This window comes from Marmota marmota, unplaced genomic scaffold (assembly GCF_001458135.2).
Source record: "Marmota marmota marmota unplaced genomic scaffold, marMar, whole genome shotgun sequence".
Classification (NCBI taxonomy): Eukaryota; Metazoa; Chordata; class Mammalia; order Rodentia; family Sciuridae; genus Marmota; species Marmota marmota.
The window spans coordinates 64,772,218-64,844,306 of record NW_025999842.1 but is presented as its reverse complement, the minus strand read 5'-3'; positions in this window follow the sequence as shown (position 1 = coordinate 64,844,306).

Genomic DNA, 72,089 nt, shown 5'->3' with positions numbered 1-72,089 from the left:
TTGTACACAGTAGAATCACACCATTGTGTCTTCACACATGTACTTAGGGTAACGATGTCCATCTCATTCCACCACCTTTTTTACACCCTTTGCCCACTCCCTTCCCTTTCCCCTATCTAGAGTTCATGTATTCCTCCCATGCTCCCTCCCCATCCCCATTATGAATCAGCATCCTTATATCAGGGAAAACATTCAGCATTTTTTTTGTGGGGGGGGGGATTGGCTTACTTAACTTAGCATTATATTCTCCTCCAACTCCATCCATTTACCTGTCAATGCCATGATTTTATTATCTTTTAATGCTGAATAATGTTCCATGGTGTATATATACCACAGTTTCTTTATCCATTCATCTACTGAAGGGCATCTGGGTTGGTTCCACAATTTAACTATTGTGAATTGTGCTGCTATAAACATTGATGTGGCTGTGACCCTGTAGTATGCTGTTTTTAAATCCTTTGGGTATAAACTGAGGAGTGGGATAGTTGGGTCACATGGTGGTTGCATTCCAAGTTTTCCAAGGATTCTCCATACTGCTTTCCATATTGACTGCACCAATTTGCAGTCCCACCAGCAATGTATAAGTGTGCCTTTTTCCCCACGCCCTTGTCAACACTTATTGTTGTTTGTATTCTTAATAACTGCCATTCTGACTGGAGTGAGATGAAATCTTACAGTAGTTTTGATTTGCATTTCTCTAATTACTAGAGATGTTGAACATTTTTTTCATATATTTGTTAATTGATTGTATATTACCTTCTTAGAAGAGTCTGTTGAGTTCCTTGGCCCATTTATTGACTGGGTTATTTGTTTTTTTGGTGTTAAGATTTTTGAGTTCTTTATATATCCTAGAGATTGGTGCTCTATCTGATGTGTGAGGGGTAAAAATTTTCTCCCAAAATGTAGGCTATTTGTCTCACAGATTATTTCTTTTGCTGAGAAGAAGTTTTTTAGTTTGAATCCATTCCATTTGTTGATTCTGGATTTTAATTCTTGTGCTATAGGAGTCTTATTGAGGAAGTTGGGGACCAATCCCACATGATGGAGATTGGGGCCTACTTTTTCTTCTATTAGGTGCAGAGTCTCTGATTTAATTCCTAGGTCCTTGATCCACTTTAAGTTGAGTTTTGTGCATGGTGAGAGATAAGGGTTTAATTTCATTTTGTTGCATATGGATTTCCAGTTTTTCCAGCACCATTTGTCAACGAGGCTATTCTTTCCTCAATATATATTTTTGGTGCCTTTGTTTAATATGAGATAACTGTATTTATGTGGGTTTGTCCCTGTGTCCTCCATTCTGGACCATTACTCTACAAGTCTATTTTGGTGCCAATAGAATGCCATTTTTGTTACTGTTGCTCTGTAGTATAGTTTAAGGTCTGGACTAGTGATTCCACCTGCTTCACTCTTCTTGCTAAGGATTGCTTTAGCTATTGTGGGTCTCTTTTTTTTCCAGATGAATTTCATGACTGCTTTTTCTATTTCTATGAGGAATGTCATTGGGATTTTGATCAGAATTGCATTAAATCTGTATAGTGCTTTTGGTAGTATGGTCATTTTGACAATATTAATTCTGCCTATCCAAGAACAAGGGAGATCTTTCCATCTTCTAAGGTCTTCTTTAATTTCTTTCTTTAGCATTCTGTAGTTTTCATTGTAGAGGCCTTTCACCTCTTTCGCTAAATTAATTACCAAGTATTTTATTTTTTTCATGCTATTGTAAATGGGGTAGTTTTCCTCATTTCTCTTTCAGAGGATTTGTCACTGATATACAGAAATATCTTTGATTTATAGGTGTTGATTTTATATCCTTATACTTTACTGAATTCATTTATTACTTCTAGAAGTTTTCTGGCGGAATTTTTGGGTCTTCTAGGTATAGAATCATAAAATCGGCCAATAATGCTAATTTGAGTTCTTTTTTTTCTTATCCATATCCCTTTAATTTCTTTCATCTGTCTAATTGCTCTGGCTACTGTTTCAAGAACTATATTAAATAGTAGTGGTGAAAAAGGGCATCCCTGTCTTGTTCCTGTTTTTAGAGAGAATGCTTTCAATTTTTCTCCATTTAGAATGATGTTGGCCTGGGGCTTAGCAAAGATAGGTTTTATAATGTTGAGATGTGTTCCTGTTACCTCTAGTTTTTCTAGTGTTTTGAACATGAAGAGGTGCTGTATTTTGTTGAATGCTTTTGCTGCATCTATTGAGATAATCATGTGATTCTTATCTTAAGTCTATTGATGTAACGAATTACATTTATTGATTACCATATGTTAAACCAATCTTGCATCCCTGAGATGAACCCCACTTGATTGTGGTGCACTATTTTTTTGATATGTTTTTATATTCAGTTTGCTAGAATTTTACTGAGAATTTTTGCATCTACATTCATTAGAGATATTGGTCTGAAGTTTTCTCTCTTTGATGTTTCTTTATCTGGTTTTGGAATCAGGGTGATACTGGCCTATGAGGCATATTTTTAATGAAACAAGATGCTCTTTATAAAAGCATTGGTGCCTTAGCATCTAATAGATGCCTGCTGTATTCATTTCCTAGGATTGCAGTAGTAAAATATCACAAACTAGATGGCTTAAAACAATATATATCTATTCTCTCAATACTGGAGGCCAGAAGTTCACAATCAAGGTCCTTCTAAGGCTCCCAGGGAAAAGCCCTTCTATGCCTTTCTCTTAACCCCTGGGGTTTGCTGGCAATCCTTGACATTCCTTGACCTCTGGAGGTATTTCCATAGTCTCTGCCTCTGTCGTCACATGGTGTTCTCCCTGTGTGCCTTCACATCATCATCCCTCTGTGGCTCTTCTCTTCTTGTAAGGATGTGGTAGGGACTTTCTCAGAACAAAGGAAAGATAACATAGTGCCATCAGTATCAATGTGAACCTTCCACAACTCAGTTGTAACAATGTTGCTACTCTAGAAATAGAAAGCTGAATCCGAACGTGTATTATACAAGGGAGACAAAGGGGTGGCAAGTAAGAAAAGGAAACTAACAACGGTATATAAGGCAACGCTGCCTGCATTCAGTTCTCAGCCTTTGGATACTAATCTGCTGGGCTAGCACTGGCACTGATAAATGTGCTTCCTGCTGAGTGCTCAGTGCCCTCTCTGTGTGAGAATCCCACAATAAGGACACCAATCATATTGAATCAGAGCCCCACCCTAATGACCTTGTCTTAACTTGATTGTATCTGCTAAGACCCTATTTCTAAAAAAAGTTCCTCTAATAGGTACATGGGGTTAGGACTTGAACACATCTCTTCAGGAACACAATTCAACGCATAACACCTGGTACGATAGAGGTAAAACACTTCAACCCCTTTTTTGCTGAGGATATGTTAATGTTGAAACATTAATCCAATCATATAGTCTCCAGGTTTTACTGATTTTAAAGTAGGGGGAGCAGGAGAAATTTCATTCATTTCTCTCTCCACGAAGGTATTCATTCAACCAGCTTGTCTGCCATCTGTTCTCTTTTGAGAGCGAAGCACCATCAGTGACCAGCCTGTTCTGCTGGGACTGTGAGACTGCTTGATACCGTTATTGAAAGAGGAAAGCCCCTCCCCACTTTCAACGTCTAGATGTATCCTTGGGCTCTATGAAGGCCCGAAGTCCGAAAGTTGCACATTTCTAATTATTCAATTTTTAAGATCCTACTAGTTAAATAATGCTAACTACTGTAAAAATTCCAAACATGGGTCCAAAATGAAATGTACTCTAAGAAATATGGAAAATCAGATAGGCTGTGTCTGAGTGTTAAATCATCTCAGAGAGGATTTGAACAGAAATTTGCAAAGTTGGCTAAAGAGGACGGTGGCTGGCTTTGCTTAACCAGCTGTGACAATAATTACAAAATGGTAGCTGATGCTCCCCTGAGCCTTTCCCCTGCGCCAGGCACTGTGGTCTTCTCTATATAGCATTTAATCCTCACTTCAAGTCTACAAGTTGGGTGTCACAAAGCCTTTCCCTCCTCCTTCGCCATTCACACATGAGAAGGAGGGCACTTCCCCTTGGTGCCCAGGCCTCCTCTTCCTCACTGATTAGCAAAGGAGCCCTCCTTTTTGCTCCTGTGGCTCACAAGCCTCTGGAACCTCTGTTTTCTCCCACGTTCGTTGCCCATGGTTTGATCCTCTGGGTGGTAAGCAGACTGGAGCAGAACTGCTGCTGGGGCTGGTGGTAACAGAAGAGGGTGGAATGGGATTTTAGTTGTTGGAGGAAGAATAAGTAGGAATTTAATTCAACTCCATTCTCCAGCTGAGCTTCACCAGTAATAAAACCAATATTTTGGTTTGACCTGTCTAACTCCCGGGTCTATGTCTGAACTTGGAGGAACAGAGAAATGTGGTTAATAGTCATATGCAAGTCTCACAATGGATACACTTATTATATTTTTTTAAAGAGAGAGAGAGAGAGAGAGAGAGAGAGAATTTTTTAATATAATATTTATTTTTCAGTTTTCGGCGGACACAACATCTTTGTATGTGGTGCTGAGGATCGAACCCCGGCCGCATGCATGCCAGGCAAGCGCACTACCGCTTGAGCCACATCCCCAGCCCCATGCATACACTTATAATACTTATTTATAAAAGAAATTGAGTTTCAAGAGATAAGCAGCATACATGCACATCCATGGGTACGTCTCCATGTCAGGCCACTGAGCTCACACCAATACCTGTGATATGAACAGTTCACAGTGTACAACTTCCTATCCCACAGTGTGACAGTCGTGGCCCCAGTAACCCTGGGAAGAGTGAAGGGGAGTTGCTGGGCTACAGGTAAACAGATGCTCAGCTTTATAAAATAATGCCAAACAGGATTCCAAAGTGTAGATCCCTCTGCAATCCTGTTAGTTGATGACATGTTAAAGAAAAAAGAATTGTTCTGATACTTGTTAAAGATGGCAAGGAAGACTGAATTCAAAGCTCTACTCCAATGGGGGTTTTGATAGAGAGGAGAGAGATTGGCCTCAACTCCAAAAGACAAGTGGGGATTGACAGCCAAAGAGGAAACGGGGGCGAGTGGATGGAAATGGGGATGGTTGGGGTGGAAGTGGGGGGTTCTTGCTTGATCTCCCTAATAGAGATGCATGCAGCAGGTGGGCCAGGGTGATAACAAAGCAAGAGTGAGGTAAAGGAATTTAATCAGGTTTTGAGTGTGGGAATTTTCACTGAACTGACTCAGCAGGATTCCTGGTAAAACTGGACTGAGCTGGCCAAAGGGCAGTCCAAAATACAGACCTTCAGTCAAGGAGACCTAAGTCAGGGAGGCATGACTTAAATTTGGGTTGAGGAGTTTTTCTCAATAGGAGTTTCTGTTAATGGATGCCCCTCTTCGTCAGCTTGTGACGCTGTGCTCCCCGGGGGACACGCGTAGAGCAGCCTTGTCTGGATGAGTGAGCGTCCTGTGGGTCAAGTGGAAGCCTCAAATAGTGGCTGAGCAGGAACCATCTTGCCAACATCCTGCCCCAAAGGGACCACCCCTGCAATAAGGGCCCTCAAGAGTGTCCTTGAGAGCAGGATGTGAAGAAGCTGGGAGAGGCTGGGATTCAGACTACTTCGTCACAGGCACTCTGAGGCACACAGGCACCGCAGAGCACCTGGCAAAACGCACTTTTTACACAGGAGTACTGGAATAAGAAGGGGAACATGGGTTGAATAGAAATTCAAAATGTACATATCAAAAATAGTATAAATAGAATTTGGAGACAAATTAGAGCTCAGTTATAGTAAATATGACAGAGAAAATATATTTTATTTTTATGTATTAAAAGTTTATATAAATTAATCTAAGAAAACCATCAAGATTCAATAGCCAAACAGATAAAAGAATGGTGATAGAAAATATTAGTCTATAAACATAAAATTAGTCTATAAAATATTAGTCCATAAAATATTAGTCTATAAACATAAAATGTGTAATCTCCATAGAGAGTAAAGAAATGTAAATTAACACAGAATACCATATTTAATATCCCAGCCAGATCCCCTCCCTGAGAGTGAATCATATTAAAATTGTAAGACTCAAGTTTTGCAAGAGCAAAATGACCTTTCTCATTTTATACACAAATGAGGCATGTAAACTGATACAGCTTTCATGAAAAGAACATTTCCAATATTCATAAGCATTTTTGAAGAGTAAATTTAAACCAATTTTTCTCTCTTAGAAATAAACCTTACAGAAAGAATCTGAAATACAAAAGAAGTGGGGTTTTTTTTTGTTTTTGTTTTTTTGTTTTTGTGCATATGTGCACAAGTGGTCATTTCAGCCCTACTTATGATAGCAGAAAATTGAAATCAACAATGATAGAAAATTGATTGAATAAGTTGTAATGGACTACTAAAAGGCAAATTAAAATTGTTCTGAGGAATATTTAATCATATATAAAAAGAATGGAAAATTACATAAATAAACATTCCATTGAAAATATCAGGTGCAAAAATTCACATTGAAACATTTGACTTTCAACCTCTGGCACAGTACCAAAATTTAGAGCAAACTATATGGAAGCATTAGAAACACGCATAGAAAAAACCTAGGACATGTGTGAGAGTGTTAATAATGGTGAGCTTCAAGTAGTACTTGATGTTTAATGTCTCTATTTATGTTTTTAATATCTTTCATATTTTCAGCAATCAATATATAATATTTCTATAAAATTTAAAGGCTAAAATGTATGTTTCTTTCTTTTTCTTTTTTGGTGCTAGGGAGCTAGGGGCTAGGGATTGAACCCAGGGCTTTGTGCATGTGAAGCAAGCACTCTACCACTGAGCCACATCCCCAGCCCCAAAATTGTATTTCCATTAAAAATTCCTTCAGTAATGTGGTAGGGTCTAGAACTGATGAAGACAGACAGTATCATGTAATACACACTAGGGGCACACACACTGCCTGTGTTTCTGTCCTGTATTTTTCACTTAGCAGGGATATGACCTTGAGAGAATTGACCTCTCCATGCCTCAGTTTCCTTCTCTGTAAAATAGGGTAATAGTGATACCCAGCCCATAGGCTTATTGCAAAGAGTAACTGGGTTGATGTACAGAGAGTATGCAGAGCACATCCTCTGAAAGTGATAGTTCTTGCTCTACAGGACAGAAAGATAAAGTTCTCCCTAGTTAGATTTCACACTCCTCAAAATCTAGGCCCATTACTCTTCATTTTTTTTGCATTTTAATTACCTCCACCCCACTGATCCCTGCACCCCACAAAGACCCCCGCTTCACCATACTTGAGAGAGACGCTATTTGCTTGTAAAGCAAGAGACTAGTGAGTGGCATCTTAACTTCTTTTACAGCATTCCGGTGTCAGAAGTGACTTGCCCAGCGTAGACAGTCTGTGAGAATACGTGGATTGGTAGAATCAACATTATCATGATGGCATTATTATTAAAAAGTAGTACGATTATTAAATAACATGAGCAATAAAATGTTAATGAATCCCAAACAAAGCCACTAGGCTCTTAATTGAAATGCTGTTCTTTTGCCCTTGAAGCAACAGCGACACCTTCTGGAAACATAAGGGAACTACATAGCCAAGAGCTATAGGGTTGTTGGAAGGGAGAGGTAAGTGCAGGCCCAGGAATCCTAGCACCGGCCTGAGGAAGGTGTTGGAAGTATCTGTTCCTGACCTTAAAAGCTAGTGCCTAGAAGGGGAGAAGGATCACATTCAAGCGACGATGCTGGCATCTTGGAGAGAGCAAGGGCATATTGAGGCTGGTAATGGGAAGTAGGGAACTGAAGTGGCAGAGGGAAGATGTCAAAATTAGTTTGGAACCCCAGGTCATGGTGTAACATGTTCCCCCTCCAGGTACTGGAAGTGCTACTGCCACTCAGCCCAGCTGCCACCCCTACTGGGTCTTGCCTAACTGAAGACCTGGGGGGTTTTGTCCATATCTGTCCTCTTCCTGGGGCAGCCTGAAGCCAGCTATAGATCACCAAAGAGATAAAAGGGCCCAGACCTTGAGCCCAGATCTGGACAGCTCCGCAGGGTCACCCAACTTTAGATCTCCCTGTAAGGGGGCCGGAGCATCTTCTGCCCAGTTCTGCTTTCCCTTCCCTTCACTTATGACCCCAACAGCTCAACCTGGTCAAGGTCCGTGCCCTAGGACAGTCTTCCTCCCGTGGAGCTGACACCCTAGTGAAGAGTCAGAGGGAAACAAGACAGTCAGCATGGTCATCCCTCTATTTCCATGGGTTCCGCATCCCTGGGGCCAGCCAACAATGGGTTGAAAACATTCAGGGAATAAACCTACCGTAGTGAATTGGTACAGACCTTATTATTTTCATTATCCACTAAACAATATTGCAGAATAACTATTTAGGTAGCCTTTGTATTGTATTAGGTATTATAAATAATCTAGAGGTGATCGAAGTATATGGGAGGATGCGCCCAGGCTACATGTAAATTCCACACCATTCTACATGGGGGGCTTGAGGGCCCTCAAATTCAAGCATCTGGGAGGGGGATCCTGGAACCAATCCTTCAGGGATGCTGAGGGACAACTTATACTAGGAAGAACATAAATTAAGGTAAATTGTTGAGCACTAAGAAGAATTGGATCAAGTGGTCAGGAAGGCCTCTCTGAGAAGACCTGGGGACTAATCACTGAGTGACAGGAGGCTGCCCACTGCAGGAGAGAAAGCCAAGTTGAGTGTGGCATAAGATGAAGTTAGACGGGAGCCTGTTAGGGTCTGGATATGAGGTGTCCCCCCCCAAAGCTCATGTTAGGCAGTGCAGGAATGTTCAGAGGGTGAAATGATTAGATTTTGAGAGCTGTAACTTAATCAGTGGATTAATTCATCAATTCATCTTCTCTCTCTCTCTCTCTCTCTCTCTCTCTCTCTCTCTCTCTCTCTCTCTCTCTCTCCCTCCTTCTATGAGCTGAGCAGATTCACCCTTCCACTAGGTTATTCTTACCTCAGGCCCCAGAGTGAAGTTGGCCAACCATGAACTGAGACCTCAGATACTGTAAGCCAAAATAAACTTCTCCTCCAAATTGTTATTTTCAAATATTTTGGTCACAGAAACTAAAAGCTGACTAACACAGTATCTTTCCATGAATGAGCTTGCAGGCCATGGTCAAGAGTTTGAGCTTTACTCTAAGTGGGCTGGAAGGCTTTAAGTGCTGAGAGACCTGATCTAATTTAGGTTGTGAAGATCGCCCTTGCCACTGGGCAGAAAGTGACTGGAGAGAAGTTAAGAGGAGATGTAAGATCTCTGCCTTAATCCCCATCACTGATTCTCTGAGTGTAAGCTGCAGCCTCTTATAGGCAGTAAATCAAATTTTATTTCTTATCATTTGTAAGTGAAATAGCCAGATGAGAATAGAATAAAATAGAAAAAAAAAAATTTGTACCTGGCACTCTGTAAGAATAAATACTGTTTCATGCCACTTAATGTAGCTCAAACTATTTTTGTATAAATTCCAGATTAAAAGCAGACTTCTTCCTATAATTTTTTCTCTCAAAAGTTTGAAAGCCACTGGTATTTTGGTGATTGATTAGGTGTCCAGGACCAGAAAAAGATGTCTCAAGAAGGAGCTAAGAGCAACACAGAACAGAGGGAGTGTAATGCCCCAGAGTGTTCAGTGGGTCAGAGACACCCCTAGTTGCGGGGACAGAACAGGTAGACTTTGAGAGACCAGCATGGAGGTTGGAGCATGCTCAGAAGGACAGAGAGCAACTAGAGTCAAGAGCTACCTCAGATAGTTTGGGCTTTGATGCAACATCAACCTCAGCAGAGGTAACACGCTCTATTTTGCTTTAAAACAACAAACAAAAAGAAAAATCCAGACCCCACCATAAGATGGCAGACTCACATCCAGAGAGGATCCCAGGAGTTGGCAAGCTCAGCAGGAGCATTTCCATGCTTGGCAAGTGCCATGGTTCTCCAGGAAGTTGAAATGGACCATAATAGTATCAGAGCCTTGGAGACCTGGAGGCAGCGTTGGTGTTAATATTCCAGGGAAATCTGAGCCTGCATGGCAGCGGCCATGCAGTCCACAGGGCAGGAGTGCCGCCGCATTCTTTTAAAAAATCTTTTCTTAGTTGTAGATGGACACAGCACCTTCATTTTATTTGTTTATTTATTTATTTATTTAAATGTGATGCCGGGGATGGAACCCAGTGCCTCATGCATGTTAGGCAAGCCCTCTACCACTGAGTCACAACCCTGAGCCTGCATTGTCTTTGATCAGAAAGTTCTCTGGACACCGGGTGTGATAGCACAGGCCTATAATCCCAGCTTGGGAGGCCGAGGACAGGGATTACAAGTTCAAAGCCAGACTCAGCAGCTTAGCAAAGTTCTAAGCAACTCAGTGAGTCCCTGTCTCTAAATAAAATACAAAAAAGGGCTGGGGATGTGGCTCAGTGGTTAAGCACCCCTGAGGTTAAAAAAGAAAAAGAAAAAGAAAAAAAGTTCTCTGGACACACTGGACATATAAGTCCGGGAAACTTTGGATTCTGTAATCTCTTTTATTATGATTTAAAATATGTTCCTTAAAAGGGTATGCTGAAGTCCTATTCCCCAATACCTCAGAATGTGACTTTATGTTGAAATTGGGCCATTGAAGATGTAATTAGATCAAGATTACGCTGTAATCTTAACCAGCAGTGGTGGTTCCAACCCATCAGGCACTCCTACCTGTCTCAATATGCCAATCAAAGTGAGGAGCCGTGGGAAAGTGCAGGAGAGGAGATTGAGTCAGCATGGCCATGTTGGAAAAAATGGACAAATGGGTCCAGTGACCTGCCTGAAAGGGACTGAGAGAAACTTTGAAGTTTTATAAAAAGAGGGACATGCCTGGACAAGACTTGGGGGCTTGCGTACCTGGGGATTTGCATGGTTGGAAGAGCAAGTCATTGTTATCTCAGGTGGCTCTGGAGAAGTCCTTGTCATGTGAGGGACAATCTGGTTCCCAGGAGACCACTGCTCCTGCTTAGGGGGGCAGCCTCAGTTCCTGCCATGGGGTCATGCTTCCCTTTAGTGGAGTGAGCTCATCTTGGAGTAATCTGTCTGCTGGGCTCTGCTGTTCCTGAAATCCAAAATGAAGACAGAGATGCCAAGCTCTAGCCCACTGGGCATGTGCATGCCTCAATGATGAGTCAGCGCCTTAGCAAAAGCAGTTTCTAGTTCTCTGTCATAGAGTCATGTGAGGGCAGAGGCAGAGATTACAGTGGTACAGATACAAGCCAAGGACCACCCAAGGATTGCCAGTTGTCACCAAAACTGGACAAGGCAAGGTTCTCCTTTACAAGTTTTAGAGGGAACATGGCCCTGTCAGTCTTGATTTTAGACTTCCAGCTTCCAGAAATGTGAGACAATAATTTTTTTTTTCATTTTAAGCCACCCAACTTGTGGTACTTTGTTATAGTAGCCCCAAGAAATAAATATCCATCTCAAGAGTCACTCTGAAAGTCAGAGTCAAATGTTTCCTCTTCTATGCAGAAGCTAGAGAGAAATGAGGAATTTAAAAAAAAGATATGTGTAATATGAATTGTAGTGCATTCTGCTGTCATATATAACAAATTAAAATTTAAAAAAAAAGAAAAAAAAATGGGCCTGGAGGAATCTCATGACCACAGAAGGGAGATCAAATGGAGTAGAGGAAGAAGCAGGTGGGGGAGGGAGAGAGATAACAAAGGGAAGAGGAGCAGAGTAAGATTCACCAAGCTGTATCATGTGCATGTCTGAACATATCACAAGGGATTCCACTTTTACGTATAAATATAATACACCAATTAAAAATTATATCATAAAAAATTAATATCCTGTTTGCAAAATGTTATCAATTGTGGGAAGTGGGTAAAGGGTAGATGGGATTTCTCTCTATTATTTCAAATAACTGTATATGAATCTATAATTATCTCAAAATTAATACAAGTGGTTTTTTAAGGCTAAAATTAAGATTTCAAAGGCTAAAAGGAAAAAACAAAAGAATAACAATTTCCCTAAAGTATCCCAAAGGCCTAAGAAATCAATGGTTGGAGACACACTGACCTAGAATATTACTTAGAAGAAGTGATCCTAACAAAAATATGTGCTGGTCCCTTTTCTACCTATTCTTTTGTGTCTACTTATATCAGTCTACATTCAGGTGTCCCTGCAGAAAGGAAGAAGTTGAACACTCAGATCATATTTTAGAGAAAAACCTCTGTAGGGCTCAGACAAAATTAAAAGTCCCAAATTGTTTGTTTGTTTGCTCCCTCTTTTCCTAATTGCCTGTTTTTCTAGATCCCAATTCCTCCTGCTGAGAATAGAAACTAAGAAACTGCATGAGCAGGCACCAGCCAGGGTAGAAAACCAGAATTCTTGCATAATTCTCTATCACAGCCTAGCTGGATCTCCATAGGCATAGTTCCTGCCTTTTGTCCCTCTGTGCCCTCTTTCCTCTCACAAAAGTTGTTCACACCCCAAAGAGCCCCTGAAGTAGAGATTTGGAGCGTGAAGTCTCCTGTCTTCCTCGGGCTGGCTTTGAATACACCTGTTTTCTTCCACCAACTTCCCTCTCCTGAGTGTTGGTTGGAGGGTGAGCAGTGGAACCTTTGATTCTGGCTGGGTACCATTTAAGGTTTAGTTGTCAGTGATGACTTCTTCCTCTCTCTCTTGTCACCTGCCAGTGAGCTGACCACCCATTTGTCTGGCAACAGAGAACTCCTAAGACCCTCACCTTACCACTTAATCTTCGTGAAACAAAGGGCCTGAGACCAGTCTTATCTCTTTTCTGGAGAGTGTACCCTTGTGAATGGCAGCAGAGAATCCAGAGCTGTCATCCCTTGGATTCCAGCAGAATGAAATTAAATGGGAAGGCAGCAGCATGTTCCAACACACCTGACAGAACTGAACTGTCTTTCAACTAAAATGCCTCTGGCTCATCCTTCTGTTGGCTGAATAGGGCATTAACACCAACTGCCACCACTGTGCAGTAAAACTAGGAAGACCAGCCGATGCTAAAAGCATGGCAGTCTCAGGAGAAGAGGAGGGTGTTGCTGAGGATAGGTGGCACTCAGGGACTCCAGGGAGTTGAGGATGGTGGCTGCCTCACCCAAACAAATCCATTTCTTCACGCAGGTTTGATAAACAGCTTAGATGCTGAGGGTGTATTTCTTTCTTTCTTTGTCCCTTCTTGGTGGATGGGTGGGTTACCATAAAAATTCAGTAATTCAGGAAGCTGAATCTCATTACTGATGGGGAACAGGTCCATTTGTAGGGTCAGAAATTTTGCCAGGAAGGTTACCAAAAGAAATGTGGAGGTGGCTTCAGGTGGTGACGAGAAGTCCAAAGTATCTACAACACCCAGCGTTCAGCCTTTGGAACACTGGCTCTGCTCACACTCTGAAATGATTTGCAGGTAAAGCTAGTAATTCTGTAAGACATAAGGAGATCCCCATCGTCTTGTAATTAGGAACCTTGCCAACAGCCCAGAACAAAGCCAGAGCTTAATTTTGGATTTAAGCAGCACAAATTACTTAAGGAGGTTTGGGAATACTGAGGGACTTTGATAATTCCCTAATATTGTACTTATGTCTGTAGTTACAGGAAAGAAATGAATGCTCACTGGAAATTATTAACCTGTAGACCTAATTTCCATACCTTGAGACACTGGGAGGTGGTGATGGACAGACACACATCCCACCAGCAGAGAGCAGCACAGAACTTCAGGGACCTCTCAGGGAAGCCAACTTCCTACTTCCAGTTGACAAGTGGACTTCACCAGCTGCCCCCGCAGATCTAAAACACTGACCATGTCAGTGTTCTTAACTAAATTCCTCTCAACCACCTTCAGGCTGCATGATCTCGGGCAAATCACTGAACCTCTCCAATCTTTGTTTTCTTATTCATAAAATAAAGATGAGGACAAAAGCTTTTCTTTCTTCCTACCTCACAGAGTGACTGTACAGTTCAGCGTGAGACTCCCTCTCTGTAGACAGGACTTCCTTTCTGTGAGTGGGGCTCCCCTTTGCAGATAATAAAGACAGGACGGTAGGCCCCAGCATTCCTGAGTTCCTGATAGAAAGACAGTAGCCAAAATACACAAACTTTGGGTCTTTTTTTAAAAGACTTTACCTTGCCGAGTGTGACATGGTTAGGAATGTCAGGCTGCTGGGCAGCAGATACATCAGAATTGATTCCACGTTTTTGCTATAAAACTTCCTGAGAAGACACTTGGCACCACTTCCCTTTCCCCACCTCCAGGAAGCCTCCACCCTCCACTAGCACCTGCCTAAAGGCAAAAGAGAAAGCATGGCGGACACAAGGCCACCCCACACCACTGTTCTCATTGCTCATCCTTCTAGCCAGACTTGTACCTTAACCTGAAATGTAGGAGCAAGGAGAGTTACTTGCTCCTTCTCAGTTCGTTTCCCTCTGTAAAATAATCCCAATAGTAGCTTCCATTTAAAACACTTAACAATAAAGAAGCATTATTGCTGGGCCATCTTTTATTCCAAAGCCAGACTGAGAGGGGATTCCCCTTAAACAGAGGAGCTGGAAGTCCTCTGGCATAGTGCCTGCCACAATAGGCATCAGCAAGTGTTGATCGACAGAATAAATGAATGAATAGGGAGCTTTCATGATTAAAATTATTTAGCAATGTAACCATTTATTTTAAAAAATCTTACTTGAAGCCCAAATGAATTACATAGCCAACCTGGTATCTCTCATTTTACTAGAGACTCTTGAGGTCCCTCTTTGGAGCCTAAGAACAGATAGAAAAACCACAGATAAAGAACTATATAAGTATGAATTAAATCCAGGGGCACTTTACCACTGAGTTACATCCCCAATCATTTTCTTTCTTTCTTTCTTTCTTTTTTTTTTTTGAGACAGGGTCTCACCAAATTGCCAAAGATGACCTCCAACTTGCAATCCTCCTGCCTCAGCCTCCAGAGTGCTGTGAGTACAGGAATGTGCCACTGTACTGGCAGTATTTTTATTCTTATATTTTGCCTTCTACTCTATATTGAAACATCTATTTTTTAGGCAGGGAGAAAAGGTCAATTGAGTTTGCTTAAAGAATATTATCTTGTTTATACCTCATACATTTACATCAAATTGGAATGTCATTTCCAGAAATTACCATGCAATCACACACATTTGTATATTTTATCATTCCTTGAAGCTATTCCACCTACTTGCTTGTTAGTGGAAGCAGTTGCAAAAACAAGCCTGAAGGCAAAAGGATCCTATAATGTGCCTGACTGTACCAAGATGGTACAATACTGTATCTATCTAAACCAGGAACAACCTTATGGGTCCCATAGGTTCCAGGTGCAGCCAGGACTCTCAAGTAGTTTCTTAGTTGGATAAAAATAATTATGTATTTTTGTGTGTCTGAGTAGGAAGGTAAAAATATAGTCTTGTGCTACTTACTGCATTAGGGAAGGGGTTTCTACAACCAATGAATCTTAGTGTTGGAAGGTGTATTAGTCTGCCAGAGCTGCTATAACAAAATACCATTGCCTGGATATTGCAGAAATTTATTTCACAGTCCTAGAAGCTAGAAATCCAAGACTGAGGTGCCAGCAGGGTTTGTTCTGAGGTTTATCTCCTTGGCTCTTAGAAGGTCATCTTCTCATCATCTCCTCACAAGGTCCTCCCTTTGTGTATGCACATGTCTGCCCAAAATTCCCTTTCCTACAAGGACAGGGGGTGTATTGGTCACCCTAATGGCCCTGCTTCAACTTAGTGACATTTTTAAAGGCCCTATCTCTAAATAGTCACATTTTGAAGTGCTGAGGGTTAGAGCTTGACTATATGAATTTGGAGGGACACAATTCAGAAATTAAACATACTTAGTACTAAGAGAAGAGAACTTAGAGACCCTCAACTGTGTCTCATTCAATGGCACAACAGGAGATCCCTGATGTTTATGTATTTCTAAGTAACAAATTCAGTTTACAGACTATGATTTCCTTCATAAATTGTGGTAAATTTTTATTTATTTATTTATTTATTTATTTATTTTGCAGTGCTGGGAATCAAACCCAGGGCCCCATGCATGTGAGGCAAGTTGTCTACCACTGAGCTGTACCCCCAGCCCTAGTATGGTAAGTTTAATTTAAAAAGTGATCTTGTTGGATCGTTATGAATGGTTCTTTCAAGTGAGACAACGGAGGATACCTGGGCTGGGGATATAGCTCAGTTGGGATAGTGAAGTCCAGTTGCTCCTGCACACTGGTGTCAAAGCAGACTCAGTGTGGCCACAATCCAGTCTACATGTTTATCTATAACCTAATTTTTTATTTCACTTGCAAATAACTTAAATCTCTGGAGGTTATATCTGAGATGAAGGTCCATATATTTTAAATCACTTAGAATCCCACCCAAGGGGAGTCAGTCCAACCATCTCTTTATAAGACACCATCCATCAGTTAGTGAGTAACTGGGCCACTGCAACCTCACTGTTACTACCCCCCAGAGCAAGTTGCCGCAGTCTGGCTGGGCACAAATCCAGAGCCACTCAAGCATGTTCCTCCCAGAACGTTGTTCCAAGGTTCCATGCCTCGTTAAAGGGCAGTGGAGCAAAACTCTGTTCCTGATGCCATGAATGTTTCTCAGCATTTTCCATCACCACGGTGCCTATCAGTATTCTATTTTAACTGGAGAATTTGAATATTATATGATTAAATAAGTATCAAAAATAAAACATATACCATATACCATCGTTACAGTAGAACTGAGAAATGAGAAAGAGTAAGAATCCCCTACTTCTTTAGAAAGATATGGAGCAGACTTTGATTTGGATGAGAATACATTTATATTCTTGGTGATGATAAGGGAATGTTTTAGAAAGTTTAAATAAGATTCTTATTTATTTAGGTTTTTTGCCCATCTCCACAAAGGGATTTAAAATAGCTTACCAACAATGTAGGTACAAAGAAATAGTAAAGTCTTAAATACAGGAGGTTGAGGATTTTACCTCAAGTAATATTCCCTGTGGTCCCCCAAATAAGGCAGCTTGGTGGCCCTTGGTGAAAACACCAGGTTCTAAGTTATTTTTTGCCAAAACAAATAAAATACCTCACCCAAAGTGTATGAATCCATCTCTACTAGGGCTAGGCTTTTTTACATTTAGCACACTTTTGAAAACAAATAAGAGATACATGTGACATAAAATTCAAAGGACTAAGAGCCAAGTAATTTATTTCCCTTGTCACGTGTCCCCCAAAGGCAAGAATAGCCAACCTCCTGCCCACCCTCTGGAACTACTCCATGGTCTATGCTCAAATAGCACAGAGGAGGAAGCTGCCCCTACCTCCTTTCCTCCGTATTATTTTGGTAGCATTTGTGGGAACAAATTCCAGTTAGTTTGGAGATTTCACGCATACACACCCTGTCTCCCCTGGGCCTGAGCCTAGAGTCCACAAACACAGACTGTCTGGCTTGGACATCACTCTTGCCTTGCAGAGGACTTGGCATTCACATAAATGCTGAACAGAATGAATGAACGGATGAATGTGCTATGCTCTCTCTTTTCTCCTCAGTTCTCTGCTCTGCTCTGTCTGTGAGCCCATCTGATTTAGCTTTCACATCTGTCATCTATCAATGAGATATATATTTCCTGCTGCATAATAAAGTAACCTTCTCCTTTACCCGTCTTTAAGTTTCCCATCTTAGCTTCTTGTAGGTGGCTGCACTCGGGGGCTCTTTGCTACATTTTGTTAGACCATCAATTCGTTGGTGGGTGCTACAGTCAACTCACCCCTTTCAGATGATTTCCTTCCCTTGTTTCTACTAAGGCTTTGTTTTACGTATGAATTATGCATTCCCACCTAGAATCTTGGCTGCTTTTTGACCTCACTTTGGGCTGAAGTCTTAGGGTCATGGGAATTGGAAATCTGAACTGCATGGAATTTCCAGCTGAAGGAAACCAACCTTAGTGTGGAGTCTTGCAGACCACGTGGTTCGACTCCATGAATAGGCTGCTTTGTTTAGTGACTGGCAGGTCTGTGAGGTCCACTAGTGTAATTAACCAGCTCACTCACCCAGTTGATGAGCACCTTGTCAAAGTGGCCACCACCTGCCAGAGGGTTCTTCAGTCCTCCTACTAGATACCATCAGCCCTCTTCAGGGACCAAACCCACATCACAGAGCTAGCACTGAGGAGACCTTGGGCTAGCTTCTGGAAGAGGTGTTAGGCCAAGCCTAAATGTCCGTAGCCTCAGAATTTCTATTGAAGAGAATTGGATGCAGCTATTTGGTTGGAAGACAGGAACTGAGGCTGAATTTGGGGAGAAAATATCAAATGTCGACATCCTAGAATGGAGACAGGCTGACGAGGACTCTGCAGGGGAAGCGAGGTCTCCCCATGCCCCAGCTCCTGGCCTCCACTGCTGATGCCTCCACGTAACCACCTTGAACAAACCACTGAGTTTTTCGGTTTCACCCCCACCTGGAATAGTGATAACTTTTAATGATGACATTGTTATTTTAAGCTTTCAGAATCAACACAATCTTCATAATTCACTTTATTTTAAATAAAGTACTTAATAAATATACTTTTATCAGGTGAATATATAGTAATCTAAAGTAGTTAAAAAGTGGGATCTCTATATACATTCCTTCCCTAATATTGGGATGATATATTTTACTTTTTGTGCTGTTTCAGATTTAGCACTTTCAGAAATATTTCTGAGGTTTGTTGTTGTTGTTGTTGTTTACTGCTTGTGTTTTATTTTGTTTAATTCCCCACATCTCTCCCCTTTCCTCCTCGACCCTCTCTGTTTAGTTTGGTCCACCAAAACATGGTTGGAAAACATGAAGGAAACCCTGCTCCTCTTTAAGACATCAGTTCACTGAAATCTAAGCCCAAATGTATTCATTTTCACAATTTTAACCAAGATCGACAGAATGCCAGGGATAGGTTGTCCAGGTTCCAAAGTGATCCTCTAGGGCATTTGCTAACCTATCAAAATACATTAAGATTTGCAGACTCTTTTACGAGGGCCTCTGCTGGAGAACTGATTCTGCAGTTCAAACAAATGGCCACCAGGTGGGGCAAGTGGTACAATCAGGACCAAATCAGGCTGTAACAAAGTTTCTGTGAAACCCTGAAATGTACATTTTATTTTTCCACTGTAGGATTCCCTGTTAGACAATTGACCCTAAATGTTCTTATTACAGGCTCTCTAAGTAACCTCATTTACCAAAGCTTTGAATAAGGAAAAATAAACGTGAACTTGGAAGTGTGATTATTTGTGCACCTATCTTCCCCATCAAGAAGGACGCCCCTGGGGCAGGACCATCTTCTCTCATCCTTGTGTTCTGAATGGATTGGTGGCACTTAGGAGAGTGCTCACCCTGAAAGGAGATCAACAAGTACTTGTTGGATTGAGATTTTTGAAACCAAGAATAACCATCTTGCGGCAATCAGATCCTGACTTGATGACACCCTCCCTGATTGACCTCTTTGCTGGGTCCTTCCTTTTGGGGTGTGTCTTCCTGGTCTGGCAGGAGCTGGCATGCCTCCAGGCCTTGTGCTCTGAGAACCTGCCAGCCCAGAGGAGTGGAAAGAATGTGGAGCTGGCAGGGAGAAGTCCTGCTCTGTGGGCTGAGAGCTAGCCATGTGGGCACTAGTCAAAGACAGAGGTTACGCCTGTGCCCCTTTGGCTTTCAGCATGAAGCCCACCTGTCCAACCAGTGCACAGAAAAAAAAAAGAAAAGAAAACAATAATAAATAGCAGGCCCAACTGACTGATGTTAGAGGATTTGGATGAATTACAAGCAAGTTGAACTCCCAGCTGGGTGAAGGGGCCACAGTTACAAGTGAGGGCCTTGATTAAGAAAGAATGGGACATTTCCAGTTGGGATGGGAATGTGTGGGAAGACCCTGATGACGCTGGGGAACTCAAGCCCCTAAATTCTGATGAGTCTTTGCTGGTAGAATTATTTGCCCCACTTCCAGCAGAAGCAACTTCCCCAACCCCTGGGACAGGACCTTCCCACCCCAAGTGACCCAAGTGGGTCAGCCTTTCCAGTTCTTCTGAGAGAGCACAGTAACGACCTCTTCAGGTGCCCACCTGAAAGACACTAGGGATTCTCCTCAGGACCACTGCCATCTCTCTTGGCTTCTAGGCTTGTAACTAGTTCTGGTTCCTCAAGTCCCCAGAGAGAGGTACCAAGGGTGATCCATGAGGAGATGTGCTATACTGCAAAAGAATGACTTCATTTTTTCAGCATACAGAGATGGAAACCAGGGAATGTATGTGAGAATGGGCATACTTAGGGGAAGAACATGAACTTGGATTGGCCAAGTTTACTCATATGGGCCCCCAAGAAGGGATTCTGGATTTAGCATCACTGCTTAGAGAGTGGGCAGAGTGCTGACAGTGTGCTTGGTTGGTTGGCTGGAACATGAATCAAAAAGGCCCACTGTGAATTGAAAACACTCATCTCCTTGGGTTTCCTGTAGATGAAGGGATTTCAATGCTTTGGAAGATGGGAAGGTGTGATACCACAAAATGTATATTTAGTCTTTCTCTTGTTTCCTGGCCTGAAACTCTGAACATCCTTAGACTCTCCAAAGTGATAGACTCTTTCCAAGTTAATGAGTCAATGAATGGCGGGAAGTCCCTTGGCAACTTCAGGATCATGAATGGCCAAGGATTTAATCAATTGTGCGTATGTAATGAATTCTCCATAGACGCCCAGAGAGCTTTGGATACCTGAAGTCCCTGGAGAGTGGTGAGCCAGAGTGGGTGTGGAAGCTCGGCCCCTCTTCTCCACACCTTGCCCTATGCAGCTCTCCATCTACATCCTTTATAATAAACTGGTAAACATGCTTTGCTGAGTTCTGTGAGTCATTCAGGCAAATTAACTGAAATTGAGGTGAGGTTGTGGGAACTTGATTGACAGTTGTGGGTCAGAAACACATCAAAAGCAACCTGGAACCTGGGAGCAGCAAATGAAGTGCGTATTGTGGGTGGGTGTGGGGGGGACACAGCCCTCAGCCTGTGGGATCTGATTCTATCACCAGGTAGAAGGTGTCAGAACTGGTGTCCACTGCTGCAGAACGGCTTGCTGGCTATCGGGTGGGAGAAGGCGCCACACCAGTCAGGGTCACAGAAGTCTTCTGTGGTGATTGAGATGTGAGAGCTGAGGAAACACGGCGTGGGAGTGGATTTGTCATGTGAGACCTACTCACCCACACTGGGAGGGTCCAAGAAGGTGTACCTTTGAGAAATAAGTTGTGAGGGAGCCCCGGCATGCTGGGAGAGCTCTGTAATAACTCTTTTCTGGAGACCAGACCTTCCAGTGGGAGCCACAACCACTCAACTGACAGTTCTAAATGTAATGGAAGTAATAGATCCGGGGGGCAGGGACAGCACTTAGTAGCCAACAGTGAGGTGGACCTCGATGGACAGCACTCTGGAGAGTCTGATGCACCCACACTCGTGGCACTCGCTAGATGGTGGTGGTGGTGCTGCCAGAGACGAGGTAGCTTGGAAGCCTACTAAATCCTTCCTTGATCTCTACAAGCAGAAAGGTTTCAGGTCAAGTGAACCAAAGCACAAATGGCACATGTGCAGTTATGACCCATTTAAATGTGTATTTGTGTTTAGCAGACATCTGTATTTTCCTTCCTTTCTTATTCCCTCATCATACAACATAGGATAAAATGACTTTATATCAAAATTTCAGTACTGTTACTTTTATATCACTGCATTTAAGCTATGGGATATCAGAAGGAGAGACTTCACTCACAGACTTTATCTCCTCTCCAGAGAAGGGACTAGAGCATTTATTTCTTCTGAAGGCTGTATTATTGTATCATGTGAGAAGGAATTATGGTCTTGTTCATAAGAGATGCGTATTGGTGCCCAGTTGATAAGAGGTGGACTTGGGATGATTAATTTTTGTGTTAATTAGATTGGGCTGAAAGATACCCGTATAACTTGCAAAGCTTTATTTTTGGTGTCTGTGAGTATATTCCTGGAATAGATTCACATTTGAGTTAGTAGACTGAGTAAAGAAGATCCATTCTCACCATTATCCAATCTGTTGAGGGCCAACTAGAACCAAAAGGCAGAGGAAGGGCCAATTCTCCTCTCTGTTTGAACTGGGACATCTGTTATCTCCTGCCTTCCTGGATCTGCAACTTGCAAACTGAGTATCCTGACCTCCTTGACTGAGTGAGCCAATTTCCATAGTAAAACTTAGTTCATATTTCTCTATATATATCTCCTGGTTTCTGTTTTTCTGAAGAATCCCAATGAATGCAAATATATGCTGCTTTTTTTTCTATTTTGAGTAGATTAATCTCTTTCTCTCTTGAGTCTTCACCCACTACTTAATAGAAAGAAAAATAAACCACCCACATTCCAGTCCAGTGCCAGTGTGATCTGCTCTAGTAACATAGAGTTTTGCTGTGCAAAGAATGGTCCGAGCCCCATGGCACTGGCCTTGCAGGGAACTGGACAGTCTCAGACCCACCCTGACCTTCTGAAACAGAATCTTCATTTGTAAGCTCACTGGTGACCTTCATGCACATGGAATTTTAAAGGCACTGGGACTGGCCCTTGAGGCAGTGATCAGTCTCTCTGATAAAAATGCTGAATTTCTTAGGCAACTCCAGCCCCTTTGGCCTGGGCCCTTCAGAGTTGAGGTTTGTCACTGACCTCTTCATCCTCACCTCACAACTCACTGTGGTAAGCCCATCAGAGGCCTGGCAAGGGTTGGCCTAGTTTGTGGTCACAAAGCAGCTATAACATACCTTGTGACCTCCAGAAATAGAGCCGTCCTCTGGCAGGGCCCATAATCTGCCAAAGCTACTTTAGGAACTCAGGGAGTATATTAGGCATCTTCTCACCACTGTGACAAAATACCTGAGAAAAACAACTTAAGGAGGAAAGAGGAAAGATTTATTTTGATTTGTGGTTTCAGATGTTTTAGTCCGTGGTTAGCTGGCTCCGTTGCTTTGGGCCTGAGGTAAGACAAAAACAAGGTAGGAGAACGTGGTGGAGAGAGGAAGCAGAGAAAGAGAAGAAGGGGACAGGGACAAGATATTCCACTCTAGGGGACTCCCCCAGTGATCTACTTCTTCCAATTGTCGGGAAGGGCAAAAGGTGAGACTTATGCAGTTCAATGCTTTATTCACTCAAATCACTCAATACGATTTCGCTCTCTAGGTTCTTAATCAAGAAAACGACAATCCTTAATGCTAGGCACTGCGATAGACATAATAAATTCACAGCAAACAGTTCTAGATTAATTAATTCTAAGCACTGCAAACACACCTAATCATGACAGGCTCCTGACAGACATTCCCTCTGCATGCTAAGTTCAAGTGTCAGATCAAAAAGTCTCAAGCCTTAGGCTTTAAGTCCAGCAGACACACACTCAGACCACGGTGATCAGATCCAGAACCAAGGCAGGCTTCTCTTGGGGTGGAGCTAACAGCTGGCTGAGGAGGCGGTCCTGGGGAGAAGTTGCAGCTCTCCCCAGGGTCAAGATGTGGCTGTAGAGTTTGAGGTTGGTGAGGAAGATTACAGGCTCAGGAAGATGAGAAGAGCTGGGGTCTCAGTCCAGGTCCTCATCAGGCTCTCCAGCCTGTGTGCATCAGTGTCAGCTGGCTGAATATCTGTTCATTTGCTCTATTATTTATACAAAATTTGGGGGCTTTTGACACCCCTTTGAATCCTTATCAGCTACTACCAGATTCCTCAGTGACATCATTTACCCTGGGGTTAAAACATCTGGTCTGGTGGTCCCCACCCTGATCTTTTCACCTTTCCCTCTTATCAGGTGAGGACGGCCTACCAGAGGCTTCACTCCGAGTTTCTCAGGGTGGGGGGAAGCGACTTGTTGATGTCTGAGGGCCACTCTGGAGGGCTCCGTTTGGTGTGCCTGGTGAGACTGCAGGTTTCAAACTGGAGTTTTTAAAATGGAGTTGCTTAGGCTCAGGCCTAAGGCCATACTCACACCAATTAAGCTCACCTTGTGCATTTTCTACCTCCCAATGGTACATTCAATTCTGAATCATCAGTGGATTAACCCAATGTTGAGGTAGGTGCCCGCAAGACCCAATCACTTAAGAGCCCCATCTCTGAGCACAGCTACACTGGGGGCTTCAATACATGAGTCTTCCATGTGTTGATGAAACTATTCCTGAGCTGGGAATGGGAGCGCACACCTGTCATCCCAGCACCTTAGGAGGCTGAAGCAAAAGGATTACAAGTTTGAGCCTGGGCAACTTTGCAAGACCCTGCCTCAAAATGAAATTTTAAAACTGGGTGAGGATGTAGCTGCTCAGTGTTAGAGTGCTGGCCTGGCATGCACAAGGCCCTGGGTTCAACTGCCAGAATAACTACTACTACTACTACTACTACTACTACTACTACTGCTGCTGCTACTAATACTAATAATAATGAATTTGAAAACAAAACCATTCCTGAGAGCCTTCATTCACTGACTACAGTGAGCTCTGTCTGCCTCCACATCAGTGTGAGTCCGCCTCTCCCTGGTTCCCAAATTAGACAGAGGTCAGGATCCGTTGACTTCTGTAAGGCCCTCCGCTCATCTCAGACAGCTTCCCCATGGCCAAAACCCAAAATAGGAAATCCAGAGACACAGCAAAAAGCTTCCTCTTTGCTTTCCTGCCTTCCATTGCCAATCCTCCTGTCCCAGCAGGTGGGTGCCTCAGGAAGACTCGGGCCAGCGCCAGGTGTACAGTAAATATGAGACACAAGCACCTCCATCGTGCCGCTGCCTTCGTCCCCTCTCCTGGTTCCTGACTTTTTTTTTTAATATTTGGAAAATTGACAACGATCACAACAACAACCCTGTATCACAGGGTGTGGTAGAGATCACGTGGGACCATGAACACAGCACTCTGTATGCCGTGGACATTCCAACAAGCGCGGCTCCTCTCTCCTTGGTGCTTCTCGTTTAGAAGGCAAGGGTGCACTCACCATCCCATGTGACCTTTACAACAACCTTTTGAGTTGAGTTAAACAGTGATAGCCAATTCTCACTATTTATGGTAGTCATGTTCTATAAAGTCATTGAGTTAACAAATACCCCGCCCTTGTCCGTAGGGGCAGTGTACAGAGTTGGGTTCTTGGGACTCTAGCCACACGGATTTTGTGGACCAATCAATACATACCCTTGTTTTATGTGTTTCTGCTTAAATGTGCCTAATTGAATGTATAGTTTTGATTCGTTAACATCGAACTCAGGGCCAACTGCACCATAGCACACTTGGGCAAAGCTGACCTGAAGCCTGCGATTCTTCATAAGGCACAGCACAGCCTTCCCAGGTAGAGTAACACCAGACAGCATTTGGGAGGGGGGGCATTTTAAATAGTGAAGTCACCAAAAGAGAAAGAAAAATCAAAACTTATGATGCTAGATAAACACTGTGAAAAAACCTCCAAGGCCATTTTTCTGTTTCTTGTTGGACTTTCACAGGAAAATACGGGCTGAAGGTGTCTATGGTCTGAGAATGGAGTTCTTCACAGAAGCCACATCTGTAGTGGAGAGCCTGCGGCCCTGGATCTTGGCTGCCTAACACAGTGTGATTGTGGAGAGATGGAATGTTAAAGATCAAGAGCCCACTTATCTTTGGCCATTATTTTAGCTCCTTTTAATAACCATTTATTATCAACCTCTGTATCTGACCTAGAATTCTTGTGACTACTAGATAAAACTCTTGCAATTATACTAAGCTGGGTGGACCTCTGGCCTCCACTGGCCCTGAAGCTAAGATTGTGATAACATCTGAATCCTTTAAAAGAATTGTCCCACCTTGTCAAAGACAACATCTAAATCCCACAGTAAAGATTTCCTCGCCCCACCTCCTTAACGAACCTGCCTCCTTTCTTTTCTGACTATAAAAGCTCAGTAGTTTCTTCCACACAAGAACCATGGCCTTGCAGGTAACTTGAATCTGTGTTCCTGGGCCATGGCCACTCATTTGGCTCAGACTAAACTGTTTTCTCATTTCTCAAAACAGAGTTATTTTCTGTGTTCAGTCTGTGCAAAGAAAAGCAGAATACAGAACCATGTTCCTTCTGACCGTCTTCCAATCTTCTTCTCCCCTACTCCTAGTGGAATAAGAGGAAGAAAATTCCAAACACTGCAGGGAAAGAGAGCAGGCAGAGAAGATGGGTAAAGGTTTTTTAAAAAGCAAAAAGGGTATTTGTTTTTTGGAATTGGCTAACTTCACTTAGCATAATCTCCTCTAATGCCATCCATTTACCTGCAAATGCCATGATCTTATTCTCTTTTAATGCTGAGTAATATTCCATTGTGTATAAATATCACAGTTTCTTTATCCATTCATCTACTGAAGGACATCTAGGTTGGTTCCACAGTTTAGCTATTGTGAATTGTGCTGCTATAAACATTGATGTGGCTGTGTCCCTGTAGTATGCTGTTTTTAGGCCCTTTGGGTATAGACCAAGGAGAGGGATAGCTGGTCAAATGGTGGTTCCATTCCCAGCTTTCCAAGGAATGTCCATACTGCTTTCCAAATTGGCTGCTCTAATTTGCAGTCCCACCACCAATGTATGAGTGTGCCTTTCCCCCCACATCCTCTGATATAAGGGGGATGAAAGACTCAAAGTGGGGTAGGGAGGGAGAGCATGGGAGGAAGATTACCTGTAGATAGGGAAGAGGGGTGGGAAGGAAAGGGAGGGAGTAGTGGAATAGCATGGATGGAGGAAGGCGATGGTCATCATTATACAAAATACAAGTATGAAGATGTGAATTTAGGGTCAACATACCTTATATACAAACAGAGATATGATAAATTGTGGTATAAAGGTGTATTAAGAATTATAATGCAAAAAGAGAGAGAGTTCATGTATAATGGCATAATTTGGTGTGAACATACTTTCTATGCAGAGTTATGAATAATCGTGCTATAATAATGGATAATTATGAATGTAATGCATTCCACTATTGTCATGTATGTAAGAAATAAATAAAATAAATAAAAGTGAGACAAAAGGAAAAAAAAAAAAAAGAAAAAAGGGTGAAAAAATCAAGCCCTGAGAGCGTCTCCTAGCTGTCAGGCTCCGTGAATTTTCGCTCCAGCGCTTTATTTCTGCCATTTTAAAGTATTCTCCTCTGAATGCATTTCAAATTTGGATCAGGACCTCCCCTACTTGATGGCTTCAAGTGCTATCACACCTGGCCATTCTTAGTGTGACTCGTGTAGGCAGGGCCTTCAGGACCTCTCCATGGGGAAGCCAGGGGTGTCTTCAAATAGGGCCACACTGAACTCCTGGGTTCCCCCAAACTAGCTCTTGCCTTAGTTTTCACCATCCCAGAAAATATTCTCTCTCTCTCTCTCTCTCCCTCTCTCTCTCTGTCTCTCTCTCAGCACATGTGAAATAGCATCTGCTAACCCTCTCCTGCCACCTCCTTCCCACCCCGTGTCCAGGCCACCATCCTCAGGCATTCGTCTCCTCCGTATTCTCTCTCCTTGGTCCTGGCCATGCTAGATGATTCTCAAGTGAAGCAGCCAGCGGGATTCTTTTAAACAAGACCTAGGTCACTGCAACACTCTGTCGAAACTCTTGAGTGGAGTTTTGGTTTGGATGTGGAATGTCCCCCAAAGGCTCCCGTGTTGAAGGCGCGGTCCCCAGTGCAGCAGTGTTCAGAGGTGGGGCTCTGGGAGGTGACTGGATCCTGAGGGCTCTGACCTCGTCATTGGGTTGCTCCATGCTGGGTGAGTGGACTCCTGGGCGGTGGAAAATGTGATTGGTAGGACTTGGTGGGAGGAAGCAGGTCCCTGGGGACGTGCCCTTGGAAGGGCTTTTCTTGTCCCCAGCCCCTTTTGCACTCTGTCTTCTTCCTGCTTCCTAGTTGTATGAGCTGAGCGGCTTTCCTCCACCGTGACCTTCCACCATATGCTCTGCTCTACCTCAGGCCCAAGCCATGGGGTCACTGGACCATAGCCTGGTTCTTCTGAAACCACGAGCCAAAATAAATCCTTCTTCCTTTAAGTTGTTTATGTTGGGTACTTGTCACAGTGACGAGAAGCTAACTAACACAGATGGCTTCCCATCTTACCCAGAAGAAAAACCCAAATCCTACAAGTCCCTGTATATTCCCATCTATATGCTAAAACTTGTCCTCTCTTTCTTCTGCCCTTACTCACTCTGCTCCAACCACTTGGGACTCTTTGGTTTCTCCCTTGGAACTGCTAGACTCCCTTCTACCTCAGAGCCTTTGCACTTGCTGTCCCTCTCACCAAAGGTGCACCTCTCCTGCAGCACAGGTATCTGTAGGCTCACACCTCATTCAAGCCATGGCTTGAATAGCACCCCTCAGTGAGGCCTTGCCTGACCATCCTACTTACAGCTGCAACCCTAAACCCTTCCAAACGTTTTACCTCTCCCTTGCTTTCTTATTCTGCTTAGTACTCATTACCAGCTGACGCTGCGTATTTAGCGTTAGTCTCTCCCACCAGGACAGCAGCTCTATGCGAGTGGGAACATTTGTCCACTTGGTCTGCTCTATTTTATTCATGGCACCTGGCAGAGTGTCTGGCTCACTGGATCCTGAAGGCGCAGATGGGGCAGGGGGAAGACACTTTTGAGATCAGAAAGTGCCACAAAATGACACCACCTATCTCACGGAGCAGGCAGCGTGGACCTGCAGGGCAGATACCTTGGTCTGCAGCAAGCAGGGAGGAAAGCCAAGAGGGCTTCGGCTGTTAAATGTGTAGAGAATTAAGCAACAAGGACACCCCCAAAATGGACGCTGAGCGTGCAAGGTGTTTCCATTTCATGCAACTCAGAGAAAAGAGGATGAACAAAGCAGTGGAGGGGTCATCATGGGACTCTGAGGTCGGCCAGCACAGGAGACAGGCCTCCAGGCCCAGAGGGAGCAGTGCCTTCAGCTGGACCTCCAGCCTGCCTGCCTTCCTCTCCTTCCTCCCAAACTCCCCTCTCACTCTGCGCCACTCCCCCCCCCAGCCTGGGCTCATTGCTCCCCCTCGCTGGCCGCCTTCATCTCGCATTTTCTCAGCTGTATGGTATAGGGATGTGGCTCAAGGTGCTGCGAGAACACAGGAGCAGCTTTGTTCTGCACGGACACTCAGAGGTTTCCCCAAGGGCTGGATGAGAGAAGGCCCACTTGAAGGCCCAGCTGCAGAGGAGACTTGGCCACAGTGGCGCTGGGTGCCAGGAGACGAGGCAGTTCCTCCTCAGTCCCACCCTGCAGCACGGCTCCACCTGCGAGCTTCCCTGGTCAGGAGACTTCAAGGATCTGCCAAGGCTTGGGGCTGATTCAAATGGCAATTCCAGCCCAGAGGTAGGATGCCAAGACCACAGCAGGAGCAGAAGTCCTGGAGCTGCAGAGCCGCATCAGGGGAGGCGCCTGCTCCCTACCTCTGCGACGGTTGCTGTCTGTGACAGTTGCTCTCTTTAGGTGCAGAGGTGATCCTAGAAAGCATTCCATGTGACCTTAGCATTTCTTTGTCTCCACTTGACCTTCTGTCCACATTGGAGATCAGTAAATTGACTAATAACCACTAGAGCTGAAGAGATTGCAGGTGCCAGGTTCTGGGCTCAGGGCTGCAGAGGTGGTGAGACTCACCCTGTGATCAGGTCCTCATTGCCCCATTCTGCAGATGAGGAAACTGGTGCTGAGCAAAGTGGATAAGAGCCAGGTCAGAAAGGCAGATGCAGCATCCGAAGCCCCAGGCTCAGTCACCTCTACATTCTCTTTCTTCCTCAACCCCAGGTGCCTTCTAATCCCCCTGAAATGCCTGAAGGAAGATAATACATCTGTGTCTGAACAGCCTGGGATGTACCTGCAGCACATAGTGACCTGAACGGAGAAAAAGAGCAATTTACTCCCAGTAATGAGATTTTTATCTTCAGTGAAATCACCCACCCTCGAGGACAGAGAGCAATTGCAGTGTTTGGAAAGAGCTTAAGTCCTTTACCAATAGTTCCTTTTCAGGAGAAAGGGAGAACAAATAGGTTCTATTTCACTAATTCTAAAATTCCAATTAAGGAAACATTTTTAAGTAGAGCAAAAATTAGTTGTGTATGAATATTGTAATAAAGCAGGGGGTAACCTGGACATTGTAAAAGAAGAGGCTTCTGTGAGGAGGCAGGTGGAACTCCGTCCCAGTGGGCGGGTGGGGTGCTCTGAGATCTCAGCCAGGAACCCCTCTGGCGGGGTGTTCTGGGGCCCAGCTGAGCTTGCAGCCACATCTGGACCTTCATCAGGGAGATGGAAGTGGAAGAGAGAAGCCCCACGCTGGGCGGGGTGGCGAGGAGACTTGGTGAGGGGGAACTGTCATTACCACTGGTCACCCCTGCTGTACCTGCTGCTTCACAAGGAAAAAGGGAGGTTGGCCCCCAGACAGTCTGTCACAGAGCTTGTCTGCAGGGGCTCTTAATTGCCATCTGTGATTTTTGCTCACATAACCTAGCCTCCTCGAGAGCTCACAATTATTTCCTTTTTCCTTTGCTGGGACCCAAATCTGTGAGCCTTGGTTGCATAATATACATACGACTAGCACCAGCCTTCCTGTCTTCCTGCAATTGCCTGTTCATTATCTGCTCTCCCCCTGCTGGGCCTGGAAGTTTCTAGAAGGCCCTGACTTTCATATCCTTTATCTTCACATCTCCAGGCTCTGACACTGTGCCTGACCCATAGTAGTGTCAATTAAAGGATGTTTAATGGAATAACAGATTAGCGCCTCAGGAAATGCGGTACCAATGAACAGAGCCTGTAAGCTTCTGATAGAGAGGAGGCGGGAGGAGAGGTGTGAATGGCCTCTAATGAGCCTGGAAGTGAGAAACGTGTAGGACTGGAAATGTAGGTTTCTTCTACTTCTCAGTCTTGTCCAGAGTGGCCCTACACAGACGTGTGACCACCTGTGGGGACATGACCAACAACCCTTGGGCTTGATTCAAATGGCAATTCCAGCCCAGAGGGTAGGATGCCAAGACCACAGCAGGAGCAGAAGTCCTGGAGCTGCAGAGCCGCATCAGGGGAGGCGCCTGCTCCCTACCTCTGGGATGGTTGCTGTCTGTGACGGTTGCTCTCTTTAGGTGCAGAGGTGATGCTAGAAAGCATTCCATGTGACCTTAGCATTTCTTTGTCTCCACTTGACCTTCTGTCCACATTGGAGATCAGTAAATTGACTGATAACCACTAGAGCTGGCATTTCAGAAGAGATTGCTGGTGCCAGGTTCTGGGCTCGGTGCTGCAGAGGTGGTTACCAGCTGGTGCTGAGTCCCCCAGTCCAAGTGTAAGCTGAAGCCTTCCTAGCAGCAGAGGCCCCACTGCAGTGGGGGATGAACCCAACTCCAGGACCTCATCCAGCCTTCACAGAAAAAATGAGTTTCTGTGATGGTTACATGTTTGTTTGTTTTTTTCTCTTTGCAATTTTCAAGAAGATTTATTTGGCAAGTTTCACTTAGTCTAGTATGTATAAAAGGAAATCACAATACAATGAAATATTTAAATCAAAATTTCTTCATCTTAAAATTTCCTTATTAACTTAAAAAACAAACTTAAACTTACATGCCTTACAGGTTATTAAATAAAACTAAAATTAACAAAATGCCACTTTTAATGGTAGACAGAGTTCCTACATTGAATTTTACCAAAAAAAAAAGCCTTTCTTTCTAAGTGTATGCAATGTTTCATGTGGTATAAGAGCAGCATTTATGATAATTTTAACTGCTCCTGTCTAAGCACACTTACTGCTCAAGTACACCTTACAGAGTAACTGAGAAAAGCTGAAAATTGTTGCAAATTGTTTTATTATCCTTCATATTTTAGTATGAATGCATCCCAAGGGCTCATGATGAAGAAGAAAACGTCTGTCAAGGGTCTGATAGATGCTGACTGCAATTATCTCTTATTAATGGGCTATCAGCACAAAAATCCTCAATGTGTTTGCTTAACGAACGGGCACTCTGCAGCCATGCATTCAGGACTATCCTAAAAGTTGTCACTAGTCATGAAGTCCTCCTGCTAGAAGTAACCAAGGAAACAGGCAAATAAGGCCACAGGATCTGTGGTATAAGCACACAATTTTGTTGTCAATGCAACATTGCATTATTTAGGATGTTTATGTATAAAGAGATGTGTTTGAAATCTTCTTAAGGATACAAAATAGAACACAGTAAAAGAAACAGAATTATCCTAAACATTCACCAAAAAAGCAATTTGATAAATAATAGCAAGTCCAATTTTCCTTTTGGCACCTCAAATTATCGGATAACGACTTGTAAAACGAGTTACAAAGGTTATGCTTCATCATCTTAAAGTATTACTCAAATTCAGCAGAAGGAAATTCTTCATTTTAAAATAAGAATTTCCCCTCTATGTATCTCACTCTGTGGTTCTTTTCCCATGAAGCAAATTTGGCCCTGAAGCTGCCTTTGCTGACTCGGCATTCAGACGTGGTACAGCCTTGACCTTTCTCATCCCACAGAGTCACTGGGTGCTGATCTGGAGTCAGTTCTGAAAAGATAACTGTGAACAAAGCTGACAAGGTGCCTGTATGTAGAGCAGTGCAGGTCCTAACCAAGGTCCCCCAAAGCCTTGTTAATCCCTTCAGAGAATGAGGCTGCCAGTGACCTGCTCCTAGGCTGCACCTGTCAAGTTTCCACCACTTCCCACATTAGCACACTGGGAACCAGGCTTCCCAGACATGAATTTCTGGGGGACATTGGAATGGGGAACCACACACACAGATCTGATGAACTCTCTGGATTGCACCCATATGAATCTCCTAGTTTTTGTATTGTTCTATAGTTGTGCAAGATGGTAATATTAACAGGAAACTAGGTAAAGAATAAAAATGGGATCTCCCTGTAGGTTTTTTTTCTCTATGTCCCCTTTTTTGTAACTTCCTGTCATCTATAATGATTTCAAAATTAAAATGTATGGAGAATAACAAAGAGGTTTTTGCAACAGATGAGGCAACAAATGACCCAGAACCGAAGTTCTACAAAGGCAGGTGTACTAAGGGAGAGGAATTCAAAATGCATTTTTAAATGAGAACAAACAGGACCTCCCAACAGGTTAGATGTTGGAGGTGAAGGTGGAGGGAGAAGGGGAAGAATCAAAGATGAGTCAGAAGTTTGTGGCTTGAGCAACTGGATGGATGGTAGTGATGCTTTATAGTTTGGGTTTGTTGTTGTTTTACTGGAAAAAAATCTTTGGGATAAAAAAAAATTCTTTATCAACTCTTACTTCAAAATAACAAATCTAAGTAAACATCTTATAAATGCTGTATCATTAATAATGTTTGGGACAAAAAAAAGAGAGAGAGAAAGAGAGAGAGAGAGTTCAGCTTCTAGTCCTGGAATGAACTGACATTAGGACATCTAGTCTGCAATCAAGATTTTGCTAGGAACTATGTGACACTGGCATGTTAGCTTTCTGTCTCTGTGACAAAATGCCTAAGATAAGCAACTTAAAAGGAAGAAAGGCTCATTTTTGGCTCACAGTTGCAGAGCTTTCTGTCCAGAGTCACTTGGCCACCATGGCTGCTTTGGGCCATGGCAGAAGTCAGTGACAGAAGGAGATGTTCACTTCAGAGTGGCCAGGAAGCTAAAAAGGGATAGGAAGGGGCTGGGTTCCCAATATCCTCTTCCAGGGCACATCCCCAGTGATCTAACTTCCCTCCACCAGGCCCCGCCTCCTACAGGGTCCACCATCTCCCAGTAGTACCCAGGCTGGCAACCAAGCCTTTAGGATATGGGCCTTTGGAGTACACTTACGGTCCAAACCATAGTATCTGGGCCAGTCACTTCACACCCTCAGATCCTCTGTTTCCTCATCTGCAAAAAAATAGCGGGGGGCAGCTATTTGGAAGAGCTCTGAATTCTTAGAGACATATGATATCAGTAATGAGGCTGGTTGACTCTTTTGTATGCCTCTACTAACTTCCGTCATTGTAAGCACACAATAACATGTGTTCTCTCTGGACACCACTTTTCAGAACATAAGCTGCTTTTAATTTTGTATCCAGGCCAACATTTCCTTCCAGGAGGAGGCCCCCCGTGGCTCCTAGTCCTGGGGAAGCAGCACCTTTGCAAGGTATCTGTGGGAACTGGGGCATAGGCTGTAAGAGAACATGCCATGGGCCCTGCAGCACCCTCCTCTTGCATAAGACATTCCAGGCTCCTTGTGCCCAGCACTAGGATTAGCTGAGAGGACACAGGAACGCCTCTGCTGACTGGGCTGAAACTGTATCTGGGCTTGGACCCAGGGATGGACATGGGGAGGGTCCATTGAGTGCAGAGCCTGGCGCGCTGCCCTGACACTACAGTCTGTCACCTCTGCTGCTCTCATTAGACCGGCTCCCTCCCTTCTTGCCCTAAACTATAGGCAAGGTCATTTCCCTGAAGGCTACATTTTGAATCTAACCTGATTGGCACACTGCACTGATCAAACTACAGGTTCTTCCCATTCATGTTAGTCTCCTACAAAGTGTAAGGAAGCTCTGCATATAGAAGGCGTGGCCTCAAAAAGACACCAGCAGGAGCTCTCCATCCAAGAAAGACCCCACCAAGTGCAGACTAGGCCCACTCCATCTCCCCGCTGGACATTTGGTGAAGGCCCACTGGGTGACAGGCATGTGCCAGGTGGATAGGGAGCAGATGTCACTTTCAATCGTCTTGCTAAACTACTAGTCCTAAAGAAAGACACACCAGAAACTCAATCCTGGGAGCTCCTCACTCAATGGGAAAATCTCTTTTCAGGCCACAGGTAACCAGATTTTTCAGGCAGTGGTCTCTGCATGACAATGACAGTCAGAACACAGCCAATCTGTGTGAGAGGTGTTGCTCTCATTTCTAGTGAGTAGAAAATTAGAGTACTAAAAGAATTAAATCTGTGACTCGAGAGGCTGAGGCAGGAGGATCACAAATTCAAAGCCAGCCTCAGCAACTTAGTGAGACCCTGTCTCTAAACAAAATATTAAAAGGGACTGGAGATGTGGCTCAGTGGTTAAGTGCCCCTGGGTTCAATCTGTGGTACCAAAGAGAGAGAGAGAAGGGGTGGGACTAACTCTGGATCATCACCTCCAGTGTCTTACAGATATTTTCCATATTAAATAGCTTCTTTGTGTCAAGCATTGCTCTGAACCCTTACATGGGGACTTGATCCTGAGGGCAGTCCCATGAGATGAGCAACAATTATCATCCCCAGGAGGAAAGTGAGGCGCAGAGAGTTGAAGTGACTAACCCACAGCTAAGAAGGGGCTGAGCAACTGTGTGCCCAACTGCCAGGTTGTACTGTCACTAGGCCACACAGAGCCCCCTTGAGGGCTTTGGAGGGGAGCCAAGCATGGGCCCCCACCTCTGACCCAGCACGTGTGGTTTCTCAAGCCTGAAGGGAGATGGGGTGAAGGGTAGAAGGGCTTCAGAGCTCAAATGCTCATTTATTTCTCACAGGTTTTATTCCAAAAGCCATGTGGATAAGCCAGTGGTTTGGTTTCTCAAAACTGACAAAGACAGCTGACGTCATTTCTAACTGTGCCCTTGAGCCTGAGTTCCAGGCTCCACCAACCCCTGCTCTGACAGGCCTCTCTGTGGATGCAAGAGTTTCTACGAGCTTCTCATGTCTGCTGTGTCCTTCAGGTGAGGCCAGGAGACCTGAGAGGACAACTGGCCTCAGTATCAGGTAGTGAATTTGGAGGAAGGGCATGGATATGTCTTGGAAAGGCACTGCTGACAGGAAGGAGAGGCAGCGGATCCCGAGGACAAGCCACCAACTTCAGTTTCACTGAGGGATTCATCTCATGATGTGGAAATGCACCCAGGCTGCTTGAGGGAAGTGGTGAGCAAGCAGGCAGCGCGCCTCCCCTGTACCACTCCACGGTGTTTGCTGCATGAATGCAAAATACTTACAAGTACCAAATAAGAAGAACTCTTTTGTTTTAATTTTGGAAATGTCTACTTTTAAGAAAAGGAGGAAGAGGAGAAGGATGAGGAAGAGGAAGAGGAGGAGAAGGAAAAGGAAGAGGAGAAGAAGGAGTAGGAAGAGGAGGAGGAGAAGGAGGAGAAAGAGAAAGGAAAAGGAAGAGGAGGAGGAGGAGAGAAGGAGGAGGAGGAGGAGAAGGAAGAGGAGGAAGAAGAAGAGGAGAAGGAGGAGGAGGAAGAGGAAGAGAAGAAGAAAGAGGAGGAGGAGAAGGAGGAGGATGAGGAAGAATGAAGAGGAGGAGAAGGAAGAGGAGGAGGAGAAGGAGAAGGAAGAGGAAGCGGAAAAGGAAGAGGAGGAGGAAAGAAGGAGGAAGAGGAGGAGGAGAAGGAGGAGGAGGAAGAGGAAGAGTAGGAGGAGCCACCACCAAACTCTGAAGGTCAGGGTACAAAAAAGAAAAGAGATGTGGCCCAGTTATTCCAATGGCTGGAGTAACTGTGTCTCCCAGCAAGTACTGCCACAGGCCAACCTGTGACATATGCCACCAAGAGGAAACACAGACACTCTCTGGGCACAAACACTTTCCCAGCTCCTACTCTCTGTCAACATCAGAGACAATATAGCTGACCTGACATAAAACCACTTCAGTCTCTAAAAACGCTGTTTCGACAAATAATATCATGGAAATCATCCAAGCTGGGCTTCAGAATGTCATTTAGGGGAAAAAAAACGTGGTAATTCTCTCCCACCCCTCCTCCTCCCTCCCCATTCTCCTCCTGCAGGTGTGCTGAAATGTGAGACAAAATCCTCAACTAGAACCGGGGGACCGACAGCATCATGGATTCCATTAATGGATCAGGCTCCCAGGGACAACCAGGGATTTAAAACTCCGTGTGCATTCCCTTCCTGAGCCAGTAATTCCCCATTTGTCTGCATTTTGCTAAGGTCAAGTCTGTCATCTGCATTAATGTCCCTTTGAAAGATGTTGAGATGCTACATTTAACAAAAGCAACTCGTCCTTCATCAGGAAGGAAAAGAGAGTTGGCATTCCTCCAGCCATTTCTGGAAAAAAAATTAAATGAGTAAATATCTTCTCAAAATCCTCCAGAAATGAATCCCTGCTGCAGAACAAAATTGCTATCTCAGGCAGAGAGACATGAAGAGTCAGCCCACTGAATGTGGGCAAGATCTACTGTCACTGGCACACCTTCACTGTGACCCTGCATGACTTAGGGCTGCAGAGGGCATCAGACATGTCCACTGATCTTAAGTGACGTCACAATACCACGGATAATAAGAGCCATCTCTTAGCAAGTGTCTGCTTTGGCTTGTGCCTTGTATACATTGCCCCTGATCCTCGAAGCAATCTTTTACAGCATGTGAGTTATAATTCAACCAGGAAACAGACCAACCATAAGAATGAATTATAATAATAATAAAAATGTATGTCATTTCAAAGAGAGCAAGTTACTAGGGTTGTGAGAGAGGAGAAGTCACCGAGGGTGGTCCTGCTTCCAGAGGGCAAGCCAGCAGAAGAGGAGGGGGCAGGCATCCAGGCAGGGAGGGGGCAGCCCTGGCCAGCTCTCTGAGATCTGTGCATAGGAAACCGGAAGAAGAAGGGTCTGAGGGTGTGGGAAGAGGTGAGGTGGAGAGATGGCTCAGGCCAGCTTGGGTAGGGAAGGGCATCCTTCCTTTGGTTGGTAGGTAACTCCCCCTACCCCATTTCTACACGCACATCTCTGCACTTAATGTACCCCTGAATCTCTGGCGTTGTCTAGAGTCCCCAGGGTCACCTTGTCCAGGTCCAGTCTCTCCCTTCCCGGGAAGCCTCCTGCAGCTGCTCTGTCTCCATCTCTATCTTTCTTCTTGACCTCCTGCAACACTGTAGAGGCCACGTTTCTGTGTGGTCCTCTTTAAAGTCCTGGGACAGTCCTCAGTCTTTCACCAGGTCTAGTGTCTCCACAAGACTTTGAGCTCCTGGAGGTCAGAGGTCCTGCTCCCTGTCTCTGGGTCAGCCCAGGATTCAACCCTCGCCACTCTGATCTCTGCAGCATCTCCTTCACATGGGCCCAGTCTGGCTTTGATCCATCCTGGATGGATTTGCAGCCAACTCTTTAACCTTTTTCTTGCATTCCTAGTCCTTGTCTCTCACCCAAGTTCTACTCCTCAATCTGCAGTGACCGTGAGATAATTCCACAGCCCCTCCTCTCTCACCTCAAGCATGGTACATCCCAAATAGAATCATCTATATTCCTGCAAACCAGCTCCTATAATCAGCTTCTTTGCATTTGACAAATATATTACAGTTCACTTGATCATGCAATTTTTTTTTATGAAAACACAAATTATAAATGCAATGTTCATTTAATTGAATTCCAACACCCAGACTCTGGCTGCATGTGCTCCGTCTCCACCAAGCATAGCAAGGGTTCCAGTAGTTCAAATGCCTGGAAAGCCTCATCTCTTCAGCCACTGGTAACTCAACAGCCTGCACTACCTGGAACACACTTACGAGCCCAGAAGTGAGCCCCAAACATGTGGTACATTTTTTACTTTGATTAAGTAAAGTTAATAGCCAGAGTGATGCAAAAAAGTAAATACATAAGAGCCAAAGTTCAAAACTTGTCCATAGGAGGGCCCTACCTTTGATGTCTCACTCAGAGCCTATTTATTCTCTTACATTTAGTCTTAACAAACCTGTGTATCTGCTTTCCAGTTTCATGGCAGAAGCATAAAAGTGGAAGTGAGAAGAAAATCCATGGAGGTTAGCAGCGAAAGCAAGACAACACTCTGGGAGAAGAAACTATTTCAAACCCTAAGAAAGGCTTAAAAGCATGGCCATCTGGGACATTTTGGGAAAAAGGCAGAAAGCCTCACCTCATTTCGAGAGCATTCCTATTTTAGAGTAAAGCACAGGAATTGTTGTATCTGATCACAGCAAATATCTGACTAATATTTCACCTTCCCAAACTGTTTTCTGAGCCATTCTGTCTGCTCCCTTCAGGACCCTATTGAAGGAAACAAGGTGAGCATTACTCAAATTTCGCACAGGAAGAAACAGAGAAATGCAGTGATTACCCCAAGCCCCAGAGACAGAGCCAGGAGACCCGCCACTCTCTCACCCTCAGACACAGTGAGAAGACGGTGGTTATTTCCTTTGTGGTCTCCCATCTCTCTCCTTTTCTTCCACTCTCCAAAGAGTCCTGGAGGCCCAGCCTCTTCCCACTCCCCAGACTCAGGCCTGAGGTCTGTAATCTTCTCCTGGCTGCTTCCTAGACCCCAGTGGACATCCTGCCCCCCCAAACCCAAGACCAGATCAGTCTTCCTGGAATGACACCTTTTCTCTAGCTCTCAAATTTACAAATGCCTCCAAGGGCTCCTCTCCCTGCTGAATCAAACCTGATCTCCTGAAGCCCCTCGTATCTGTCTTCTCCCATCTGGTTCAGCTCTGTGTCCCCTCTGCTCTACCCACCCTGCCCCTGCTGAGTGGGACTCACTGCCCTTGATCCCTTTAGTCACTGTCCCATTATCCCTTTTATAAAATGTAATAATCCAAATCATAGTCATACTTTTAGACCCAGCCTAACTGCCACCAGCCCTCCTTGACTGCTCCAACTTTCATTCCTCGCTCTCTTTTCTATCATAGCATATCTCCCCTTCACTGCTGTCCAGTCTTGCTCTTCACTGTGTATTCTTCCATACGCTGAATACATGTTATTGTTATCTCTTTAATGACATGGAAGTGTACTAGTGACAGGGTCTATGTCCTACTCACTTTTATGGTCCCTGCTAGTGCTGAACACCATGCGCTTGTGGAAAGATCAACAACAGGTTCCTAATAAATGTGCAGTTATTGTTTGAGATTGGGGATTCAGTGACTGGGAACATACATCTCTCTGAAGTCAATCTGAGTTGCTGCCCCAACTCCGGAAGAAGGTTCCAGGCTGGCAAAACTGCAGAGGGGTCATTTTGGGGGGATGGGTGGGTACCAGAGATTGAACTCGGGGGTACTCAGCCACTGAGCCACATCCCCAGCCCTATTTGGTATTTTATTTAGAGACAGAGTCTCACTGAGTTGCTTAGGGCCTCACTTTTGCTGAGGCTGGCTTTGAACTCAAGATCCTCGTGTCTCAGCCTCCGGAGCCCTTGGGATTACAGGTGTGTACCACCGAGCCTGGCTCAGAGGGGCCATTTTGAACTTCAATGTCCAGGCAGGGAAGACCATGGGTTGATCTAACCCATCCTGCCTTCCCTCTCTTCCTTTCTTCCTCTCTTCACTCTCCACACCTTTGTGTTTAGGTTAAGACAACTACACACACCCAGCTGGCCTGGGCTGAGCAGAGCTCAGTTCCTGAAAATGCTCTGCTCCTTCTCCTAGAGAAGAACATTCCATAAAAGTCCTCTAGAATTAATAATGAACTAAGGCACTTTACAAAAGAATCCAACCTAACAAATTATTTAGTTTATTCCAATCACTCTTTCAATATTTAACAGTGAACACGTTCTATGTTTCTATCATCAGAATGTTCATGCTATTTTAAGAGCTGTTTTTTTTTTTTAACTTCATTATTTCACACACGGCACCCATTCTAATCAACATGTTCACAGAGCATCTTAGTAATTCATAATCCATTATGTTTGAGGAACATAGCTTGCTAAGTCCACAAAATGTATTTGAAAATTTATTTTCAGGAGGCTGCATGGTGGGGTGCCATCTAGGCTGACCCGACACAGCCCCATCAGGGAGGAAACCCTGACATTTCATTTCTTTTTCAGAGTCGCTGCCACAAATCTTTTTACAGGAGCTGCCCCCAGCTAAATGCCAGATTGCTCTCAAGAATGACAGGGAAAGCTAATTTCCACTCCTGCCTTTCACCTGTCTCTTTCACTTAGACACTCAGCCCCGGCAATTTTATCACTGGTAGAAGCAAGTCAGGTTGCTTTTTGTTTTCCTTTCATTTATTTTTAAATTTTTATAGTCATTCGTGTCCCTTTGTGGCAAATGTGATATCCTACGGGTCACTATCTTCATTAGTCCCCATAAGGCCAGACTCTCCCAGTGTTGTAATGGGGTAAAGGGATGGAGGCCCCACACCCTGAACATGGCCAGGAAGAGGACACAACAGCTCCAAAGACACAGGCTACCCCATCTGAATGTCACTCATCTCCCTGCCCACTCATCCAGCAGTGGGATCCAACGTCCCCTGAGCAAGCCAAGAGGCATCATCTGAAAGTGAAACCTGAAAAGTCATCTGATGAAACTGACCCTGAGAAACCTCTAGGGAACACATGTGCTGGGCCCTGGGAGAGAAGTTAATAACAGAGAGCCCAGGTTTGTTCCATCTAAGGGTGACGGAGCAGGGAAGCATACAAAGCAGGCAGCAATGGGCTGTAGTAGAAGTGCTAACTTTGCACGAAGGGATCTGCCGGTGGCACATACTGGCTGCCCCCTAGGTGTCCACCCTGCTCTTCTTCCATCACCTGACATCCTGCTGGGGATTCACTCTCTCTTCTCAGCCATGTGTGTGGGGGGATTGACTCCACCCCAACTCCCAGGGGTCAGGCAGCCTCTGTGGCTTATGCTATTTGCATATCTCATCTTATTGGTTCAGCCATAGACATGTGACCCAACAACCAATATGGCAGGGAGAGATTGCAGGGGCTTCTGGGAGAGAAAATCTCTTCCTTCTGTTAGAACCTCTGGGAAAAAACGATCTCACTCCATTTGCACACGAGTGAAGACGAATATAATTGCGGCAGCCATCTAACATGCACCCAAGAGCCAGAATGACATCAAGGCAGCAGAGCTGAGGGAAGGAGGGACATTAGAGACAGATCACACCACATGAACCCTGAATATAGCCAGACCTGAGGCTAGGCTGTGACTGGGCCTTTCAGCTACATGATGAGCTGATAAAGTATCTTTTCCTAAGCCTAGGTGATTTGGATTTTCTCTTGCTTGCAACACAATAATAGAATTTGATCATAGGTTGGGGAAATGGATGGGCTCCAATATGATGTGATGGGTGTCATAAACAAACAGAGGTAAACACCAAGCAGAATCACAGGCCATAAACAAAAAGATGGTCCTGGTCCACAATTTGACATGGAAAAGGAAAGGCATGTTAGAGAGAAAAAATGAGTGGAAATTCTCATAAAGTAGTGGATCTGGGACAGTGGAAAATTCTCCCATGTTCTTGGTTTGGGGTGAAGGAGGAGTAGGGGAGGGGAGGACAGAGTGGGAGGGGATTACCAGAGAGACACTCCATCACTAGTCCCCAGTGAACATTCATTATGTCCTCCTTGAATATCACTTTATGAGAAGGAGAAAAATGAGTAGGGGCGGGGGGAACAAACCCTAGGAATAGTGCATTCTACATTACAGGACACAAGATGAAAATGAGTAGAAAAGGAAATGGAGAAACTTTTAAGAGAGACTTATTTTAAAAAAAATAAAAATTAGTATTAAGGAAAATAAAAGTGCCTATGAACAGCCTGTGGAAGTAGATGAAGGCTCAAAGAAATAGACACGCATCCCCCAATAAAAAGAATTCACGCCTCCTGCCTTAAACACTTTCTTTAAATAAGAAAATGTTTCCATTTAACAAACAAGGATTAGAAATCAGAAGAAATTAATTCTCTAAAGGGTACATGTGAGTAATAAAGTAAGTGAGCTATAAAGAGCCAGTAGCCTGTGCCTGCCAGTAGCTCAGAAGAGGAGACCCAGACCTCCCCCATTCCTGTGATCTTGGAATTAAATGTTGAAGCCACAGATGTCCAAGATCCATTCAGATCTGAGCTGGGTCAATTTGGAACTGGAGACCCTGACTGATGTCTTAGGATGAGTCCCCAGTGATCTATGAAGTGTCCTAAAAATAAAAACTGTAACTTTATTCATGAATTGCACACAGAAATAGCCAAGATTTGGGAGAAGGGTTATAATTTCTAGCTCTCGATGTCATTTTGCATTGAAAGGAGAAACAAAGGGTGTTGCATGAAAACATGGAGCGTTGGGTTGACTTGACTTTGGTTTTCTGAGTCGCCAGGCTTACTGGGTCAATATCACCTCTTCAAGAGCCTTTGTTTCTGGTCCCAGGTCCTTTAGCATTGGCCTCTGTGCTAAAGAAAATAAAAACTCCACCCAGGTGCCTTTTGATGGTAACAAGCGATAGAACTTATATATCCTTTCAGCTAACCACAGGATGTTTATGCTTCAAACTTCCAGCAGGTTCTAAATAAATTAAACTCCTCCTGTACTAAATTGTATAAATAAGCAGATGGGAGAGAGAGAGAGAGGCAATTATGAGTTTTAAAATCAATATTCTTTTTTTCCCCCCTTCTCAGAATACAAAGCAAATCCTTGGAATAGCACCTAAGGGCTTCAGTTTTCTAAAAAAGACTAAAATGTACTTTCACCCTTGAATTCAGAAATCAAATAAAATTATTCAAAATTTTAGTATAGATGACAGCTCCCCTCCCCCCTCCCCGTGCATTGATCATGAAGACCCACAGGTTCCCAGAGCTTCGGATTCTATTGGTCTCAAGTGGATCCCAGAATGTGCATCTTTAATCAGCACTCCAGGTGATTCTGTGCAGGTAACACAGGATGGAGAACACATGATGGAGAACACTCACTTAGAGCAATCCCTGGAGAAAACATTAGCCAGTCGGACGGACCCATCTGGTTGAGGAGAGAATATCAGAAGTGGCTGGTCCTTGCACTCCTGGAGCTAACAGTCTATCTAGTAGGTATAAATGCTTGGAAAAGAAAGATCACTCTAATATGAGAATACATTGTTTTCTTAGTTGTTTTGGAGCAATAGTGTCCTCATCTTTTCATTCGTGAAGTATTTCCTTAGAGATGGTTTATTAATGGAACAATCAACAAAACTAATATAATAGTCCATAATAAGAGTTTCTGATTAGTGTGATGCAACCAGTACTTAGAATAACCCGAGAGAACATTGGCCAAAAGCAAAGAATCCTGATTTCAGTAGGTGTTGCAAGTGCCTATTCCAGCTGTCAGGGATTACCTAGTAAAGCTTTCTGGGGTGTGACCGGCAGAGCCAGAGTCATGAAAAAAGGTGGTGGGGAGACAAAAAGAAAAGGTGAGGATTGCAGTAAAGTAGAACACTATTTGTCCCCCAGTTCCCACACATGAATGAGGGCCCAGGGTGGTCAGAGTGCCCAATTTTTCAAAAGGGGTCAGAAATCAGGCATTTGAAGTGAAATCTCCTGACTTAAAATTGTTGCTAATTGTGTAAAACACAACTATGCTGCCCAAAGGACAAATATCCACAGACTGGAACTGACTCTGGGCCATCGATCTGACATCCCTGCTGCCGTCACTTTCTGAAGCCATATTGTACACAAGTTCCAGTAGATTTTTGAAATTATTGAAAACAGCTGGCCCAGGGACCCAAATGCAGTGTCAAATGACTTTCTTCCAGGGCCATAAAGTAAACGTTAGATTTTCCTGCCTCCTTGGTCTCTGTTGCAACTACTCAACATTTTTGCTGTAGCTTGAAAGCTGCCACAGATGCTTCACAAACTAGTGGGCGTGGCCATATTCTAATTAAAGCTTATTTGCACAAACAGCCTACTGGCCTGTGAATACCACAGTTTTCCTTCTCCTTCTGTAGGGCATCTCATTCTGGGAATTTTTGTCATTTACTTAGTGTGATTTATCCAATTTTAGAAAGAGAAATCTATTTGTCATTGCTTAACCTGGAATTCTTTGTGATACACATCTTTCAGAAACAGCCTATGCGCCAATGTTGTTGAAACATATCACACAGGTGACACTTCAAAAGGGAAGTTTGGCTCCCACAGGGCTCCAGCTGGACCCGCCATGATCAGTTCTAGCACTCACAACTCAGAGACCCGCTGATTAACAGCCCCACATTCTTCATGTTCCCTGGGCCAAATGGGCTTTATAACTCCTGTTGTAAAGTGGATTTCCAGCTGAGGCCATGTGGCTGGGCACTTGCTTAGCACCCTGCCTCCTTGGAATACTCCATACTGGTCAACACCAATAAAGAGACATGCTACATTTAGCAGCCCCATGCCTGTGGTCTCCAACAGTGCTGTCACCCAGCAATTACAGTCTGTGACACTTCCACACTGCTTGATTCCTGCTTCATTTTCCTGGGTCAGGGTGAAACGCAAACTCTCACTTACAATAAACTGTGGCAGCTGGGTTTTGGTCATTGTCCCCAGAGCTGCTGAAGTCACTGTTTCATGACAGTCTGTCCCCCAACTGCCCAGAAGCAGTCACTCCCCAATGCTTCAGCCGTCACAGCTGCACACAGGAAGAAAGGGATGAATTGCTGGTCACAAGGGCAATAATTGCTCATAACTGTTCTCCTGGAGAGAGCTGGATGGGCCACTCATTGAAAGGTTATCTCAGCAATTATGTTGTAAGGGATGTCAGCATAAGGGTGAGAAATGACCATGACCAGGATCTAGGAGTAAATGCCATTTAAAGTTGTCCCCGCCTGTGGATACACACAAATGACCCATCAACCTGGAAATGCGTATACCAAAGTCCCTTCTCCTTGTAGAAACAGCAGGGGCCCCTGAAGTGTGAGCAATAAAGGAAAGCAAGCCCTGGGTTCTCCATCGCCTCAAAGCAAATCACAAATTCCTATTGTTCACTGTCGAGACTGATTTGATATGAACACGTCTTCACGTGATTCTGAAAAGCTGGCACAAATGTGCCGTTGAAGTCTGTCAGCTTCCTCACATCAGGGCATAGCCTGGAGTCACTGCCTTATCCGGGTGACCTAAGGTTGCCTGCAGGCCGCCTGGTCTGCAAGGATGGAAGAGGACACATGGGCTCACACCTCCTGGAGGTCACAGAGAGGTGAGGTCACAGGAATCTAGGACAGCTGCACAAAGCCATGAGATGCCTTGAGCCAAAGGCTTTTTGCACAAATGGCTTATTTCTTCAGAAAGGTTTGGCATTGTTAACAGGATGCTACTGTGTCCTGTGTCACAATGCCAGGGGCACACAGGGCATGTGAGGGAAATCCATTAGCAGCCTAAGTGATCTCAGTCCATCTTCTTGCCGTCGAGCCTACTGATAAAAGGATGTGCCAAGCTATGGTGCAGCTTAAGTGGGTAAGCTTTGGCTGAGTGCACTGTGATGGGACAGCTCATTGTCTGATTTCTCCAGAAGTAAAATGGAAAGAGTGCTGGCCTCAAGTCAGAAGATAGGAGTCCCAAGGACAGCTCTGCTCATAACTCAGTGGTTGGGGGCTAGAACCATGGCCCCGTTAAGGCCTCGTTGAACTGTTTACCAGCACCTTGAGGAAGCTGTCATTCATCTTCCTCAATTAGAGATGAGAAACCTAAGACAGAAAAGTTCAGTAGTTGCTCAACTTTGACATCAATGAGGAAAAAAAGAGATAAAATGAAAAAAGGAATAACATTCAAGGGTTTACAAAAAAAAAATTTAAGAGTTTCGAAAGATAAGAACTAAAAGTTCAAGATAAAAGTAAAAGATGCATAGGAAGAGAGATAAAAGCAAAGAGCCAAGAAGTTAAAGAGAGATGAGACTAAGAAATTTTTAGTATTATTTTTCTTTGTTTTAGGTTTAGACAGTGCTGAGGATCAAACCCAGGGCCTTAAATTCGAGGCAAGCATTTTACCACTGAGCTACATTCCCAGCCCAAGACTTAGAACGTTTTTTTAAAAGAATGAAATAAACCAAAGAGTAGGAAAGACATAATTAAGAGTGATAACTTTGTTTTCATAAAAAAAAATCTGAGATAGTTAAAGGTAAGAAACTAAGTGATTAAAAAACATGATAACAAGAAATATTAAAAGGTTTACTCTTGTGTGGCCGAAGAATGTGTAAATGCTTCAAGGCGCTTTGATTGGTTTGTTTTGGCTTTGCCACATCAAATGAAGATCCTCTTACAGAGAATCTCACATGTTCACACTTGTATTTATGGGAGAGATTTCCTGGAGTTGGGATATTAAATCATAGGGTATAATCTTTTTTTTAAAAATTTATTAGTATCAGATTACAACAATTTAGTTTAAAGATTTTTGCTGCATTTATTTTTGATTATCAAATTGGACATTTCATTTCATAAAATGGATTAAGTGTTCCATCGAGCAGAAGAGACTGGTTTTACAGACCAAAAAAAAAAGGACTAAAAAAATCAGAAAAAACAAAACAAAACAAAAAAACCCCCAAGAACCCAAAAAGGAAATTGGTCCTTCAGAAGCTACTTTCTTTGTAAGGAGGGACAGGGAGACAGATGATAGAAAAATCAGTTAACATCAATTACTTCCAGTTATTATTTTTGTGTGTGTATGATTAAGAATTAAGGCAGAGGAAACTTCATTATCATGACAACTGAAACTGCCCTGTGTGGGAAATCTGGCTGTTGTCTGTGCAGCCCTGATTTCTCAGAAAGTGAACTAAGTATCCTTATTTCAGCTTGTTGGCATGGTATGTTGGTATGAGCGGCTCCATTTTGAACTTTGGTCTGATCTGTTGGGGCCCAGTGCGGGTGCCTGGTTCAAAACAGTGGCCCCGTGTACTTTCTATTTTATACTAGGTTGCTCCCTATCCTAGATTCATAAATGCCACAATCATTCACATTTTCCTCCTGGTTGATTTATAAGTGATTAGATTTATGAGTGATTGGAGAAGTGATTGGATCATGCGGGCTCTGTATAAATGTCATATCTTTGTCCTCTGGATTATATATCATTTCCCCCCAAATGTCTTGCTTGTTGATTTTATGCTATATTTGGCCATAAAAGATTTTTCATTTTTTATCTTAAATTTTTAGAAATGTGCTACCTTTTTCTCTTTGGGTTTCTGAATTTCCAGTCTTGGCTATGGCTATGATTTGGGTAAGGTTCAAGTGCATCCTCCAAAATTTAATCCTAATTGTGAGACACTGAGACAGTGGAGACTTCATCCAGAGGTGCTGAGAGGTAAGGCCTCTGGGAGGTGACTGGGTTAGATAAGTCATCAGGGTGGACCCCCATGGTTGAATCCTGGTAGCTTTAATGAAGAAGAAGAGAGGCCAGAAGGAACCACATACACATACCCACTCCCTGCTTCTCACTGTGTGATGCCCTGTGCTACCTTGTGACTCTGAAGGCTGTTATGATTTGGATATAAATTGAGCCCCCCAAAGGCTCATGTGTTGAAGGCTTGGTTCCCAATGTGGCCATGTTCAGAGGGGGGGCTTTGGAGAAGTGATTGGATCACGAAGGCTCTGACCTCTGATAGCTGAATGGACTATCGGGAGGCAGTGGAATCTGTAGGTAGGTAAGGTATGGTTGGAGGAAGCAGGTCCCTGGAACCTGCCCTTGGGGACTATACCCTGTCCCTGGCTCCTTCATCTGTCTTTTGCTTCTCAGCTTCCCTGAGCTGAGAAGTTTTCTTCCACCACATTCATCCACCATGAAGTTCTGCCTCACCCTCAGGCCCACAGCAATGGAGCCAGCTGACCATAGACTGAAACCATGAACCAAAATAAATCTTTCCTCCTTTAAGTTGCTTATGCCAGGCATTTTGATCACAGCAATGAAAAGCTGACTAACACAGAGGTCATCACCAGGTGTGGTGCTCAGACTTCTGGAATCACAAGGGAAAAATAAACCTTACCCAGTGTTTGGTATTGTGTTATTAACAACAGAAAATGGATTGGTAATGTTAGGAAAGCACCTTCTCCCTAGGTTGTTCATATCATCATCTAGATGTGTTACATAATTCGTTTCATGTTTTACATGGCCGATCTTACCCAGGAGGTGCTGGGTCTCCTTCATCATCTTTGAAAGTTCCAGCTCAGACATTGCAATTGATATGAAAACTTGGCCTCAGAGAAAGTCTCAACCCTTCACAATCCTCCAAACATCACAGCGATTTCTTCTCCATCTCCCTGTCTGCTGCCCCACTAACCAGATCAAAATTTAGCAACAAGAAAAGCACAGTCTTCTCAAAGCCTGTCTGTCACCACATGCCAGGGACAATGCTCAGAAATCACTCTCTTCCAGATCGTGGTGAGGAAAAATCTTTTTCTTTCACACAACAATAAAGTGCAAATTGTGTTGGACTGTGATAGAAGGGGTCAAGAGAGGCGATAGCAAAAGCAGTATTTAGTGTGAGGACTTTTTCTCCCAGGCAGGTTGTGTGATATTCTGGGTATGACTGAAGCTCCCATTTGAATCACAGTTACTCTGTCCCCATTGGGCACAGAACCCTGGGCTCTGAACCAAGAGGCACAGAGCATGCCAAGTGGCTTCTTTGTTGTTGTTGGCATCAAAAAAGACATTCCCCCAGCACTATTTTTTTTTTCCACTGCTTCCTTGGGATTGCAAAACTGGGGAGGGGGACAACCAGCTTAATTAGTAACACGAAGTTAATTCTCATCTGCAATCACTTTACATGACCCAGCAGGCAAGAGGAATGTAGAGATGGCAGTACAAACAACTCCAGGGCTGGAGGCATCTGGGTAGTCTGTATTCCACAAATGTGTGCTTGCTAGCCCCCAAGAAACTTCCCAGAGGCCCAGTCTCGGAATTTGCACTTTTGAAAATAGGATTTCATGTATTCCTAGGGAAACTCAGGGTTTGTTGAACTGACTGATACTAACCAGCCTCATTAAGGTCTGATTTATAAACCAACTTGTTAGCTTTATGACATGAAACAAGTTTGCCAGAGACTGTTTCAATTCAGAGAGGCAGAACTGGCCACGAATACTTTTAAGAACTAAAAATTTTTAAGGCCATGAACAGAACCCAGTGAACCCCACTACCCTCACGCTACCGAGGACCCTTCTCTACACTGGGATCTCTGTCTTTACCACACTCTTCCTTTGCAAGCCCTGCATCCCACCACCCTTATGCTCGCCCTCCCTCCCTCAGTGCTGCTCCTCAGTGCTTCTGTTCGTCTTGTTCTTTCCATTCCTGAGACTTCACACCTTTGCAGTCTGCATTTTGAGATGCCTTTTCTTGATGTCAGATGGAAGGACCTTCTAGCATCATCAGAAAGCTGTATCTAAGGTAGAACTCTGGAGGGATGACACCAATCATTTGTGGATTAATAGGTCTGATTTTAGATCCTGGACTGTGTGAGCTTATTGAGGATTCACCTTCATTTGTAGGAAGGTGTCATCTTCTCTCAACCTACTACAGTCAGTTCCACTTAACAAGAAGAAATAGAAAGTCACAGAACATGGGTCCAGGATTGTGGGAGTTTCCTAGATGTCCGAGGCTCTGGCTCCCTTCTCATACCCACTACCTTGTGACAAAGGAGAGGCTCTCCCTGTCCCTCTTGGGACAGTTGCAAGAGCCAAATAAGATAGCATGTGTGAGCCTGAGTTATCTGGAGTCTGGTGCACCTCAGCTTCCCAGTATGACAGTTGTCTTTCATTGAAGCATTAAGTAGTCTGATTGAGTTAGCTCCCACTTTAAAGTATAACATGGTATTTTATGTAGTCAATGCATTCTTGTCAATGTGTCGTCAATTGTTAATTTTTTTGAAAAGTCTGCACGTTTTCCTTCTATGGGCAGGGGTCGGTGGGAATCAAAACTTTTATCCTTTCCTAGCTCTTAATTATTATGGTTTATAATGGTCTTCTGGGGAAGCCTGCAAATGGTATACTTTTTATCTTTCGTGGTAAAATATCTCAATAGGTTATCACCAAATGAACACTCGTGGGACATCCCTCAAGAGCATAAGAAATACAGTGTCAATCAAGATGGTAGTTGCTTCTAAGGGTAGGGTAGACGGTCACAGGTTCCTCCCTTAGAAGCAACCACCCTCTTGATTTCTAACACTAATGTTTAGTTTTGCCTGTTTTTAGACTGGACAAATATGATAATTTTGTTGGTTTCTTTGTATCCAGCTTCTTTTGTTCAGTAGGTCTTTAAGATGTATCCATCCTTTTAGAATATAGTGGTAGTGGCTTATTTACACTGCCATACAGAATTCTGGGACATGAATCCTGTCTCCACCCTAGTAATGAGGCATGTGGGCTATCTCTACATAATTATGCTATGTGTCTCTTTGTGTCTGTAAGGTCTATTTCTGCAGAGTATACATCTAAGAGCGAAATTGCTGCAAAGTGTATACATTATCACTATAGTAAATAGTTACCAAATGTCTCCCAAGATGGCTGTGCCCATGTAACTTCCTACTGCCTAGGTACAAGAGTTCTGGTTGTTCTATATCTTTGTCACCAACAATCACGTCTTTCATTAGCTACCTAATTTTCATGAAGTATCTGTGGAAAACTGCTATTTTTATGTATTTCATTTCTTGGCTTTGCTGTCATAGATGCCAAGAGAGTTTTAAAATATTCATAATAAGTATATTTTAAAATGTGGCAATAACAAGATTACAATATTGCTACTTATTTGGAATTCATCTATTTTCCAACAGGCTGAGGCCCATATGTGCCTCTGTTCCCCCACCTGCTTGACCATGACCCTGATGAATCCCCTACACACTTAAAAATGCTAGTCTAATAGGTTATCAGGATTAAACTTTTGTCTTTTATGTAGTTATCTTTTTCTCATTTTCTCTAGAAAATAATCTTTAATATTGTGAGATAATTTTAAAAGACCAACTTTTAGTTTTTATAAGGAAATGAGTTAGTTCTTTATAAGCATCAGTTTTCATAAATATGGAGTTGGCGCTGTCGTGTTTTTGAGAACACGCCAAAAGAGCATGTGTCACACAAGTCATCTGCACATGTTTTGTGAAGTTCCTGACAGAATGACCAGAGAGCACTTCAGAAAAGCCATTCCCAAACTTGCAAAATTGACATTCAACACTGCCACCGTCCCCAAAGAAAAGAAAACAGCAAACTGGAGAAATCCTTGATTCTCATTAGAATGAACAAAGACAAGGATCTGGCTAGCTGACTCTCATCAGAACGAACAAAGACAAGGATGTGGCTCAGTGGCCAGAGGCTGCAGTCTGCCCTGCTGAGCATTCCTGCACAAAGCTGGCCTGCCCCAGGATAAGGGAGGCATCTCTGCCTCTACTCTAGCTTCATTTGGAACAGACCTTATACAGGCTCAGAACCCAGGGTTGCAATTAAAAGATAAATGCTCACTTTTTCTTTGAACGGTACAGACTGGGCAAGAAGAAACAATGATAACTTAAAACCAGAGGGAACAAAAGACAAAAATTTTTAAAGTTGCTAGGTCAACTGGTAGGAACACAGACAAGCAGACTTGATGCAAGAGTCCCCAACACGATCAGGTCTTCCCTCCAAGCTCACAGACTCAGCTCCAAGCCAGGCACTTCCTGCAGGGAAGTGCTTCCATTGCTTCCATTTGGGCAGGAAACGCTCCATAGTCAGCAATAATGCTTCCTTTTCCAGAAAGTTCTGCCTTTCTCCCCAGTCCAAAAACTCAAGGCCTTGAGGAATTGAAGAACATCTCCTCTCCATAAAATGATCCTGCAACTATCTGACCTGACACACGAGACACATGGCTCTTTCCATGTCACTGGAGGTCGCCGGGAATATTGAGTCCCCTTTAGCACCTTCAGTTTTCCTCATGGCAGAAATGCTCTGGGACAAGGGTAGCTATGTCCCCCAGAGTACAAAAGGACACATATGCAGTGATCTCAGCTCCTCCAATTTCATTATAACACTTTATAGCATAATCCAGGCATTTTCTATGAAGATGTGACTTTCAATCCTTTCTTCTGGGCATTGCCCTTTCTTTTAACATCCAAGCAAAATGGTGAGATGGGATGGAAAAGGCCAGGTATGAAGCAGCCCAGTGGAAACAAAAGTGTTTCATTTGCCTCGACAATATGAACATTTTTGGAGCATCTAATATATTTTAAAAATGTATTGCTGAGGTACCTGCCAAGTACAGAGAGACGTGAAGTGGTGATCACATCCTCAAGAGCCTTTAATCCAGTGGGTTTTCTTTCACCCTCTTGCCACATCTCTGAATATCACCAAAGGTGGCTGGGAGTTGATTTCCTACAGAAGTTGGGAGTGCCAAGATCCAAAGAAACAAAGTGACTGCAGACAGCCAGGTGTGACTATTGGAAGGGAAGCCAATGGCTGATTCTCTAACACATCAGGATGGCCTGCAGTGGGAATGATAATGCAAATCTATCAATTAATTCTCTGCTGTTTCTGCAGGCATTCAGGGCATGCGACTGTCCTTCTCCTAGCTGTGAACCTTTCTCATCACATTTGCCCACAGTAGAAGTTGGCAAGCCTGGAGGTATGACCAGATGCTTCAGAGGAATGGGATCTAGCTCACTGGGGCTCGTTTTCTTGTGAGGAAAGATCTCTCTTTAACCAGCATTCTTATGTGGCTGCAAACAAACAAATCACACTGAGTTCCAACAAATTCTAGGTGAAATTAAACAAAAATTTAAGTTTCAGGTAAGAAACTAAGTGATTAAAAAACATGATAACAAGAAATATTAAAAGGTTTACTCTTGTGTGGCCGAAGAATGNCAGGAAACAAAAAAAAAAAAAAAAAGAAAAAGGGGTAGTATATTATATTCTTGATGAGGGCAAAGGAAAGAGACTGACTGCTGTTGCCTGGCAACACCCCGCAGCTTCCGGTTGGGGCCCTGACTATGGAAATGACTTCCTTTGTCCTCACATGTGCCTGCCTGGCTGCTAAGCATCCGCTGGCTGCTGAGATCACCCCGTGCGTGAGACCAGAATGTCTACCCACATTTGCGTTACCCTAGAAATGGCCTACTTCTGAGCTTCTTTCATTCCCAGGAATCCAAAGCCCTTCTGTGCATAATATGGATATTATATAATCTATATGCAAACAGTATATATGTACACATAGGCTGCTTGAGCCAGTTCTTTGGAAGGACTCTATTCCTCCCTGTCAGCTGCCAAATCTGGCAGGCCAGCCAACACCCAGCTAGGCCATGTTATTCATCACCGTACAAAACCAGGGTTTGGCCCCTCTCTTTCTAAGAATCACAGAACACAAAAGCTGGGAAGGGCTGGGGGATCCCTCACTTCTCCCTTGACAACCCGGGCCCCTTCCTGGGGTTTAGATTAAGCATTTGGTCCCAGCTATTGTGAGCCTGTCTTCCTGGTGATGGAGCACTTGTGGCTTTATTCTTTGGAGAGCGCAGAAACCCAGTCTAAGGAACAGCTGGATGTGCAAGAGGGAGGGCAGTCGCAGCCTCTGGGGAGAATCCTATCGACTGACCAAGGCTCCAAGTAGCAGGAATGTCTGTGGCATGAACTCTTTCATTTCATAGCAACTGTCTGATGTAATCCAAGTGTCTGCCATCGGGATGACAATTCTCACGTCTTTCTCCTGGAGGTTACCCTCGCCTTCACAGCTAAGAACAGGAGCTTGAATCCGTTCCATGTTCATTCTGAAGCTCAGTGCCCCCATGTCTCCTGGGAGTCTCAGAAGAATTAGATTCCTCTTGGTGTTCTCTCTCTCTCTTCTCCTTTTCCCTAGAATTCTCCATCCTAGGGCCTCATCATGTTACCCTGTGCTGTTCCTCTTCCTTCATTCCTGAAGCACCACCAACACAGTTCTAGTGTGCATAGTAGGCATTTTAGTGAAGTTCAAGAATGGAGAAGGAATTGCAGCAAATTCAGGTGATAACATACCGCTGAGCATGTACAAGCCAGGACAGCCCAAAACACTAGTTTCCCTACTGATCTCTCAACACTCCACACAGAAAATTCTGTGACCGGGTGTGTGGTTTTTCTCCAAGCCAAACAACACTCCAACACCAATTGGGCATCCTATAATCCCATTAAATTTTGACACTGGAGTTAGAGGCAGATCCTACAGTTAAGGGCTCGGTTCCATGAGATTGCTTCTCGACTTTGGATGCCAGTGGGTTCTACTGATAAACTGGTATACATGGGGAGTCCCCACAACTTCCTCCTTGAGCAGATAAAACTCAAGAACAGCCACATGAAAGAGAAGCATAGAGTGATGTAGATCAGCCATCTGAAGCTCTCTGAACCCTGTCTTGTGGGTTTCTCTGGAAGCTTCTTTACATAGGCATGATGGATTGCATCATTGGCCATTAATCAATTCCACTTTCAGCCTCTCTCTCCTTCTAGAAGGCAAGGTGGGAAGAGAAGGTGGAAATCAAAGTTCTAACCCTCTAGTCATAAATTTGGTTCCCCTGACATTCAGCCCTCATGCTGTAGCTACCCAGGAGCCCGGCCCACAGGTCACCTCATTAGCCAACAAAGACATTTACCTCTTTCAAAATTCCCATGGTTTTAGGAACTGCATACCAGGAAGTGGGGGCCAAATATATATTTCTTATTATAAATCAGTCTCACAGCATGAGACACCAGTCGGACATTTCCTGGCCGCCTCACCAGAGACTTTCTCATGGGCATTCCTTCCTCCCAGGGCTCCTGCCTGGTGATATCTACAGGGATTCTGGGTCTTTTACTACCAATCATCTCCTCTCTTTCAGATTATGAGCCCCTAACCCCAAATTCCTGCTACGTATAGTGCACAGTCAGTCCTTGCACCCAGGCAAGTAAAATATTTGCTTCTTGATTAAAAATAATCTGATTCTTTACCCAATCAAAAAATGAGATATATTTTTCATGTCTACCTATAAGCATTGTTAGAAAAGCCTCTTTAAAATACTATCATGATATATTTCAAAATAACTGGAGGAGTCCAAAGGGTCCCAGCAACATAGAAACAATAAATGTTTAAGGAGATAGAAATGCCAGTGATTCCATTTGGTCATTATACATTATATGTGTGTATCAAATTACCCTAATTAATTAGTATCCCATAAATGTGTACAAATGTTATGAGCCATAATAGTAAAAATTAACTAATTAATTAAATGAAAACTATGAAATCACTTGCACATTTAGAAGGCCTCACTTTTCTTGGTTGAAAAGCTTTACTGGCCAAAAGATAAATGACACGGTTCCCGTAGAATGGAGATTTTCAGCAATCATTGTTTCGTAGCTGTTTTTACTAACATGTAATTTCCAGCTACGTTGTTCTCAGACTCCTGGAATAACTCAACCCCCATGAAAGTATATCATTCATGGCTCATGGAGTAGGGATCCTCTCATCTGAAAAATGAGGGCACCTGGACTAGATCACCTCTGGTTTCTTCTCGCAGCCCAAGCTCCCTGGATCTATAAGTGCACCCGTGTCTCTCTCCCTGCACTTGGAGATGGAGGTGAAGGGGAGGTGAATGGGTGTGGAGCAAGACCAGTGGTTTCTGATGTCCCTGCTAGTATCAATGCTCTGGAATGATTCTAAAGGCATTCACTGAACAGTTTGTTCATTTAAAAAATTATAGATCCCCAAGCTCTACCTCTGGGAGATTCTAATTTAAGATATCAGGCAAGAGATCTAGTATCTATATTGTTAAAAAGTAAAATAATTATCTCTACAGGAAATTTTGTTTTATACACAAAATGTTTATAAACCATTGGATTTTTACTACAATCAACTACGATAACCAAAACTGCAGGTTAAAACAATCAATTTGAATTATCAAAAAGGAAAAATTATATTAATCTCCTTAAATAGATTCAGGGAGTGTCTCAAGTATGAGACTATACAAGCTGATTTGGTTTTGACATAATAAAATTGAGAGCCTAAGTGAAGTAAGCCAATCCCAAAAACCAAAGGCCAAATGGTTTCTCTGATACAAGGATGTGTTAATTCATAATGGGAATGGGGAGGTCAGTGTGGAAGGAATAGACGAACTTTAGATAGGGCAAAGGGGAGGGAGGGGAAGGGAGGGGGAATGGGGGTAGGAAAGATGGTGGAATGAGATGGACATCATTACCCTAAGTACATGTATGAAGACATGAATGGTGTGACTCTGCTTTGTGTACAACCAGAGACATGAAAAATTGTGCTCTATATGTGTAATATGAATTGAATCACATTCTCCTGTCATGTATAACAAATTAGAATAAATAAAATTTTAAAAAAATCAAGAGCCTTTCCAAAGGAATGTTTTCATCAAATAGTCATAAAAATGTAGAGTAGCAACCAGGGATTGGAAGGGTCTCTTTAATATTTAAAAGTAATGTAACAAAGCTCTTTAGCTGGTACTCCCCAATCTAAGGCATTCAGGGATGCTTCAGAATATCTTTGCAAGTGAAGTATTCCTTCTAAATTAAAAATAATCTAACCAATACTTTCTCGTTCTAAAAACTAAACCACAACAAAATGTTGTTTTAGTTGACTTTTCATTACTGTGACAAAATACCTCAAATAATCAACTTATAAGAAAAAAGGGTTTATTTTGGCTCACGATTCAGAGGTTTTAATTCATAATTGCTTGGCATGTTGTTTTGGGCCTGTGGCAGCACACTATGACAGAAACATGTGATAGAAGAAGTCTGCTCACCTCATGGCAGCCAGCTAACAAAATAAACAGAGAGAGAGACAGAGAGAGAGAGAGAGGAAGGGGCTGGCATTCCAATATCTCCTTCAAGGGTCCATCTCCAGTGACGTATTTTCCTTCCACTAGACCTTACCTCCTAAAGGTTCCATCACCTCCCAAAACCACCACAGGCTGCAGACCAAGCATTCAATACCTGGACCTTTTTTTTGGGGGGGAGGGGGCGGTGAGGACATACTCCAGATCCAAACTATAGCAAAAGTGACACAGTCTGTTCCTACTTATTTAGATAGAAAAATGTCCTGAATGAAAAAGTAAAGTTCAAAGCGTATATTAAGTATAATGCATAAGGCATGAAATTCCTTGCAAATGTAGACAGAGAAAATATTTATAGTTTCTTTAACTCTTAGTTGTAAACAATAAATATTTCCCCATTAAATGTGGAAAAGAGATCATTCTAAAGGAACTAAAAACTCCTTTTCAAAACACAAGTAAAACTTTTTGTTTCAAAATATGTTTTTCCTTGCTTTTGTATTAGTTGTCACTGCTATATAATAAATGACACCAAACTTCCGTGACTTAAAAAAACAATAAACATTGGTAAATTCATAGTTTCTGAAATCTGAAGTCTGGGAGTGCCTTAGCTGGGTGGTCTGGCTCGGGATCTCTCATGAGGTGGCATCCAGATGTTGGCCTGGGCTGCCGTCCTCTGAGTGATGGCGTGGGGTGAAGGAGCTGCCTTCATGTTGACTCATTCCCGCGCCTGGGCAAGTTGGTGCTGGCTGTTGGCAGACCGTCTTCACGCCTTTCAACATGGACTCTCCATTGGACGCTGATGTTTCCTGATGACACGGCAACTGGTTTCTTCCAAAGAGAGAGATCCGAAAAAGAACAAGAGAGCAGCAACCAGGTATTCGATGACACAGCACTGGAAACTCTGTGGTGACTTTCCACAATACCCTATTCATTCACAGGTCAACCTCACTCAGTAATGGAGGGGACTCACAAGGGCATGGATATGGGGAGGGAACAATAACTGGGGCCACCTTGGACACTGGTAGCACACTGCTTGAAACTAAAATCAGACCTCATTATTGGGCCTAAAATACCATTAACTTTAAAACATCTTCATTTCATTTTACAATAAGGAAGGAAAAAATTGGCCAGTATTGGGAGACTCTACTAATAGTCCTGGACTACCAAAGGGTATCCCTTCAGTGTAGGGGTAAATGAGAAATCCATTCTGCAAAAGTAAGCAGAATTCTCACAAATCTCACTGGCAGTGATGAAGGTAGAGAAAGGTTCCCTGGAAAAAGGTTCCCTGAACTCGAAGAGGCAGAGCCACCCATTGAAGACACATTTTAATAGAACTATCTGAAAATGCTCTTCTAAGAAACTTGCTTTGAATCCAGTCTGCATACAATTGTAAGACATATTCCAATTTTAGAGAATGATAAAACGTGGGAAAATCTGCATCTTAAAAAAAAAATCACAAAAATACAGTCAGTCATATCAGCGAAGACTTAGGGGAAAATGTCCAGAAATAGATTCGAGTCAGCATTCCTCAGGGCAAGATTATGAAAATGGAGTCTTGTGAAAAAAGAACAGAATCTCAGCCCATCTGCTGTGTTCTACTGGCCAATACCATGTCCTTTCTCATGTCAGTTTCTTAGACTCAGCTAACTACAGAAGCAGAAAGAGAGGAAAAGTAGAAAACTGATCAAGGGAATCATGTAGAATCACCAGAAGTGGAATAAAATTTAAAGTAGACCCACTTATGTCCAAGTCTTTAATTGCTGTGTTATCTTAAGCAAATTGCTTTAGCTCTTAGGCCTCTAGTCAGTCGTATGACCTCAGGTAAGGTCAAGGCAATGACTTACCTGCAGAGTAAGAGCTAAGTATCACATATATGGAAAACCCAGCATTGTGCCTACGATGTGAGCTCAGCAGCGATGGCTATTAGTATGATTACCATCTATCAGTTTCTAAGACCCTGCTCCTTTTTGGAGATTTCTTTTTTAAGTCTCAGGCAATAATTCCCAAGGAAGACTACCTTCCTCCTGTGCTCATTCAGTAATAAGCATGAACATTGCTGAACTTCTGTCTTAATTGAACTGGACTCCTGGACTCCAGTGTTATTTCAGCTGCACAAGCTTGGTGGCCCTGCCTCCTTCCCAAAGGGCTGAGAGAGGAACCGGTCCTAGGGTGGGGATGCCCTCCTCAGGCCATCACCAAGAGGATCCCAGCAAGGCTCCATCCTGAGGAGGGAGGCAACCTTCCCGGATGGGAGATTTGGAATAAGTGGCTCTTTGTTCTACAAATCTTTAGCAAGTATCTGCTAAGTTCCAGACTCAGGACCAGGTTGCAGCGGCACAGAGAGTAACAGAGCATGGTCAGTGAGTGCCCTTGAGAAGCTGGCCATCTGGTGGAAGAAAGAGCGGAGAGAATGAACCACAACAGCCAAATGCAAAGTCCCACAAGAGAGGTAGGCAGAGGTGGTGGGGGGACCTGGGGGCATGTACGGACTCCACCTGGAGATATCAGGGAAGGCTGCGCCATGAAGGATACCCAGGGTTTTCCAAGGCAGATGACGCCATCTGAGAGATTCAATATGTGACATTCGTTTGTTTCTCCCCATCACAAGCGTGGAATCAGTTCAGATATAAGACACAAGAGACAAATGGAAGTCAGAATGTCAGCTTTATTGCTGAGAAAGTCCATTGGAGAACGTGATTTTTATGCCAAAAGAACATGCCAAGAGGAGGAACCCAACGATCTCTACCTGCTAGGTGACCAGGGCCAATGTCGACAGTCGGAAACCATGCTGACAGCAGGTGCCCTGGATGTGATACGATGGGAATGGCACTTTACCTCTGTGTCCTCCTCCCCAAAAACTTTCCCCTACCTTCCCACTCATGGGACTTTCTACCAAACTCCTGGCCAGCACTCCTCAAAACTGTCAAGGTCATCAAAAAGAAGGCAGGCCTGGGAAACTGCCCCTGTGGAGGGGAGTCGGAAGAGTGACGAGGAAGGAAGGTGCAGCGGTATCCTGGGTGGGACCTTGAAACAGAAGGAAGGTGGGAGGTGAGATCTGAGGACTCTAAACCAGCTGTGGACTTCAGTTAATAATAACGCCTCAGTACTGACTCCATTGATTGCAACGAGCTCATCACACTAATTTAAGATGTCATTAATAGGGAAAGCCCAGAGTAGGTCATGCTCCTGTAATTTTGAAACTGTTCTAAAAATAAATAACTAAAGATGATGCTATGGTTTGGATGCGACTCATCCCTGCCAAAATTCATGTTGGTATGCAGTTGCCACTGGGGTGGTACTGAGAGGCAGTGGGACTTTTAAGACTTTTAAGGTCATGAGGACTCTGCCTTCATGAGTGGATTAATGTAGTTCTCATGGGACTGAGTTAATTTTCACAGGAGTGGGTTGTTATAAAGCAAGGTTGCCCCAGGTGTTCCACCCTGCTTGCCCGTCCAATTTCCACTATGAACAGAAGAAGCATGAAGCCCTCACCAGAAATTAGGAAGACGATCACATCCTGCTCTCAGACTTCTGACCCTCCAGGACCAATAGCCATGTAAACCTCTTTTCCTTACAAGTCACCAAGACCCAGGTATTCTGTTATAGCCACAGAAAATGTACTAAGCATTAGAAAGAAAAAAACTAGGGGAATGCCACACGCCCCAGTGCCCCACCTCCAGCCCATGCACACATAGACCTTACTGCAACTATGTGGGAATGGGAGCGCCGTTTCTCTGACCCAGGATTTCTGCCCAGAACAGCAAGGAGAAACTGGATTCCAGGATTTGAAGGCACTGACTGGCCCAACCATGGGCCACTGACTGTGACCTGCAATCAGGTTACTAAGGCAGCCTCCACAGAGGGTCAGAGAAAAGGTGCAGAGGCCATGTGTATTTCCAGAGAGTCCCCACAGCAAAGCAGACATGGTGTGGCTGCTGGAGCTCAGCCTCATGAACCCAAAGCTTGGGTTGGCTGCTTTTTACCTATGCGAACTTGGCAGGCTGTTTGACCTGTCTGCATCTCAGTTTTGTGATCTGTAAGAATAAGATCAATCTCAATGGGCTGAGAGAAGATCAGAGACTACAAGTAAAGTGGCTGGAAACGTCACTTTACATGCAAGCTGTTATTATGGTTCACACGAGAACATAAAATCAGGGGAATGATCAGGATGGCAGAAGATCCTGGGGGCTGGTTGGAAGCAGCCCTGCCAAGGAGGAGCCTCCTGGGAACCCGTGGTCCCTGCTGTGGCTGCAGCCCAGGGCACATTCCAGGACAGGGGGTAGATCAGACTGGAGCAGAAGAGACAGGTTCCATCATGACAGACAATGAGCAGGGCTCTCAACCTTTCTAGGAGGAGAGGGGAACATGTTAGACTAAGACAGCAGACTTTTTCTGGAAAAAGACCAGACAGTAAATACTGTAGGCTTCATGGGACCAAGAAGAAAAATCAAATGTCTCATGTAGGTACTTACAGAGGAAAATTTTCCCCAAGTGAAAGTGCATTTTCTAAAAACTATCTGGGATAGGTACTCCTGCACACCAGCTAGAGACTAGAATACAACGGTTGAGTGAGTCCAACCCTGTTGTGTAGCTCCATTGTCACCTCTCTGGATCCCCAACACATACACTTTATTGAAAGCATGGCTTAAAAACTGAGAGCAAAGCAACCAAGGTAATTTGAGGAACTCTGGGGTCTCCATTTGTTAGCAAAAGGCTCAGCACTCACCCAGGTGGGGGACAGTGCCTCAGACTTGCTCCCTTCTACCCTGTCATTGGGAGTTTGACATCTTTAATGAAAATAAGATGGAATGTCCCAGTCCTGATCCTCTGGTAGCAGGTGTGCACTTCAGACACTGGGGAGCTATCGCCCTGATTTATACCGCTCCAAGCAGCATACCCCCTTTCTGTTCCAAAAAACCTTGACAAGTTAAGGAACAATGAGAACATGCCCGGGCTGAAATATCTAGGTAAATATTACCCAGAAGGACACTGGCTTTCTCTTACTCACACTGGGAACAGGGACAAGTCAGTGTTACCTGTTGAAAGCCACTTTCTTGCATGTACACTGGAGCAGTGGCTGGTCAGAAAAACAAAATGCTGACGATGTCACTGCACCTGCAGCCTAACATAAAAACCCCTCCCTGAGTGGGGACAGGCACAGAACTGAGGACACTGTGGAAGGAGCATGTCACTCATTCAGCTGGTTGCCTCTGGACAAAACACCATGAGGAAGAGGAGGCACTGCTTGGAAGGCCCTGTACTAGATGGGGGGGGTGCTGTTGTTGGCCCCTGGCCACTGAGCTCTTCCTGAGCAGTCACTGATCTCTTGCAAGCTTTCCCCAATAAACCATGCCTGCGGTGCTGTCTCTGGGCACTTCCTTGGCCTCCCAGCAGCCTCTCCCATTGCCCTGGAACAATTGGCTCATGGACATGACAGAAGCCCACTTCTGAGATAACACACTCCCTCCCTTGATGAGGCCATTCATCTTCCATTCATGCACTGGGGAGCCTCACGTACCATTCACCTCTTAAGCATCCCGCCTCTTGATCCTGTTAACCATACAACCAAATATCAACATGATGTTTCCAGGGATACTCAAACCTTAGCAAGGGTCAGCTCATGTTACAGAGACAAGACCAGAGAAGCCAGTTGTTGTCCAAGATCCACACTAAGTGGTGGTAGATGGGGCTGGACCCTCAGTGCCCCAGACTGGGAATGATATGGTGGAGGCACCTGTCTCTTATCAGGCTGGCTGAATCCACAGGATGAATCTCCTTTATACCAGCAGTCTCATGTCCTGCTCCTAAGGAAGTGAACATTACGTTGGGTGGACAGGACAGTGTGGTATATATATTCCACCTCCAGCATCCTTTCCCTCACCAAAGTGACTGTTTTGAACCATCTATGGTCACCCTGGTATCTGGCCTGTTGGAAGGGGTGAAGAAATTAAGGTGTCAGACATGACTATGACCATCTGTCAGGCCTCTCCAAGACTCCAGGTCCCAGCTGGAAGGTTTAAAAACCTCTTAATGACATACTTGTTTTCTTCTTGCAGCTGTTACCATCGGCACCAGCCTGGTTCAAAGGCCTTACAACCCTGCGGTGATTTTCTCCATGAACAGAGGGCCCAGCGCTGCTTTTCACCCCATCAGTCCAGGAGCAGCCGCAGGGCAAGCGCAGATCCACCTTCAGCACGACTGTACCTGCCCCTCAGAACAGCCCAGGGACCTGGTCACAATCCAGAGCGCCAACACCAACGATTCGGAAAATCCTCCCTCCTTAAGAAGATGACTTTGTAGCCAGCTGCCCTTTGGGAAGCTTAGGTACTTGTCTGGACAGAGGACTTGCCCAGCAGGCTCTGAGTGTGACCCTGAGCATCCTGACAGTCAGTTAATGCATGAATAAAGGTGGCACAGGGAGTCTGTCTTGGGAGGGTTTTCCTGGGTGGGCTTGGACCCCTTGCAGACAGAGGGGTGCAGTCAGATTCCTGAAGGGCACCTGAGGTGAGTTCCATGCGAGGGTCCCAGGCCATCCCAACACACACCACCCATTTAAGACCTGATTCAGAGACACTCTGGCCGCTCTTTCCCTTTGTGTCTTTTCCTCGGCCTTGTGCTTGCTTAATGGGCTTTTTCCTAGAGCTAAAGGTGAGATCCCCGGGGAGAGATTTAGATTAATGAAAGAATGAATCAGCCAATCAATCACTCAGAGCAGGGCAGAGGGGAGCAAGGAAGGCAGGAGCCAATTACAGGGGCTTCGATCCCGAGAGGGGTTTTGAGCTGCATGGGGTGAACACCTCCTCTGCGTCCCCAGGGAATGCAGAGTATCTGGGCTCACAAAATTCAGAATGTCGCCCTGTGTTGTCCTGGTGGCTTCCAGGCCTGGTCTTTCCGTGGCCTCGCCTGCAGCTTGCAGCTCTGCCCATTTACTCCAGGGCACCTTCCATATCACCATGATATAAAAATAATCCAAAGAAACAACCGGACTGAGAAACCCTGAAATTATTCCACCACACTCCTATCTTCCAGGCTTCTCTTTAACTGGTTCATTTGGGGAGAAAGTGCTTTCAATCCACTTTGCCATTGAGGGGGACAAGGCTGTCATATTCATGTATTTTTTTTTATCAATATCAAGTAGTCACTATGGACTGGTGGATGCCAGCTCGGGAACAGGGAGGAAGATGGCTGGGTGGCTGCCCTGTCACTTCTCTTTGTGTCCCCAGCAGTTAAAATGTGCTATGCTAATCTGTTCCCAAACCTTCAGTCTCAGCCCCTCCCATGTCTCCTGGTTTCTTTCCCTCGGAGGACGCTTCTCCCGGGCTGGCTGTCTCCCCATCAACACCCTCCTCCTGCTCACTGCAGGATTCATTGTCCCCGGCTGACTGGACAGCTTGAGGACAGAGAATGGAAGTGGTTCCCCCCTGATAGATTCATTGTAAGACTCCTTTGCACTTCCAAGCGTCCCAGTGTGACTTAGGGAGCTGCTTGGGGCTACTTGAACCTCAGGCCTAAACCCACAGGCAGTGACTGCAGTTGCTGAGCCAAGAGAGGCCAGTCAGCCTGCTGCTCTGACCGGTGAGGGTCAAGCCAGGCCAGCTGGGAGCCCCCCATAACAATATCTACGGGCAGCGATGCCTCCAGCACTCCTTTTCCCAGAGCGACCGCAACAGCGGTTAACCAGGCGTGCTGGGCCAGTGGCTTTCCTCTGGGAAAGAGAGGGGCGGCCATATGCTCAGCTTTTGTGTGCTTAACTAGCAGAGTCAGAGCATATGTTGAGGCAGCCCTGGAGACGCCGCTGTCCACTTAGCACAGCTTTGTCCACACAGTTAATTGGGAGCAGGAAGCCCTCATTCCATTCAGTGCGCTCCTGCACCCCCCTGTGCCAACCAGCTCCTCCACTTGGCCAGCAGTGTCTTTGTTGTCTGAAGGAGGTTGTGGGCCTTCCCCAAAAGCTTCCAGACGGGGAAGGCCAGACGTAACCGACCAAGAAGATGGGCTCACACCACCGCGCCAGTTTTGTCATGGAAAAAAAGTATTCCCTGACAGAGTGATGAGTACTCAGTAGAAACTGGTGGTGATGCCCGAGGATTCGTCTTTAGGAAACGGTAGACCCAGCTACCTGTGAGGGAGGCCCCGACTCCCTGGAGCCTACATGGATGCTTAAATGGACCAACTCGCTCTTGGGTTGCTTTTAGAATCATATGATTTTAAGGGAGAAACAGCAACAACAACAACAAAAAGAAGGCAAAGTGCCAAAATGTAACAGTTATAATAGAATTTTAGGTGCGTTTTTTCTTTTCTCCTACTGGATACATTCTCCAGTGTTCTAGGGCCAGCACTTACTACCATTATAATCAGACAGAAGACACCGTGTCCTAACACTGGGTGTGCCTGAGTCTATACCATGCAAATGAACGAACTCAGTGGCAGATACTTGTCAGGTGGGATCGGGTGGAGGGGAGACAGGCATCCTGGTAAAGATTTTTCTTTTAAAAAGAACTCAGTGGAAATGTTTAAAAAATGAAAAAAAAAAAAAGTCTTCACACACCTGGCTGTGGTGGTGCATACCTGTAATCCCAGCAGCTCAGAAGGCTGAGGCAGGAGGATCACAAGTTCAAAGTGAGCCTCCACAATTTAGGGAGATCCTGTATCAAATTAAAATATTAAAAGGGCTGGGGATGTGGTTTAGTGGTTAAGTGCCCCTGGGTTTAATCCCTGGCACACGAGCATGCGAGCGCCTGAGCGTGTGTACACACACACACACACACACACACACACACACATACACACACAGTGGGGGGAGGGAGAAAAAAGAGAGAAAGTCTGTACATGCAGGAACTGTGCACCTCTGAACACACCTCAACCCAGGCAGCAGGCTCTTAGAAGCAGAGACTGGTGAGGAACCACCAGCCACGCCATAAAACCAGTTCAGAAACCTCCTTAGAAGCTTGGGAACCCTAATTCCATTGAGAGCTATCCTCACCACCACCCAGGCAGGGAGCAAGACTGGAAGAGAAGAAAAGTTGAAGGGGCTTCCTCTGGTGTTAGAGTTGTAAACAAGTCTGGATGGTGCCTGGCAAAATGCCAGAGGGAGTGGTTTGAGAAGTAACAAAAACGAGCCATTAAGTGTGGAGATTCCTTATTGGTTGACTGATGTATCTAGTTTATGCTAATTAGATAAGCTGTGTGGAATGTATAAATACCGCTCCTGTCCTACAATAAACGGCTCCTACTCCTGCTGTATCAATGTACACAAGTTGTTCGTCACCCCCCTGCCGGTTATTTTGCCCAGCCAGCCGGGCTGCGGCACTCTGGCCCACTTGATTCAGTGTCTCTGGCCTGGAAAAGTGGCCAATGTCAGCAATGTTTGGGGGACTTGCCCCAGCCTGGGTTACTAATCATTTTGTCCAACTGTGGCTGCTCTGAGCACAGATTGGGAGTAGGGGAGAGGGGACCTTTGTAGATAAATATGTGACAGGGCATGCTTAAAATAGGAACACACAGGTGCGGGGCCCCTGGTGCTGAGGAAGCTAATGAGAAATTACCCTCTTGCCAGCATTGACCTCTCAGGGTATATACTAGACAGAAGAATATCCAGGTACTTATTCCACTCAGCATATATTATATACAAATTTATCTCTTTATTCCAACCTTCTCCCAGGGGCTTTCTTATATTGCAAATTAAATATCCCAGATTCTCTTGCAACTAGTGTTTCCTATATAGTCGAGAATTGCCACCTACATGCCCTTATGAAGCCTTGATAGGAACTGGGTTAAGTGGGGGTGAGGCAGGGCTCACAGGTGGGTTTGTAACCAGCAGGCTGGGTGGTGGCTTTTGATCCCTGGATTGTAGGTGGAACACTATGTTCTTGCAATCACCATTTGCAATGGCTACTTCTTGCTCTTTGGAGTACAGTGAAGGGGGGGATCCTGGAGCCCTGCAGCTAGCAGAGCTGATTCCCCATCTGAAGGGGAAGCTCCTGTCCATCACAGTGCTGAGAGAACAAATCTTCCCCTCTTACCTTAGTGAGCTCAAAAAATAAAGCACTTCTCCCGGGAGCATGCTGGGCTTTGGAAGACTTTACTTAATCTATGATATCTACTTTGTAATATTTATCTAATCTATTAAATCCATATCAGTTATTCATCTGGATGCTCCCAAGAGAACTTTGCTCTTAGATTAAATGAAAATTGCGGATCTTCACATTTCTCCATATAGAGTAGTATATTTGACCAGTGAAGACATCTTGTCAGCAGTGAGCCAGGTATGGATAAATACCAAATCAGCTCAGGGGACACGTGGCTCTTAAGTGAATCGAGGCTTTTAAACCTGGGGCTCAACTGGCCTTGCTTTTAAAATACACCCTCCACTCAGTGTACCTCTGGGTCCCTCCAGGGACTCTTCCTAAATACCACTTATTCATCTGGATGATCCCAAGACAAAAATCACTCCCTTGATGCCTGGCTCTTGAAAGCATCATAACTCTGAGGCCACTCTACCTGTATCATATTCTGCCGACTGAATATGATGTGTAGCTGTCCCTGTGCCAGAGGTCAACCTCCATGTGCTCACGGGGCCCCAAGACCTGTCCCTTTAGATTCCTCCGCTCCTCTCCCTTCCCGTGGAATTCTCAAGCTGCCAGAGGCAGATATTTCCCCTCATCTCTTGATGATGCAAAAAACAAACAAAACCACCACAACAAAATCCAAAACCAGGCAGAGTTAAATAACCTCAGCCCAGGTCCAGAACCTTTAAATTCCTCAGTGGCTCCCACTTCCCTCAGGATAAAGTCTCTGCGGCTTAATACACAGGAGAAGCCCTTCCTGACCCCCACCCAGCCTCACCCCATCCAGCCTCACCCCACCGCCACCTCTCCTGCAGGCTCCAACCCTGCAGAGCCCTGCACTTTGCCGTACCTGGTGTTAAAGATACAGCAACAAACGAACAGACCCAGTCCTGCCCTCCCAGAGCTTACGGCTCAGCGAGGCAGCGAAGAAACATGTTTAAACAGGCAGGAATCGATGCTATGACAGGTGAGGTGACAGAATAAGAACATGGGTGACAGGACCTGATAACATCAGAGTTCTCCTGAGAAACAGAACCATTAGGATGTTTGCGTGTATATCTATAAATAGATTTATTATAAGAAATTGGCTCACATAGTTAGGGAGGGGCAGGTCCCAAGGTCTACAGGGTGAGTCCACCAGCTAGGACAGGGAGAGGAGATGTTCTGCTTCCAGTCTGAGGTGGGAAAACTTGATATCCCAGTCTGAAGGTTGTCAGGTGGAGGACTTCTCTTAGCTCAGGAGGGTCCATATTTTGTTCCATTTTATCTTTCAACCACGGGACTGAGGTCCACTCACATTAAAGAGAGCAATCTGCTTTATTCTGTCTACTCAGTAAGTGTAACTCTCATTCAAAACACCCTTACAGGAACACTCAGAATGATGTTTGACCAACTATCTGGGTACCCTGTGGCCAAGTCAAGTTGACATATAAAATTAGTCATCTCAGGGTCCAAGAACCTCAATTCTAGAAAGGCTCCATGATCCCCTTGCCTCCATAAGACTGCATGCAGTGGCCTGCTCTCTGTTCCTACCGCTCCATCACAGTCCATGTCAGAAGTTGTTGTCATGTCATGTGATGTCATGCCAGAATCCTGCTGAGTTCTTGTCCTATCCGCTGGACTGTGACCTCTTTGTCGTCTTTACAGAGCTCTTAAGCCCTTGCTCTGGAGTCAGACCAACTAGGCTAACATCCTGACTCTCCTACTTTTATACATGAACAGCTTTCTTCATGACCCCTAGCCTCAGCTTACTTATCTGTCAAAGAAGACAGCAGTACTACCTCGGCCTCACAGGAATGCTGTGAGAATTAAATAAGTCACCTCAGGGGTCCCTAGAAAATAGAAGCCATTATTCTCATTCCTGGTGGAACTCTATCCCCAGCACACTCTTCTGCACATGACAGGCTCCTGATTGGCTCACAGGGCACAACACTGACTCCCAATTCCTGGTCTACCAGTAACTGAATGTGTCTGTGCCCCATGTCCAATGGCAGCCCAGGATCCATTCTTATAGAACCTGCTAGCACTGCCCAGCTCCCTACAGACAGGTTCAGTGGGAAGGAAGTGCCTGATCATGTCTCCAGAAGCAGCACGAGAGCATGGCAGCTGAGCAGAGCATGTGGGGGCTTAGAGGAGCTGGTCCAGCAGCCGTTCCCAGTCCGTACTGAACACTCGGTCTTTAGTGACCTGCACTGTCTCGTTTGCTCTTTGGTTAAGAGCAAGACTTAATTCCATCAGGCAATTGATTTCTGGCCAATCACTTTAAAAAGGAGACCACAGGACAGGTCATTATCTAGCATTTGTTTTCCTCTTCAAAGAGAAACAGCACCCAGTGGAATGAATCAGGTGGGCAATTCCATCTTTTCCCATCATTAAGGATTTTTTTGAGAACTTTGGATCCCATCCTTTCCTTGTCTAATCTGAACTCAGAGGTGTACATATGTGAAGGGTTTCTTGTTCTCCAACCACACAGGGGCATGGAGCAAACCCCAGAATGGGAGTTACGTTCTGTGCTTGCATCTCTCACTAGCCTCTGTCTCACTTGTCATGCCCACTGTAGGTAGGCAGGGTCACCACCCTACATAACATACAAAATGATATCTACACCCACTAGGTGATCCTCGTGACAATGTGTGGGGCAGGATACAGCACAGCACAGTACTGCTGGTAGCTAACATGGGAAGGATTCAGCCCAAGACCTTGCAGAAGCCAAGCTCATTTCTGCATGGAAATAAACGTGAAGTGGAGAAAAGACTTCTCAGAGCATGTGAATCAATGACCACATAATGCTGCTCTTTAAGAGATGAGTTTGGCATCATCTCTGATATTCCCTGGAGTTGCTTCTGCTCTGAAGTTAATAACATGGTGATCACAGGATTTGGCCTCCATTGTATTTTTTAATTTCTGATTTTCATTCCAATCCTTTTTTTTTTTTTTAGCATGAGCACCACCAACTAAATGAAAGCTCATTGCCGCACATTTAAAAAGATGTTGAAAGACAGCAACAGTGAATGAATGTTACATTAACAGCCCCTAGCTGCCACCGGTGACTCTGGCCGGGGTTTCTCTGCATGCAATCACAGTGCACTTTGAACTGAGTATTTGCTCCTCAGATAAAAGGACCAGAGCAAAGGCACAGTTTATGATTCATTGAGCCCACTGTGAAAGTTGGGTGTTAGGGGTTGAATGGTGTCCCCCTCCCCAAAAATGTTGAAGTTCTAACTCCCAGCAACTGTGAATACGACCTTATGTGAGTCTTTGCAGATGATGAAGTTTTGAGGCCAGAAGGGTGAGCCTTAATCTGATTTGACTGGTGTCTTCATAAGAGATGGAGATTTGAATACAGAAACAGACACCTGCAGAGGGAGGGTGTCATGAGGACTCAAGAAGAACACCATCTTCAAACCATGGGACCCTGAAGCCTCTGGAAGCTCAGGAAGAACCATGAACATCTTCCTCAGGAGGAACCAGCCCTGCCAACACCCTGAGCTTGGCCTTCTGGTCCCCCCAAACTCTGAGACAATGAATTTCTATTGTTTCAGCCACCGATCTATTATACTTCATCATGACAGCTGCAAACGGATATCCTAGGCTACTCCTGATTATTTTAATTTGGAGGGATTAATCCCCTTAAGGTGATATCATTTATTTAAACATCCTGCTTCCAAGGCACACAATTAGCCACGGTAACTTGGATACCTAGGAAATGTTTGGGGAAGAAGAATCCATAGCAATCTGGAGTTCCTACAAGTGAAGAAGGCAAAACAATTTAGGAATATGTATAAATAACTGAAATGGTAGCTAGCACCCATTGACTATCTTGTTAAGCAATTCTCACGCATTGATTCATTTAACTTGCTCAACTCTACATAACAGATAAAACCCCCACTTTTTAAATGTGGATAAAGGAGCCCAGAGAAATTTGGTTACTTGCTTGAAGTGGCACAGCAAGAAAGTGGGGATGTCATAGTTTTATCATAGGCAACCTGACCACATGGCATACCTCTTATGGCTAGAAAGGCCTGCCAGTTAACAATCCTATAAGTTATGGTTAATTCATGATCAGCATCTGTGAGATGATAAGGCAGGTTTGTTACCTACTTCTTCAGCCTATACTTACCATGGTGTACCATGGCAGGCATGGTGCTGGGCACTGGGGATTCAAAGCTGAAAACCATGCATACCTACTGTTATGGTTTGGATGTGAGGTATCCCCCAAAGCTCATGTGTGAGACAATGCAAGTAGGTTCAGAGGAGAAATGATCAGATTATGAGATCCTTGATCCAATCTGTGAATTGATCCCCTGATGGGATTCACTGAGTGGTAACTGAAGGTGGGTAGGGTGTGGCTGGAAGAGGTGGGTCATTGGGGGTGTGCCCTTGGGGTATATATTTGGTGAGCTGAGCTTAGTCTTTCTTCTGTGCTTGATCATCATGTGAGCTACTTCCTCTGCCACACTCTCTGCCATGATGTTCTGCCCCAACTCAAACACCAAGGAATGGAGCCTGCTGTCTATAGACTGAGATCTTTGAAACCATGAGCCCCCAAATAAACTTTTCCTCCTTGATAATTGTTCTGATCAGGTGTTTTAGTCATAGCAGCAAAAAAGCTGACTAAAACAAAATACCTTCAAAGAACACACGTCGATGGAGTACAGACCGTGGCATAAATCTTTGGTTTCACTTTTATGTGATTATTCTTAGTACTTCCTACCACAAAATTGAGACTCATATTAGGAGAAAGATTTCTATAATATTCTAGCGGT